Source organism: Eschrichtius robustus, chromosome 4 (genome assembly GCF_028021215.1).
Source record: "Eschrichtius robustus isolate mEscRob2 chromosome 4, mEscRob2.pri, whole genome shotgun sequence".
Taxonomy (NCBI): Eukaryota; Metazoa; Chordata; class Mammalia; order Artiodactyla; family Eschrichtiidae; genus Eschrichtius; species Eschrichtius robustus.
Genome location: NC_090827.1, coordinates 60,031,141 through 60,092,088, shown reverse-complemented (window position 1 = coordinate 60,092,088; position 60,948 = coordinate 60,031,141). Strand labels below are relative to the sequence as shown.

General features: G+C 40.1%; 2 protein-coding genes and 1 pseudogene across 2 annotated transcripts; all 3 read right to left on the bottom strand.

The window, feature by feature from the left end:
* Nucleotides 1–3,837: 3,837 nt before the first annotated feature.
* LOC137763690 (mitochondrial import inner membrane translocase subunit Tim17-B pseudogene) lies at nt 3,838–4,393 on the bottom strand (annotated as a pseudogene).
* A 4,668-nt stretch (nt 4,394–9,061) lies between these two features.
* Nucleotides 9,062–35,891, bottom strand: SDAD1 (SDA1 domain containing 1). Its single transcript, XM_068542805.1, has 22 exons — nt 35,683–35,891; nt 31,526–31,630; nt 30,961–31,059; nt 28,861–28,971; nt 26,889–26,960; nt 26,700–26,800; nt 25,674–25,731; nt 25,062–25,136; nt 23,793–23,894; nt 22,125–22,194; nt 21,019–21,122; nt 19,307–19,364; nt 18,137–18,195; nt 17,449–17,525; nt 16,104–16,201; nt 15,921–15,997; nt 15,220–15,349; nt 13,636–13,730; nt 13,354–13,544; nt 13,162–13,246; nt 11,803–11,964; nt 9,062–9,973 (listed from the first exon to the last, which is right to left on the bottom strand). The coding sequence occupies exons 1-22, from the start codon at nt 35,770–35,772 to the stop codon at nt 9,926–9,928; spliced, it is 2,067 nt and encodes a 688-aa protein (XP_068398906.1). The 5' UTR covers nt 35,773–35,891; the 3' UTR covers nt 9,062–9,925.
* Nucleotides 35,892–50,447: 14,556 nt separating this feature from the next.
* CXCL9 (C-X-C motif chemokine ligand 9) lies at nt 50,448–56,626 on the bottom strand. The gene is given in 4 exon segments (XM_068542804.1): nt 50,448–52,676; nt 53,831–53,915; nt 55,229–55,355; nt 56,461–56,626. Coding segments are annotated over 4 exon segments (483 nt in total). The 3' UTR covers nt 50,448–52,571.
* Between the last annotated feature and the right edge of the window lie 4,322 nt (nt 56,627–60,948).

The window sequence follows — 60,948 nt, the reverse complement described above, 5'->3', positions numbered from 1 at the left end:
ACAGTAGGACCTTGTTGTTTATCCATCCTATATATAATAGTTTTCATCTGCTAACCCCAAACTCCTAATCCATCCTTCCTGCACCCTCCTCCTCCTGGCAACCACGAATCTGTTCTCTAGTTCTGTTTCGTAGATAGGTTCATTTGTGTTATATTTTAGATTCCACTGAGTTTTCCCATTTTTGTGGCTTACATGTCACTGGGCTAAAGTTTCAAGCCTCTGTTCCCATTTCTTCCTGGTCTTTCTGTAAAATTTAAGACCCAGGTGTTAATTTGCTCATTTGCAAAGCCTGAGTAACAGCAGTTGCCTGCTTAAACCATAGGTGCATTGAGAGAATCACCAAGGGAGCAAACAGATTAGTTGGGTTCAAAGAGATGTGCTTGCATTAAAAAAAAAAAAAAAAAGTGACTTCCTGTCACTTCAAGAGTGATATTAAAAAGATAAAAATTAAAAACAAGTGCAGAATTTTTAAAACAACCATGATAAAATGTATTGAATGAACAAATCTACAGTGTGGTAAAATAGGTGTTATTCAAATTAAGCTTAACTAAATATAATTTCATATAAGCTATTCCTCTATTATTAAAAAGTTATACATATGTTATAGGACAGTTTAAAACAAAGATTAAAGGGAGATCTGGAATTACAAAACTATGAGCCCTCTCCCTTCTGCTGCTTCTATGCTGTGCAGATTTCAGAGATGCTATACACTGATTTCATGGTTTATTTATGGAACCGAAACTACAGTTTAAAAAATACTTCTGTGGAGCGTGCAAGAAGGTAGATGATATATCAGAAACATGGGATATAATGTTTTTATAGCTGGCATCTCATTTTGTTCAGTTTAAAAGTAGTGTGGGGACTTCCCTGGTGGTCCAGTGGTTGAGTCTCCGCACTCCCAATGCAGAGAGCCCAGGTTCAGTCCCTGATCAGGGAACTACATCCTGCATGCCACAACTAAGGCCCGGCGCAGCCAAATAAATAAATTAAATTAAAAAAAAAAAAGTGGTATGGTAGTTTTAAAATAGATCTACATATTCTTCAATACGCCTCCCTTCCAATGGTGGAGCCTAATTCCCCTCCTCTTGACTGTGGGTTACATTTAGTGACTTGCTTCTAACATGTAGAATATAGCCAAGGAAGTAATGGTGTTTGACTTCCAAGACTAGGTCACAAAAGACATTTTGGACTCCTTGCACTCTCTCTCGGATTGCTCACCCTGAAGGAAGCCAGCTGTCATGTTCTGAGGGCACTAAAGAAGTCTTATGAAAAGGTCCCTAACTTGAGGAACTGAGACCTTCTACCAAGAGCTGGAGAGGAACTGAGGCTCCCTACTAACAGTCGTATGAATAAGCCATTTGGGGAGTGGATTCTCTAGCCCCAGCTAAGCCACCTGAAATTCCTGACCCACAGAAACTGTGAAATGATGTTCATTGCTTTAAGCTGCTAAATTTTGTGGTGTTTTGTTATGCAGCAATAGATAACTAATACAGATCTAGGTAATGCAAGTGGAGTGATACCAAATACCTAGAACCGTGGGTGTGGCTTTGGAACTGGGAAGCTAGAAGGAAGATAGTTTGGTGATTTCTTACAAAACTAAACATACTTTTACCATATGATTTAGCAATCACTCTCTTTGGTATTTACCCAAAGGAGTTGAAAACTCAGGCCCACACAAAAACTTGCACATGGATATTTATAGCAGGATTTTTAAATGGCAAAAAAGTGAAAAAACCTAACTGCTCTTCGGTAGGGTAATGATAAATTGTGGATTTATGGATAAATAATGGAAAACTATTACAACAGTTAAATGATAGAATCTTCATTTATCCAGAATCTAATGTTGAGTTATAGTCAGCAAAAGGATATGTACAATGATACTATATATGTAAAATTTTAAGATACTCAATGATACTTTTATTACACACACACACATACATATACATGTGCAAATATAGTAAAAAAAAATAACTAAAGGAATAATAAGCATCAACTGCAAAATAGTAGTTATCCCTGAGAAAGGGAGAAAATGGCTGAGTGGGGCTTCAGTTATACTCTTAACATTCTATTTCTTTAAAACAAACCAAAAAAGGTAAAAATTAATATTGAATAAATCTAGGAGATGGATATGTTTCATAATTTTCTATATGTTCAAAAATATCACAGTTAAAATGGTAAAATGTTTCTAAAATTTTTAAAAAGAGGAAGATTCAAGTATCCTTAAAGTAAGTTGTGAAGTATCATAATTTATTCTTAGTTTTCATGTCATCCTTTTATACTTCCCCTCCTGTAACACTTTCCAGAATTAGGTTCCCACGTCATCTTAATTTTCCTTTACCCCTTAGCCAAATTCCCTCTTAAAGCACTCCTGGATCTGATCTTACTATCTAAATAATAGGAATACTAGGTATACCAAAATTGGATCTTGCTATAAGAATGGAACTAGAGGTGTTTTATATTTAAAAAAAAAAAAAAAAAGGGCCATTGGCACTCCTGATTCTCAGGCCTTCAGATTTGGACTGAATTACACCACTGGCTTCCCCAGTTCTCCAGCTTGCAGACAGCTGATTGCAGGATTTCTCGGCCTCTATAATCTCCTGAACCAATTCCTATGATAAATCTCCTCATATACATAGGATATATGAGATATATATATCTCCTATTGGTTCTGTTTCTCTGGAGAACCCTAATACATGCTTAATACATAGAGAAAAGAAAACCCAATCCGCTATATTCGCACCACACTATTTTCATATTGCATATTATACTTACAAAATTGTAAGTTGTAAGAAGCACCATTATTTTATGTATCTTAAAGAGAAACTTGCTGACATTTAAACTACAACACAATGCTTTCTTATTAGAATTTTAAAATGTGTATGTATTGAAAGAATTCTAAGTCTTTTGTCACATATTTAAAAATAAAATACCTGCTCTTGTACATGTTTGAGGAAGCGAAACAAATTGGTTAACATATTGCATAAGCTTCTTTGCATTCAAAATCAGACCCTTGTGCCTAGATGCCCGTGTTTTTCCACAGCACACTTGTGTCATTAAGAACCTTGGTGCTGCAGCATTTCTTGAGTTCTCCACTCAAAAGGGGACTTCTGAGGTGTTGGTATTATTGTTTCTTGATCTGGGTGCTGATAACCAGGGATGTATTCAACTTGTGAAAATTCACTGAGCTTAAGTACACTTAATGATACTTGCACTTTTCTTCATGTCTGTATTATACATCAATAAAGAACTGAAAATTTTAGAAAAATGTCCCACTGTTTTTTTTCTGGAATTTTCTTACCAGCTACTGACTCCCCTTCTGCAAGTTTTGATGCTGGTCCTTGCTTGATCTAAGCAAATGTCAACTTAAGATTTTCAGACCAAGTTCATGAATGTGCATGAATGTACAACTATGTCAAGACTGTCATTTGGCTGCAAAAATTTTAAGACACATCCCAATTTCATGAATTAAAGATGTGAAAAATGTTTGTCTTAAAATCACGTTACACTGATACTTTGCTTTTGAAAATAATGGCATAGTATTTTTCACATTGCTGTAGTGTACATACCTTATTATTATTATTTTTTATTATTTTTTTGTCATTTCTAAACTGGCTTTAAATACTCATCAGGGCACCATGCAAAGGGACTGGGGTGAGAGCTTGTTACATATGAATGGGGGCTGGGGTGCCTGAGAGAGAAGGGACCCATCCATCAGGGCAGCTGGGGTGCCCCACCCCAAACCTGGGATAAGGCAACAGAGTAGAGGCCCTCTCTGGAGGGTCCCAGGACCAACTGGGAGCCAGCCCTCCCTTTGAGGGAGGTCATCAGGGAGGGACCCGAGGAGGAGCTCCCACGGTGGCGGTGACAGGCAGTCACTTCCTCAGTGGTATTGCTGATAGCTGGGGTAGCCTGGGGCCGGGGTACCCTCCTTAGGGGGCAGCTGGCTGGGGTCCTCCAGGAATGGGGGTGCAGTGCAGAACTGCTGCGATTGAGGAGGATGCCACCATCCTCGATGAGGGCCAACAGAATGCCTCCCATCATTGCCGAGCCCACCGTGGCCGATGGGCCACTGCAGGCAGCCAGCACAGCCCTGGTCAATGCTCCACTGGTGATGGAGTTCCAGGGATCTTCCTTGCCCCGCAGCCGCACCAGACCGCAGTCGATGGTGGAGAAGAGGTTCCACCGCACCGCGAAGCTACCTCCAATCTGAGCGGCTCGGATCCTCACAGCGTTGACACTCACTGCCTCTCATTCGGTGCCGAATTCCGACAGGGGCATTGCGGAAGCCCTTAATGGCCTGGAAGACGCCACCGCCGATAACACCCGTAGTGAAGCCTCCACCGCAGGCATCCACAACTCACCATGGGCAAGTCTCCCAAGCGTACTCCTCCATGGCGCCCTATACCTTATTTTTAAAATGACTCTATCAAAGTGCTTAATGGCTGGATATTCCATCCGAAGTTGCTTAACTAGTCCTATATTTTGATATATCTTCTCGCACCCATTTTTGCCACTATAAATTATGTTGCACTGGATATTTCCCTACAGTTAGCTTGTGGTAGACATTGCTGGTTGCCTACCCCAAATCTATTGAATGCCTCCCTCTCTTCATTGTGAACAGAAGCCCAGTTCTGTCGGGGTTGTTACAGTCCATTTAAGCGGAGGGGGTCAACAATCCTGTCTCCTGCTTTCACGGCTTCCACTGTTGGTAGCGTAGCCATATAACCCAATTCTGGCGAATGAGACTTAAGGGAAGGCTGCTGCAGGGATCCTGGAAAAGCTTTTTGCTTTCCTAGTAAAAGGGATACATGTGACAATGCCCCTTCTTGTTGCCTTAAACTTAGAAGAAATGTCTATGAAGGTAAGGTATTATCATCTCCACTGTACGGACGAGGAGACCTGGGCACAGAAATGTTGAGTAACTTGCCTGTGGTCATACAGCTGTCAGTCGGCATCCAGATCTTAGTGTGTGGCTCCAACACACTAAGAATGACAAAGCAGAAGAGGAGCCCAAGATCTTGAAGGCATCACTGAGCAGCTGAACCCAGGCCAGCAACTGTCTACCTCCAGACTTACGTGAGACTCCAATTTGGTTAGACTATTTTATTTACTGCTGCGTCAGGGCTTAGTTGCAGCACCTGGGATCTTCGTTGAGGCATGCGGGATCTTTCATTGCAGTGAGTGGACTCTTTGTTGTGGCACGCCGGCTTCTCTCTAGTTGTGGCCTGCAGGTTTTTCTCTCTCTAGTTGTGGTGTGCGGGTTCCTGGGCATGTGGACTCTGTAGTTTGCGGCATGAGGGCTCTCTAGTCGAGGAGCACGAGCTCAGGAGTTGTGGTGCAAGGGCTTAGCTGCCCCGCGGCATGTGGGAACCTAGTTCCCTGACCAGGGATCGAACCCTCGTCCCCTGCATTGGAAGGCGGATTCTTTACCACTGGACCGCCAGGGAAGCCCCAGACTATTTTTAGATATACTCTGTTACTTGCAGCAGAAACAGACCCAAACACATCTTTTGGGCTGCCATTATTTTGAACCATTTTCTTTGATTAGACTCTCAAAGTGGGTTTGAGTCAAATATTATGACTATTTTTAAAGGCTCTTGGTACACAGCACTAATTATTTTCCCTAAGAATTGTACTAACTCAGCGCTCTCTTAGCACTGGGTATTGCTGACTAGAGTCAGAGGGTGTCAAACTAAGGATGACTAGCACCATCAATAAACCAGTGGAAGAAGGAGACTATAACTCCTCTGGAGTATTTTCAAATCAATCCTTGCCTTGCTTTTAAGGTGCGTTCCCCTTGTGATTTAAAAAAAAAAAAAAATTCATGAGTCTTAAGGTACATTATTCCCCAGCCTCAAATAAGTTATTTTGTTTCTTACACAATAACACAAATAAAAGCACAGGTACTGTAAAAGACTGAGAAAGCAAACTAGAAAGAAAAATAACCCTCACATGTGATCTCAATACCGAAGAAAATCACTTTACTATTTGGTGGCTTTCTTCTTGGGCTTTTATTATTCCCCATTTTCTTACAAGTGTAATTGGATTACACTGTAAGTATTTTTATATTTTGTTCTTTTATAATAAGCATTTCCTATTGTAAATATTTTAATGGTTGCATAATATTCCATCATGTGGATAAATCATAGCTTATTCAACCATTTCTGGATTGACAAAACAACAAAAGCAGAATCTGCAGAAGGAAGTAAAATTACCACCTCAGGTATGTGCTATATACAAATATATGGTATTTAAATAGTACAGAATTAGCTGTGCTCTCAGTTCTTCCTTGCATATCAAAGACTCTGTAATAGGGAAGGAAAAGGTCATTTTTTTTTTTTTTATAAATTTGTGTCATTGTTAGACTTTTTTTTTTTTTTTAAATTTATTTATATTTATTTTTGGCTGTGTTGGGTCTTCGTTTCTGTGCGAGGGCTTTCTCCAGCTGTGGCGAGTGGGGGCCACTCCTCATCGCGGCGCGCGGGCCTCTCACTGTCGCGGCCTCTCCCATTGCGGAGCACAGGCTCCAGACGCGCAGGCTCAGTAGTTGTGGCTCACGGGCTTAGTTGCTCCGCGGCATGTGGGATCCTCCCAGACCAGGGCTCGAACCCGTGTCCCCTGCATTGGCAGGCAGATTCTTAACCACTGCACCACCAGGGAAGCCCAAGGTCATTTTCTTATAAAAGAGAAAAGGCTCCACACGTCAGTGCTTTACCTTCCTATTCATATTCAAGATCTTTTTAAAATCTCATAAAATACATTCTAAAAATACGTAAGCAGTAGTCAATTTTTAGTTTCATTTTTATACAATGAAAGGATGCCACTTGATAGAACAGTTTAAAAATGTGTTTATCTAAAATAGTTTGAAGAACAGAATATTCTGATTAAACATTCTGGTTAATACTGAGTTGCCATGTAACACTATATAGATTATAAATTTTCAAAGAATTAGGATATGAGATAATGAAAACAAAATTTATATTAATCATAAGCTTTAAAAAATTACACCAACTTTTAAACCCTTTCTTTCATGATTCAGGAATTTATCTCCTGCTGCTGCCCTGTTCATTGTAAGTATCAGTGTGTTAGCAAACAGGCATTTCACTGATGCCCGTAGCCCTGTGCTGTGCCTTTTTTATAGTCATTTTGTAAGTCTGTTTCCTTCACTGGATTAAAAGTTTCTATATGGCAGGAACATTGTGTTTGCAACACACACAGCTTCTAGCAGAGTGCTTTGCACTCAGTGAGCATTCAATAGACATTTTGATATTTCAAACTAGTTCCCCCTAAATGGATAAGGGGTAGAACAAGTATTTGTAGCAATGGCAATTGTTGTTTCAAGTAAATTAAGCAAAAAAACAAGAACAAAAAAACCTTAATAGATATCTAATCTTTGATGAGAAATTTACTGAATGCTTTCTTTGTGGCAAATACCATGCTAAGTGCTTATAAACGTTAGTTGTCAAAATTCTCAAAACAATCAATGAGGTAGGTGGTATTTTATTTATTTATTTATTTTTATTTTTGGCTGCATTGGGTCTTCGTTGCTGTGCGCAGGCTTTCTCTAGTTGTGGTGAGCAGGGGCTAGTCTTCGTTGCGGTGCACGGGCTTCTCATTGTGGTGGCTTCTCTTATTGCGGAGCACGGGCTCTAGGTGTGCTGGCTCAGTAGTGGCGGCGCACGGGCCCAGTAGTTGTGGTTCGCGGGCTCCAGAGCTCAGGCTCAGTAGTTGTGGCGCACGGGCTTAGCTGCTCCGCGGCACGTGGGAACTTCCCGGACCAGGGTTCGAACCCGTGTCCCCTGCACTGGCAGGCGGATTCTTAACCACTGAGCCACCAGGGAAGCCCTAGGTGGTATTTTATTTACAGAGAGAAGACAGACAGGTGTTATATCAGGTATTCAAATATTTGTTGAGCACCTACCTACTGGGCACCGAACTAGCATCAAATAGCATAGCAGTCTCTCTGCCTTCTGTGGCGCTTATTTTCTAGTAGAACTTGCTAAGATCACATATATATCAGTATTCTAGATTTAACACATTACTTTATACATATTATGAGTTTGGACAATGTGAATTCATCCCTGAAATGGACCCATTCTCAGTGCTGACAAAAATTTGAGACTATAAAGCTGAAGTTCAAACTCTGGTGACTTCTTCAATGTAAAAGTCACCCTGAAGGTTACTCTGCCTTTGCTGGCAGCATCCTTGTGAGGATCTGACCTCCAAATTTAGAGTAAACAGAAAATATTCTCAAGAGAAGACTTATAAAATAATAAAAGGAACCTACGATGGGATTAAAGAAATAGAAGTTAAGGCTATAGCTTTTAAAGCCAGATACCTAGCTTCCGTATAAACCTCAGTTAAGAGTAGTAGAAGAACAGAAGTCAGAACACAGAATGGGCTGGGCTCTCGGCAGCTAAGTGGGGTGGGAAAGTCTAGGGGAAGGAAGGAAGTTCCAGGCACCATCGCAATTCACACAGCAAAGCTACAGACCCTCGGTGCTAGGCCATTTTGAATTTTATTTACTTCTCTCTGGAGCTAGACACATAAGGAGACACCCAGTTCAAAAATGCAAAGAGAGAAGAGAGGAGTTTCAGGTCTGAAACATTCAAACGTGCATCGGACACTTCCTTTGAAACACTGAAGTTGCTGGGGGTTGACTGAGGGCTCCTCTCACTAGGCCAGTGCAATTTAATCAGTAAACTGCAAGGTCTTCATAACTAATCCCCAGTGGTATGGGGCGTCTTAGGAAAAGTCACAAAGTTTCATTCAAATAAAACTGAAGTTGAACTGAGAAAGTGAACAGAAAATGCTGGAATAGGAGTAAGAAAGGTGGTTTTAGAAGCTGCTGAGTGGGCAGAAAATTGCCTTTTCCTCTAGCTTGAAGCAATTTTCCCAACTACCACACTACCTAAGAAATCTGAGACAACGGGCACCAAACTATTTCCAAACGCAACAACTTGCAAACAGCTGACCACGGCTCTCGTGCGGTGACCCCTGAAGTCTACTCAAGCACACCTAGTGAAGGGAGACACACACACCACTCAGCACACAGAGTACCTATTTGACATTAGAAACCTTTTATTGACTGAGACAAGGCAAACGGTGGGATGAAAATATTACAGGGTGAAGGAAGGCTGAGGAAACCAATCTAATTTCTTTTTCCTCTATGGAAGAATGAGCAGCCCAAATGATGAACTCAAGCCACTCCAAGATTACTATTTATACTTAAGGCAATGTAAAAAGCGAGGTTTTAACCAAAAAGCCTCTGTACCTGGCATTAAAAAAAAAATTACATCTTTTGGATGGATGGACTAAAAAAGCTATACTGTCTACCCAAAATCTGTACAGCAGGGACCTGTTTTCAGCAGGTAAGCCTATTTACAAGTAAGATCCTCTTACTCTTGTAACATTGTCCTGTTTTAAGAGAATATATAACTCCCATCCTCTGCAGAGTTAGTCCATAAGGTCTCTGTGACCCCATAGAAGCATGAACCTATCTCTACTAGAGAACTATTTATACAACACTGTAAATACACAGATACATACTTGCCCCTCGCCCCATCCTACAAATAGGCTATAAATTTAGAGTGAGGAGTTGTGGCTCATTCAACTTTATATCTTCAGTGACAATTAATAGGCTTTCTCTCTCTCTCTCTCTATATATATATATATACATATAATTATTAATTTTTTGCATGAACACTAAATGAAAATGATTTTACAACACCACTACTGTTTACATTTCAAACATTCCCACCCCTACCCATCTCTAAAATAAGAACACCAGAAGCTACCAAGTTTACTGTGGTTTTCACAATATAGTGCTTTTGGACTTTTTAATGTAAACATTCTTAATGTACTAGTTTTCAGAGTAATGACACGAATTTAGCATTCTCCCTGGAATGGAAAACTTGCTTGGAAGTTACTTCATTCTTTTTCTCTTTTTCAAGAGAGCATCTCGTAACGCCAGCTGGAAGATTTAAAAAAAAAAAAAAAAAGTTAATATGATCTACAGAAAAAGACCACAGGACCAATGTTCACAGTGAACCTATGAACATCCTTATAAAGTCTTACAGTTCCCAAAAGAAAATAACAGAATATTAAATAAAAGATTATTAAGAATAAACCCAAATTATAAAAAGAAGACAGCCAAGGTCAATGTATACATCTTAAGTGTGTGATGGATATTATTCCATTAATTCCCAAGCACCCACCACTCTCTGAGTCCTAGAAACTTTAAAGCATTTTTTGGGGTGGAAGTTGCCTGGCTCTAATCAAGCTTTTTGAATTTTGTGACTTTAAGTTATTGACTCTTTGCCTTTAGCTCAGATCTGGGTCTTGGTGTGTCTTTGTAGATATGCAGAATAAGTGGGACGCTTATGGTAGAAAAAAAAAATCAACCAGTTCATTTTAACCTAATTTGCATGGCTAAGAAGGTATTTCTCAGATTCAGCTATCTATGTCTTATTTTCTCATTTGTAAAGTCAGTTTAATCACAGTATCTGTTCATATTGTTCACATGAACTAGCACATATCCAGTGAACTGACTTCCTCTTACAAAATTCTTTAATCTTTGAGAGAAGTATTTTATACTGAAAGAGGTACTGACAGGAACAAAGCAAGGCTTCTCTATCATGCCAAAAAAAAGCATGCTAAAAAACAGAGGAAGTAGGGGGTGGGGGAACACCCCTAGATAAAATGTAGCAAGGTCACAAAAACCTCAATACGAAGCAAGGCCTGCCAACTGGATGATCATTATTTCCTCGACCCAAAAATCTTATAAAGGGCAGGGGAAGGATAAACTATCAATTGAATTTAATCAATTCAACCATGCATTTAAATTGAACTGGCAAAATTCAGACTATTTAACGGCACCTTTCCTTTCACCTAAACTTTCAACAAATTCTAATCAAAACTACTGCCACTTTATCACTTACATAACATTGTTGAAGAGTTTAGAACTAGAAAGATTAAATAAACAGAGTTAGTCATATTGACTTGGTTCCCACACCGATGGAGCCCTGCCCTGGAGGGCTGGCTGTCACATTGAGGCCTGGCAGGCTCATCCCGGCTTGCAATTTAGGAACGCTGGCTCAGAATGTGGCACTATTTTACCCGTGACCTGACTTCCTAGAGATTCTTCCTAGTACATTTAGATATACACTCTGGTACACTGGCAGTAGAGGAGGATATAAAAACATAAATTTGTTTTACTACAATGAATTATGAAATAAGCAAGCCAACAGGGCAGCACAGGACTACCCATCAAAGACCGAAAATGGATAAAACGTAATTAAAAAAGGTCTGTAAACATAATGGCTTTGCAAAAGGGTACACAGAGAAAGGATCATGCCAGCAACAGAACTGTTTAGTTTGTACTGCTTTCCTGAAACCGTTACTGAGATATTACCACACATAATTATTGCTTTTTGGAAAGAAGTACCATATAATAAACACTCAAAAATTATTATTCAGTTTATTTTGATGTATTTCACAGATGCAATGTCAAGAGAATTTTAGCATAGGAATGGACCTCAGAGCTCATCTAGTTTAAACTCCTTTATTTACAGAGGAGGAAAACGGCCTCCCTTTGGTCACACAGCTGAATCTCAACAAAGTCAGGTCTAGGATTTACAAGCCCTGACCGCTTTCCACCTCTCCATGCTCTCCAATAATGCACTCCATTAATCCTAAGACACACATAATACAAGGTTTTAGAAGGCACAACTCCACTCAAATGTAGAGAAGTCTTAGAACAACAATACCACTCTACCCAGTCAAGCTCCAAGTTGAACTCACCTGCTTTTCTCGGAAGGAACGCTTATTTTTTGACCGGACGTTATGACTATATCGCATCATCATGAAGTTCTTCTGTTTTTTCTTCTCCTTATTCGTGGAACTGGAAAATGGATTCATTTTGGTTTTCCTCCTCACGAATTCTTTTCGGTCTGTTTTTCCAGCCTATCAGCACACACACACAAAGATACCACTGCAGGAGTTATCTCACCAACACACACGTCTCCTCTGTGCCAGCTCCACTGGATGCCAAGGACACTAAGGTGGAGGGAACACGCAGTCACTGCTCCCCAGAGACTCAGTTCAGGCCAGGGGAAGAGATGACCATGATGTATTGTAATGGGGCAGGGGAGCTCAGTGGAAGAAAAGGTTTCTTAGAGGCCAGAGGAGCCTCTGAGAAAGGGAGACCCTATGAGCTGTTTCTCGCAGGATGAAGGCCTTCCTGGTGAGGAAAGGAGGGAAGGGTAGAGCATTTCAGGTAGGAATAGTATATGCAAAGGTGCGGTGGAGAAAAAAACATGGGTTTTCAAACTTATCTAAACAAGTGTCAGTACAAATGGAATAGAGGGTAATGCAGAGCCCATTTAGAATGGCGTCTGAAACAAGTCAAGGTAGAGAAAATGAAACTGGAAAGGTAGGCAGGCTGCAGTCACAAACAGCCATAGGACTTGCCTGAGGCAGCTCTAACTGTCTCTGGCTTTTCTTGAATGACTGTAAACATTCCCCTGCTTTTCTCGTAGCTCTGGTAAATGTACTGAGCCTCCCTGAGACCGTGAACATATAACGGTGCCTTTCTGTGCTCTACAGCTTGTCTTAGACGGTGGTTACATACGTGGCTATCAAGTTGTTAGAACTCATCTAACTGAACACCTCTTATCTGTGCCTTTTATTCTATGTTAATTATACTTTTATTTAAAACATTAAAATAAAATACTGCAGGGACTTCCCTGGTGGTGCAGTGGTTAAGAATCCGCCTGTCAATGCAGGGGACACGGGTTCAATCCCTGGTCCGGGAAGATCCCACATGCCGCGGAGCAACTAAGCTGCTGTGCCACAACTTCTGAGCCTGCGCTCTAGAGCCCGCGAGCCACAACTACTGAGCCCACGCACCGCAAATGCTAAAGCCCATGCACCCAGAGCCCGTGCTCTGCAACAAGAGAAGCCACCGCAATGGGAAGCCTGCGCATCACAACGCAGAGTAGCCCCCGCTCGCCGCAACTAGAGAAAGCCCGCGCGCAGAAACGAAGACCCAATGCAGCCAAAAAAACCTGCAGTTCTGTGCCTATACAAGTTCTGAGTCATATTTCTGTTTAAACAACTTTCTGTTGTTTAAACAACTAGGCAATGACATGCCCCACTCACCATTGCAGTTGCTAGTCTTGTCTCCTTGTCAGACTTTGGCTTTTTATGAAGGCGTTCAATGTCCCGAAGAGAAAGTAACTCACCCCTGGGGTGAAGGAAAAAATGTAATATGTAACAAGGATGGAATTCCTTTTCCTAATACTTTCATAATCACGTGAGCTGACTGAAGACCTGGTGTACACGCTGTCTTACCTGGGCTCCTCATCACTGTCTATTTCGATGTATTTCCTCTTTTGGGCTTTCCCAGGGGCAGCGTCAAGTTCTTTCCTCATTTGGGCCATTCGGATTTTCTGGAAGTCTTCCTGACTTAACACTCGGCTAGTGCTGACGGCCACGGCTTTGGCTTTCCGCTCCTCCAAGGGCATGCTATTCAGCTTCTCAGACTTGAAAGGACACAACACAGCCTTAAACGGCTATTAGCTCCAGTGAGGGCGTAGCCCCTCAACACTGAGAAAAGGACATTTTAGGACTTACGATTTCTTTCTGTTCTTCATCGGAAGAATGGTGCACGTCAACCCATTCGCCATCGGAAACTGCCTCGTCACTGAGACTGGTGTTTTCCCACTCATCTGTGTGAAAAAGAGCACACCATTAGCACCCGCTTTATGTTGAGTGTTCATGGTACACTGAGATAAATCAAGCAAAAGAAAACTTAGGTAATGAATCTCAAATAGATGCTCACCAAGAATTGAGCAATATTATTGTTAAATAAACCACATCAATTTAATTAAGTCAAGGAAGGAATGGAGAATAAGCACTGATCAATTATCCACCATGAGCCAAAACTTTACAATCTTTCTCTAACCCTCGTGACTCAACAAAAGAGGAACAGACTCCGGAGTTAAGTAACCTGCCCCAGGCCACGCTGCTAGAAATGCAGCCTACACTGAAATTAGGAAAATCATGTATGACTCTGGAGCCCACATTCTTTCCACCAAACTAGCCATGTCCATCAGAACTGTACTTGTACATTTACAGTGGCCACATACAAGTTATTTAACTTGTCTAAGCACGTTTACACGTTTGAGAAATTAGTTAGAAACAAGTCATTCAGAGAACCAAGGTAGAAAATTTTGGTTGTGTAAGAACCTTGTAGACCCCTCAGTAAAGAGGTATCAGAGTTCCTAACGGAGCCACCACAGTAAGCTTTCAAAATGAAGGATACCTGCAGTCTCTCAGCGGATGCCCACGTTCTGTAAGACAGTGTCCCAGCTCTTAGGCATGGCCTACACAGCCACTCACGTGAGGCCCCACCTCTATCTCTAGTCTCATCGCTTTCTGTGCATCACCTTGTATCCTACATTCTCATAGTTTCCTAAACCCTTCAGTACTTTGCTCACAGTTTGCCTGGAAAGTCTCCACTATATTACCACTGCTCACTAATCATTCAAAATACGGCTCATGGGTCACCATTTCCTTGAAGCCTTTGTTGAACCTCTGAGGTGGACCTGACGTCTCTCCAGCCCTTATACCCGACTCCAATCATAAATCCTGTTAATGATTTATTAGCTGTTTATGAAAGACCCTCAAGGATAAGAACCATATCATTCATCTTTGCTTTGACAGTGGCTGGCTCATAGCTAATGCTTACGAAAGTTTTGTTGAAATAATGAAGGAATGAACAGGAAGAAGACAGGACCCTAGCAACCAATGCAGTAAATGCTAACCCTGGAAATGAGAGTGGAGTTCCTCAAGCATTCTTCGACCAGTTCAACAAGCATTCTCCTTCAACAGGAGGATTGCTATAGACTAATCTTCATTATTTTATCTAGGCAACAAAAGAAACCCATTATCTTTCCCAAGTGTCAAACAGCATGCCCTTGATAAGGGGCAGCCAGTCTGAAGGACATGAAAAGGCATTTCCTAAACCAGAATGTAAATTCTCTCAGAGCAGGACCATGCCCATTTGACCTTCAGTGCCCATAACAGGGCGCGGCACACAGTCATTACTCAGGAAACTTCTGCTAAATGAATGTCCAAACAGTATAAAGATTTCAAGCTCAATACAGATATAGTAGGAGTGATTTTGTCCTGAATAATGGTGAAACAGAAATGAACCTTCATCATCTTCAGCATTTTTTTCTTCTTTTTCAACTTCCAGAACTTCTGCTCCTGGAATGTAATCTTTAGCATCTAGTTCTCCATATTCTTGCACTCTTGCTTCTATGGAGGCCTCTGTAGGCTTACCCTAAAGGAAAGGAACCAGTTTTTAATGAGGTGCTTAAACTGCAAAACATTATTCATGAAAAGGATTCTCTAGGATTATGAATTGAGAGGGAGAATCACAAAAAATGGAAGCAATCGAATGACAAGAACAGTCCACCAATGTCTTGGGTCAAAGTAAATCCCCCAGCCAGAACTTTCCCCACTGTCTTCTTGCTTTCTTCTGATCCACCTCAGGAAACTTCAATTAAGTCTTGAGAGCTCTCCTTCTGTTACATACATGCATCTTTCTTTGTCCCAACTTGAAAGAGGTAGTATCTGGTTAGGGAACAGCCTGTTCAATACTGGCATCAGTTACTGACTTCCAGCAGTCTAACAGGTCTATAAGAGTCATCCATCATCAAAGAGCATATACCAACTATAAAACAGTTAAGCCACAGTATTCAATCAATTTTATTCTGAGCTTAAAGAATAAAACTACATGTATCACCGATACTCCTAATGGAAGCATCAGAAATACTCCAACTCAAATTGTAGGAAATCACCCTCACTTTCTGGGACCAAATCCTTGATCAACATATGTATGCTTCACCTACCCGGAATTTCTTTTGTAACATCTGAGGATTCAGTGTTCGGAAGAGCTGAATCAAAGTTCTAGCAGACATCATCACATCTGGAAAATAATACCTTTAATTAGAAACTTCAGAGCAAAGAGTCTACTGAGGTAAAAATGAGTTACTCTGTACTCTTTGATCTACCGAGAATAACACACCACTTACTCTTATCTCTGTGTGTTTTATACTGAGCCAGGTCTTGGAGAAGTTCTTCAGTCATGGCTAGAGGACATCGAGCTGTTATCTCTTTTATAGCATTGATTCTAAAAAAAGGAAAAAAATAAATTAAAAAAAAAAAAAAAAAAAAAAACCCAGCAGTTTCATGTGGTTCAACCTACGAATATTTTCTAAAAAGACTAAATCAAAAGGAATGTAAGTTGGGTTTTATAGGTCTTAGGTCTCTAAAACTGCAGCATGGTAGAGTGTGAGGGTGGGGAGCCTCAGAGGGCTTTGATTCCAGACAGTTTACTGCCATTTCCTCTACTAGAAGAATAAGAAACAGTGTAATCTCTGTAAAATACAGGCATACCTCAGAGATATTGCAGGTTTGGTTCCAGACCACTGCAATAAAGTGAGTCACACATATTTTTTGGTTTCCTAGTACATACAAAAGTTATGTTTAACTATACTGTAGTCTATTAAGCGTACAATAGCATTATGTCTTAAAAAGTACATACCTTAATTAAAAAATACTTTATTGCTAAAAATGTAACCTTCATCTGAGCCTTCAGGGAGGCATAATCTTTTTGCTGGTGGAGAGTTTGAAATATTGTGAGAATTACCAAAATGTTACACAGAGGCATGAAGTGAGCCAATGCTGCTGCAAAAATGTCACCGACAGACTTGCTCCACACAAAGTTGTCACAAACCTTCAATGTGTAAAAAAACGCAGTATCTGTGAAGAGCAATATAGTAAAGGGCAATAAAAAGAAGTGTGCCTGTATATGACAGCAGCATTTATTCCCCAACTCTAGGGGAGATAGTACTAGGTCAAATAAGGAAAAGTTAAAGGTCTTTAGGGCTGTTATCCCAGCAGTATTTTCCAAGGGAGATGAAAAGCAGCGTTCAGCATACTGCTTAGTCATCGGGACCGATCAGTCGTCCTTAAATTATTGCTCACACTCATTAAGTGCTTTTGAATTAATCAAAAGGGCCACTGAACCGCCTTGGGATTAAAAAATGATTCCATAACGAATCATTTGTTTTAGGGAAGATAGGAATTCAGGGTAGAAGACAGAAGAAAAACATTTAGATTGCCACACAAGCATTCATTTGAAAGAGGGAAAGCTAGTTAAAAACCAAAATGTTGATTAGAAGGGCAAATATCTTTTCTCTGGCTCAAAATTCTGACCAATAAATTAAAAATACCAAGCCTGCTGAGAAGACTGAAGTGTACTTTAAACTGTTTTTGCAGAGAGCGCATTATAGCTGAAATTTTACATCTTGGTAATGGAAAGCAAACCCAGTGCGTTACAACCATACCCACTGCCTACAGCCACGTTCTACATACCCTACTGTCATGACCTCTCCAGAGTTCTTGTCGGTAACAAAATTGTTGGCCACAGTCATGAGCAATGACTGCGTGATCTGAACGGGAGGGAGAGAAAGGATATGAGTGCTGGTAAAACGTCTACACCTACTCAAACGCTTGACGATGAAGGGACCATAAACTATTACAGTGGAAAAACAGCCCTCCACCTTCGGTTTGGGAGTTGGAAGGATCAAGACTGAGGAAGACTGAGAGAAAAATATTCCACTTTGGGTTTCAGCCTTCTTCCTAGCTATCCTCAGATTAAATTTGGCTCGCCTTTAATATTAGTTTTCCATGGATTAAAAATTGCTTTGACCCAGGATCATCCAACACTATTTTAATCAAAGAAAGAAATGATCAGTTTTGAATAATAATCACTATAAATTCACTGATATTCTTGCCCTCCCCAGCATAAAATTTGGCAATTAAACAAAACCAGAATTCTCAACAACTTGTCCAAAATAAACTTTACTTTCTACATTAAAATGTTTTTACTTCTATGAGTAAACTTCTATGGATATCTCCTTAAGAGCTAGTGTCTCTTCTACTCAGTTTAAAAAAGGCAGGGAGGACAGTAATCCCTGTGGGAAAAGCCACCATGACATACTTAGTGGCAGGGCTACGTATGCACTAGATCCTGACAGAAGTAAAGTTTAAGAGTTCTCACCTCTGGGGGCACTAAGTGATGAGATGCCTGTGCAGCAAACAGAAGGATCTTCGTTACTTCTAAAAATGTCAGAGATCGGAAAGGCCACGGTCAGTTTATTGCCCTGCCCTCAGGACCACAGCAAACACGGCCAGCACACGCTGGCCGTAATGCTACTGCTGCTTAACTCTGCCCCAACACCCAACCCCCGACATCTGCATAGCTCACTGCCTCGCTTCCTTCTGGTCCTACTTAACTGCTGCCTTATCAAAATGATTTCCTGACCACATAATCTAGACAGAACCCACCCCAGCACTCCCTACTGTCCTCACCTGCTTCCTTTTTCCTCAAAATACTTACCGTCACCTGGACATATTACACACAGCACTCTGTAGATCTCCCTCTAGAATGTAAGCTCTATGACGGTGAGGATGTTACTTTGTGTTCACTGGTGTCTAATGCAGTGCTCAGACTAGAAATCACTCAATAAATGAATAAATACAAACACATATACACACACACTCTCCCTTTAAAGGGGCAGTATGGATAAAGAACAAGGCCTCTGGCAAAAAACAAAGAAGTGAGGTGAAGCCTAATCAGCCATTATTTGCTGAGTGATCTTGGTCTTTTTTTTTTCTTTCTACACCTCTCAGGATTGAAGTGAGGATTAAATGAGATGACTGTATGTAAAGCACTTAGCACAGTGCTTGGCTCATGTTGAATGTTCAATAAATGTTCATTTCTTTCCTACCCTGGTTCAAGTTCAAAGGCAAAAACAACCATCTCTTCCTTCCTGCTTTCATGTTGCTTTTAATTAAGAATATAAATGAGGGCAATGAAAGCGGTAAGTTAAACCCTGGTATCTATAATGAAGTTACAATAAATAGTCAAAATTCTTTTTTAGAATTTTTCCCATGAGTATTTATAGTATTACAAAAAGACTTGCTTTGAGAAACCAACATTTTGTTTCGGTGTTTTTTCCCCCTTCAAATAATTATTTCTTAAAGTTGATGAGCAGAACAATTACCTCATGGCAGAATCTGGAAAGAAAACATACAGGTTTCTCTCCTTGTCTCTGAAGCAGAACACACTTCACTCCTAACTCTTGTCTTTAGTATTAATTCCAGAACAAAAGACTCTGGATGGTTAACCCCAAGGCCACCAAAGGAACACGGCAAGTGGAAGCCTTACCTCTTTGGTGGGGCTGCAGAAACCTCTGCACAAAGGGGTAGAAGTTGAAGAGAAAAAGCTGTGGAAAGAAGAATGCACTGACTTTAATATATATCTAGCTGAGCTGTGGAGTTTCATTTCTCCATGATGCAATTATATCATCAAGTTCAACTAACTGGGAATCATTTTTTTACGTCTTTTTTTCTCAACAAGCATTCATGCTCCAGGATGATTCAATGTGCTGTATTAACCAAAGAAAGGAAGGCCTTGTTGCTATCCTGTTATGTCAAGGAAGAAGAAAGTGTACACAGAATAAACCAGGGGGTGAAAAGGCAGTCAAAAAGCAACTTTCTTCTACTTTTAAATTGGTGTGGATGCAGAACCAATTTCTTAGTCTTCAAAGATAATAGTAACTCAAATCTGAATAGCGCCTCGTGTAATCTGATCACCAAGAAACCCACAGTCTAGTTTTGTTACGGGATACCAGTCCAACCACACTGGAGGAATTACTCTGAGCTCCATATTTTAGACAGAAAACACTAACACTCTGGAGTCTATCTAGATAAAGGAGGCAAGGATCCAGTTATTAAAGCAATTGTAGTCTTTAACTTCAAGAAGAGAAACTTTGGAGATGGCCTAGTCTTTTTCAAAGTTCATCATGTGAGAATAAATTTTTTTCTATTTTAGCCGCAGAGCAAAACCAGGACCAGAGAAGTAAAAGGGAAGACTTGGGTTCAGTACAGAGATGGGTGTTCAATTGTAACCAGTTGTGAAACTCCAGTATCATTTCCGTCAAACCATGCTCGAATTAAGAATCACTTTTGCTTTTCCACTGAGCACAAATTCAGATGTGACTTGAAATTACTGCACAAATGTAACAAGAATTGACCTGGTAATCCTGCTTTAGAACTGCAGCCCATGTAGAAAAAGCAATTTATTCACTAAAATGTTAAGGTTTTCTTAGAGAAATGGAATAAGTGCATTTATTCATTTTTAACTTGATATATGTCTATAATGTTTGATTTTCAATAAAGGAGGCTGTTTTACTTCTTGTGTTTTTTTTTTTTTTGAAGAAAGCAACACATTCAGTGACGATCAGAACAGCACTAGTTATAAGAGCAAAACTATAGGGAACAACCTCAATGGTCATTTCTTCATGGGCTGAATTTCTGGGAATCCCCCCTTTTCTACAATGGCAGTTAGTCTGAGTATGTGTGAGGTTTCCATATGTATACACAATATATATACATTATACCACCAAGGAGCTCTTGCAATCTAATTTAATATAAAGTGAATGGCCAGAGAATTCAGCTTTGCAAACATGATCCTCCTGCTAGAGTGGGCTGGAAGTCAGGAAAGCTATGAAGGGGTAAACTGTGAAATGTAATAACAGTTGATAAAAATATGTGGGCTATGGTGGCTCAGGAAAATGTATAAGTGAAACATAGATAAAATAAAAGTAGAGAAAAAAAAAAAAAAAGTAGAAAAACAGAACAAAAATAGTCTGTCCATAAACTGAATACATGTACAATTCAACATCCATACTTACTGATAAGAAAACAAAGCGACAAAAACAGCTATTTTCAGAGTGAAAGACTTTATCCCTTTGTAAACTGTATGGGTTTAAATGGTTTGGGACGATAAAATTAAGCCACTGCTCTACCTTAGTGTCCTTTTACCAAGAAAAATTCTACTTCTAACACTCATCAAGAGAAACATAATGTAATTCAAACCTCGTGAATTCCCACCAATCTGGAGATGAGGTTCATGAGCATCATCTTCACCTCAAACCTCTCCTTAGAGCTCTCGAGCTGCTTCAGTAGTTTCTCTGCAAAATCTGAAAGGAGAATATCAGAGAAGTATACTGTGGGCCCATGGTCTATACAACATCATCTACCAGGTGTAGAGGAAAGCAGTAGTTTGATCACTGACTCTGGTATGGCTGTGCCTGAAATCACTCTGCAGAACCAGGATGGTAAAAACAGCGGCATGACAGAAGGTGAAAAGACTCACACACAGGCAAATATACCTTCAGTGGTGCCCAAAGTTAAGTCTTAAGGATTTCCAAGATTTTTAGCATCCACATCTTGAGTTACCGTTGACAGATGCTCCACTTATAGTTCTCTGGGACCCTGCTTTTCAAAGTGTGGTCTGCAGACCAGCAGCAGCTGTCCACCTAATAGCTTGTTAGAAGTACTGAACTGCAGGCCCCACCCCCAGACCTACTGAATCAGACAGAATCTGTACTTTAATAGGATCCCAAGGTGATCAGTATGTGCCTTAAAGTCCAAGAAACACTGACCTAGAGGAAGGGTCAGCAAACTAAAACTAAAATACAGAGAGCATTTAAAAGCCCCACTGCCCAGCCATACCCCATATCAACTAATCGGTCTCTGGGAATAACAGGACCCAAGTACCAGTATAGTTTTATAAATTCCCCAAGTGATTCCAATGTGCACTCTAGTTTGAGAACTAGTGTTCTAGAACAGGGTTTCCCAAACTTTTGGTTTCCACATACCAGTTAAAAAAAAAGGGACTAATAAAAGATTGTCAATTTTTCATTTGGTCAAGTACAATGTCTTATAGTACAAGTACCGTGTTATTAAAGACATGAATTGCAAAGAGAGCTGTTCCTCCATATTTTTCTTATTTTGCTGTGGATTGGGCATCACTGCTTTGGAACAGAATTCTCTAGGCTACAACCAATAGGTAACAACTAAGCATTTACTGATTGTCTACTAAGTGCCAAGGATTTTATAGTCCCTGGTAACCGTGAAGGTAGGAAGCTAAATAGGCAGATAAAGCCAACAAGGAACTTGGGAGGTCATAATTATAGTACCTTGGGGATCATGAATCAAGTGAATAGCTGAAAAGTTAAACACCTCTGGTTTTCTCCTCTTCTTTTGTTTCTGAAAGAAAGGGAGAGGAAAACATTTACATTCTGAATTACAGTGAAGAGGCCCTTGGGATTAAATGTGCTAATGTGCTATAAAGGCTGTTATCAAGTACATCACACTATTTATATTTATTTTATTTATTTTCCTTATTTTTTTTTGGCTGCGTCGGGTCTTAGTTGCAGCACACTGGATCTTTTGTTGAGGCATGCAGGATCTTTTTGTGACGGCATGCAGTCTTCTCGGGTTTCTCTCTAGTTGTGGCACATGCGTTTTCTCTCTCTAGTTGCGGCGCGTGGGCTCCAGAGCACGTGGGCTCTGTAGTTTGCAGCATGCGGGCTCTCTCATTGAGGCACTCGAGCTCAATAGTTGTGGCATGCAGACTTAGTGGCCTCGTGGCATGTGGGATCTTAGTTCCCCAACCAGCAACTGAACCCGCGTCTCCTGCATTGGAAGGCGGATTCTTTACCACTGGACCACCAGGGAAGTCCCCATCACACTAATTAAAAAGAAACAAAAAAAAATCTTTGTTCCAAAAACCTTTCTTTCAACTAGAAGAACTAAAGGTGGTTTTTGTCTTTTAAGATTAAACCTTGGGGACTTCCCTGGTGGCGCAGTGGTTAAGAATCCGCCTGCCAATGCAGGGGACACGGGTTCGATCCCTGGTCTGGGAAGATCCCACGTGCCTCAGAGTAACTAAGCCCATGCAACACAACTACTGAGCCCGCACACCACAATTACTAAAGCCTGTGTGCCCAGAGCCCGTGCTCCGCAACAAGAGAAGCCACCGCAATGAGAAGCCCGCACACTGCAACAAAGGGTAGCACCCGCTCGCCGCAACTAGAGAAAGCCCGTGCGCAGCAACGAAGACCCAACGCAGCCAAAAATAAATAAATTAAAAAAAAAAAAAAGATTAAACCTTGGGAATGTTCTAGCTATTAGCACCTGTGAGACTTAAAGGGATTTGGAAATATGAACATTAAAAAACATACAAGGACCAAATTAATGACTTTCAAATAATTATTACAAAACAAAATGTACTTCATTTGCATACTCTTCTGAGAAGACATCGTGATCAAAACAAATGAATTTAATCAAATTAATTTATTCAAGCCACAGATCTTGCTAGAGCTGAGAACATTTATTCATCTAAAAAATTAGTGCTTAAAAAGTCATCACACATTTCTAAGTCTTTCAAAAATGCTATTTTCGGGCTTCCCTGGTGGCACAGTGGTTGAGAATCTGCCTGCCAATGCAGGGGACACGGGTTCGAGCCCTGGTGTGGGAAGATCCCACATGCCGCGGAGCAACTGGGCCCGTGAGCCACAATTACTGAGCCTGCGCGTCTGGAGCCTGTGCTCCGCAACAGGAGACACCGTGACAGTGAGAGGCCCGCGCACCGCGATGAAGAGTGGCCCCCGCTTGCCGCAACTAGAGAAAGCCCTCCCACAGAAACAAAGACCCAACACAGCCATAAATAAATAAATAAATAAATTAATTAAAAAAACAAAAAACCGTTATTTTCTTTATTCCAAATGCTTAAAAGCTTTTCTAAAGACCACATATTCTGCATTCTAATGATTCCTATCTCATTTCCCAGGTACAAGTCTCACCTTGAGGACTTTCATAGCCTTTTCCAACTTTTTCTTGTTTTTGGAGCTTTTCTTCCCTGTGGCATACTGCACTAGCAGGTCTCTTGCTGTTGGTCCCTCATCCTGAAGAATAAACTACTTTGTAAAACTATAAACAAGGAAAATCTGCATAGAAGCAAGGAATAACCCTTTCAATCACTTCTTTGTACTTATACTCTTTGCATGCAGCTATTAAAAATAAACACAACTTTAAAAATTCAATAAAAAACAAATTTGCCCATCTGCAGGAACAGGCACATACAAAGATTTTCACTGCAACACTGACTTTTGTTTTTACTTTGCTTTTAGTTTTTACTGAAGTATTAATATACAGACAGAATGCAACTTTGTTTTTATTTGAAAAAAGAAACTGGAAACAAATATTTATCAATAGGGAAATGCTTAAACTATAGTACATCCATATTCTGAAATATTATGTGGAGGTTAAAAGAATGAGGTAGATCTATATGTACTAGTAGAAGAATATCTAAATGCATTGGTACATCTATATATGTCATCACAAAGGAAGCAGGTTGCAAAATAATACTTATATTATTTATATATATTTTAAAAACAGACCACACACATAAGACAATATGTATACACATCCACACAGAAATGCATGGGAAACGAAATGGTTATCTATGAAGAAGGAACTGGGAAGTGGAAATAAGAAAGGATCAAGAAAACTTTTATCTATAGTATCTGAAATTTTATACAGTAAGAATGTATTGTTCATACATTATTTACTAAAGTAATAACAAAAGGTGTTATCCCATATTCCAGTATTCTTGTTACCAAAATGCTAAAATGGGAAGGGAATTTTTTTTTAATATTAATAAAAAATATTTTTTAATAAAGAAAATTTCATGACATCATAAATCCTGATTCTTCCTTTTAAAGATGCTGTACTACCCTTCTCCCTTTCTCCACTCTAAACTTCCATGATGTCAACACTCTACCTCAAAAATATATTGGCAGTAATTTTTATTCTAAGTTTATATAGTGAGATATGGGTATAGCTTTAGCACTAAGAACAAGGTTGAATGAATCTAAGTTTTACTAGTTACTTAACCAGTCTTTCTGAATGTAAGTGACAAGTTCTAAATAGAATAAAATCTCAGCATGGCAGAACTCAATAAAGGATAAAGGTAGCATCTAAGTTTCTTTCCAACTTTTACAATCTGTACTGAAAACAATAATAAAATCTGCTCAACTGAAAAGTTCAGAAGTATCTATGGTTAAACTAACCTCAGATTCTGAGTCACTGTCCTGTTTCTCCTCTTCATCTTTTCCAAGGAAGAATGTCAAAGCAGCAACTAATATCTAAAAACCAATTCAAACAACATCAATTACTCATCCCAGCTTACAACAAAGAATGAATACCTTTGTCTATATTTTACACATGCATATGAACTAGGATCTGAAGGAAAAAAAAACAACAAAGAATGGTGGGATTTGGGCTCATGTGTCTTAGCCCAGCTCTACATAGTTGATATCCTTCAAGTAGAAAGTCAGGAACTTCTACATCCCCCCACAAGAAAAGTGATATAGCCTCTCTAACAGAAAGGCAAACATGTCCTTAAATTTCTTTCAGCTGTGCCTGAGCCCAATAAAAGAGCAGTCAAGAATTACAGAGGAAAACATAAAATAAACGCTAAGGCTATCGTTTAATACCAAGCATTTTAAAAACTCATAATTTTGTGTGACTCCTCTAAAGCGCAGATAAACCAGGGAAGCAGCCTAAGCACAGCAGCACATCCGCACACCACCTCTTCCTCGTGTACCCATCTCCTTCACCTTCTAGCTGAAGAAGCGGGCTACTCACAGACAGTGCCTTCACACAGCCATACACGTGCTCACCTTGGTGACCTTAGAGAAACATGCTGTGGTGATCACGTTGACAGTTTTGGCATCATTCCTGGGGGAAGACAGTTGAGGGTTTTAAAGTGAATTTTCATTCGACTGTATTTGACAGCATAGACAATGGCACAAAATAAATAGTAAATATTTCTGACATGTTAAAATTCACAGTTTGTAATATTTCAAAAAGTCACGGGTTGCTAAATAGTCAACTACAGGCAAACATTTAATTCAATTTTAGCCCAGTTGTGTGTCAGAAAATTATGCAGCCATTCAGATGTATTTTTTGAAGAATTTTTAATGACATAAAACCTACTCAAGATAACTGGGGGGGAATAAAAAACCAATAAAAAACTACAATACAGCAAAATTCCAACCATACTTTAAAATTCACATTAAAGAAAAGACAGGAGGAAATATCATAAAATATTAACTGATTATCTCTAGGGAGTGGGACTATCAATAATTAAAAAAAAAACTTTCTAGCTTCTCCAAATCTTCTGCTGCAACGAATATTACTTTTATATTTTTAAAAAATTAGTGAATAAGAAAAGCAAAAGACATGAGTTGGGACACTGTACCAACAAGCCAAAGTTTATGAAACATGATAATTTAAGTACATATGGTAAATTGATTTGAAAATCTTCAGAGAGGCAGAGTAGAAAGAGCCCAGATTTCAGTCAGACAGATCGGGTTTGAATTTCAATTCTGCCTTTTACTAGCTACTAAACTTAAACTTATGAACCTATAGGTTTCATTACCTATAAGGTGGGAATAATCCCAAATAAGCTGCATTACACTGTTCTGAAGGTTGAATGAGGTAAGGCATAGTGCAAGTGTTCAAGAAATGGTAGTCAATATTGTTATTAGTCATTTGGATTGCCTCCATATTTTTACTTCCAACTTAATCTGTGGCAGAGATATATTAAAGAGCTCAAAATCAAGAAAAATATTTGTGTATGTGTTCTGTGGTAATTACAAATGAATAAAAGACTATTTCAAAAGAGACAGGTACATAGATATTACCAGATGTTTCTCCTGTAGAGTTCAATCATCACATCCAAAGATATCTTGGCTGCAGTTGCATTGCTATCTCTTAACATGGTATACATGAAATTCTGCAATACCTGAAGAAAAAGAGGAGAAAGAAGACTTAATAAACTGCACGATACTGTAGTACAATGCTGCAAACATGGAAAACAAAAGGGTACTTACTACATTCACTTTATTGTTCTTGTGTTTTGCATTTATATTCTTGATATCAGTCACAATATGAGTATATAAAGTCTGAGGAAAAGAAACAAAAACATATACACATTAACCAACATTTCTAACCTTGCTTAATTTGGAGAGAAATATAAATGCACTGGAGGATTTAATTTTCCCCACTTTTCATTCTATCACAAAAGAGACCAAAAACAAATAAAACAAACAAAAAAAAGCAGGTAAAGCAAAATGAAAGTTACCCTCAAAAGGTTAAATATGAAGTTCTATGACCCAACATTTCCACTCCTAGTTATATACCCAAAAGAAATGAAAATATATTTCCAACCAATGTTCACACAAATATTCATAGCTGCATTATTCACAACAGCCAGAAAGTGAAAACAACCCAAATGTCCATTAACTGATGAGTGGATAAACAAAATGTGGTATAACCAGACAATGAAATATTATTTGGCAACAAAAAGTAATGAATACTGACAAATGCTACAACATGAATGAACTTTGAAAACATTATGCTAAGTGAAAGGAGCCAGTCACAAAAAATTACATATTATATGATTCCATTTACACGAACTATCCCGAGTAGGCAAATCTATAGAGACCGAAAGTACATTGGTGGTTGCCTAGGGCTGGGACAGATGGGAAGATGGAAAGTAACTGCTAATGGGAATGGGGTTTCTTTTGGGGGTGCTGTAAGTGTTCTAAAACTGACTGTGGTGATGGTTGCAAAACTCTGTGACTACACTAAAACCCCCTGAATTGTACATTTAAATGGATGCACTGTATGTGAATTACATCTCAATACATTTTTTTGTTCTGTTTTGTTTTTAAAAAGGAAAGTCGGGGCTTCCCTGGTGGCGCAGTGGTTAACAATCCGCCTGCCAATGCAGGGGACACGGGTTCGAGCCCTGGTCTGGGAAGATCACACATGCCACGGAGCAACTAAGCCTGTGAGCCACAACTACTGAGCCTGTGTGCCACAACTACTGAAGCCCGCGTGCCCTAGAGCCCGTGCTCCGCAACAAGAGAAGCCACTGCAATGAGAAGCCCAAGCACCACAACAAAGAGTAGCCCCCGTTTGCCGCAACTAGAGAAAGCCCACAGGCAGCAACGAAGACCCAACGTAGCCAAAAATAAATAAATTAAAAAAAAATAAATTAAAAAAATAAAAAGGAAAGTCCAAGCCCCTAACTGCATGCAAGACAATATTGGGATTTTTACAAATATCATTGGTACCCAAAATATGCTCCCCTGGATCACTTTTATTCACAAGTTAGTCCAAGAAGTACAATTGCTAAAATCAAATGGTTGCAGTCTCTTAATATTTTGAAAAAAAAAAAAAAAAAATTTTTTTTAAGTTAATGTATGTAAACTTTAGTTTCTCTTTCTTAAAATTCTTTCATAAATCTTCAACTTCTGGTCTTACTTATACAAGCAAACACGAAGTCACAGGGAAATATTAATAACAAAAAAAGTCAGTTTTGGGGGGAAGAGGGTGGGAGTGGCTACAGCCACGAGTGTCCAGTCCATGCTCTGATTCAGCTGGTCAGTACAGCACAGCGGAAAAGGGCTTGGGCTCTGGAGCCAGGTTCCCTGGGTTTATGTTCCTGCCTCACCACTCAGAAGCTGTGTGACCCTGGGAACATCACTCTATCTCTCTGTGCCTCAGCCTTTTCATCTATAAAATAACAACAACAATAACCCTTATCTCATGGCACTTTGTGAGTAAATGAATACGTAAAATGCTCTGAAAATGGTAACCTAGCAAAAAGTAAACAATAAATGTTAGCTAGCACCACTACACTGCATGCACACAATGGTCAATTTTTTTCCTATCAAAATTATTCTTAGCTGTATCCAATAGTATGAAGCATCAAGAGACTCCAAATGCTATAAGTTTCATGTCACTGCAAGGAAGAATGAGATATGGAGTGCAGCGGGGAGTGATTTTGCTCTTTACCTTTCGCAGAAGTTTATCGTGGCAACGCAGAAGTTCAAAGAAGAGTTCTAGCAAACTTGATGGATTGATGAGATTCTTATTTCTCAGCAAGATCAAAGCTTTGCAAAATGTCTCAGGAAGGAAAAAAAAACATACTATAAGATAATGATAAAGTTAGGATGAGAAAATGGAGCAAGTATATCCCAAAAGCACTTAATGTCTTCTACTAACTAGGCATTATTCTAGGCATGGGAACAGAACAGTCAGTCTCTGCCCTCATGGAGCTTACACTGGGGGTGGAGCGGAAGAGGGGACAGGCAAGCAAGTAAGCATATCAACAGGTATACCTCATATAGGAAGGAAACAAAACAGGGTAATATAATTGATACACAGTGACTGCAGGAGGGCTCCTTTACACAGGAGGTCAAGGAAGTGTCAACGTAGAAAAACGCTAGTGATCAGTAAATCCACAGAGATAAGAAAGGTGGGTTACAATAACATAACACACTAAATTGGGATAATCAATCTGAATCTGTGACCTTACAAGGCATTCTTTTGAAATACAGTTAGTAGTAAGAACGGCCCAGTGGTAGTTGTAGCACCCTTGCTTACCACCAACTTTCACGAGTACCCTCTAAAGAGGAATGCTAATTATACAGACTCAATCCCTTGCTTCCTAGCAACGTCCTAATTATTTTTTAAAACCCATTAATCATCATAAAACACTATAAAGAAATATACACACACATTTATTTATTTAATAATGCCTGCAGACCAATTTGGTTGGGTACTGTTAGCACACCAAACTTAAAGAAGACCTAATTACTTGGAAAGACACTAAGTCTCCACACTCAAAGTCTCAAATCTGTACGGCCCACAAGGACTTGACCTAAGTCTTGACCTAAGTAAAAGTCTTCTGCAATGGTTCAAGTTTGAAGCCTCTGAGGCTGTGCCGCCAGGTCCCACGTCCCAGCTGAGAGTTAATCAGAGACGCCAACCTTGGCTTGTCTGAGATGGTATTCTTTTTTTTTTTTTTTTGGCCTGATATCAAATTAAGATAATCCTAGAGAAGTATAAAAATTGAAGAATTACAGAAAGCCTGGGAAAATGCAAGAATAAGAAACAAAGTTGAATCTACAGACTTAGCATTTTTATACGTTTTGGTAAAGGATATTAGTATGTTTTGAGATCATAATATTTGTGTAAGTTCTACCAGCTGTAAAGGTGTTTGAAAAGCTGATATATAAAACTTGAAAATGCCTCTGGTTGGGTTCCCTAGAAGCAGAACCCAATTTAGTACAGAGGTTTGTCCAGGGTGTGCTCTCTTCTGGAAGGGAAGTAAAAGAAGCAGGATAGGGCAGAGAAAAGCTGGGCAAGGATGTGTCCTTGGCTGGAGACTAGCTTTAGTCTGATTACAGAGAAGCCCTGAAGCACAAACTGCAGGACAAAGTTGGACCTTTGGGAAGGGCTGGGCTTTTGAGCCTCTGGGTTAGTCAGATACCACCTGTGGGCTGGGAGGGCCACTTCCCAGGTGCTAGGCCTCCCATTTAGCTGAAGACAGAGAAAGGGCAGCTGGGGGCCATTAGCAGCCAACATTCCCCGCGGGTGGGGGAAATGGGACCACTGGCCTGGTAAAGGGGATCCCAGACAGGACCCAATGTCGATCACTAAGGGAACAATGTTTACATGCTCAAACTGGCCAATTAATAGATAAATGTCTAAACTAAGCTCTATAAAAACTATAGGTTATAATTAGGGTTCTTCATGCATTTGAGATTTGAATGACTAGAAGGAATCACCTAATCAAAAAAGGGAAAAGAGTATCTTGGCAGCGTCAGCATACTGGCAGAACTGAGAGATCAGAGACAGGAGTGCAGCAGAAAAGGACACGAGGTCAAAAACACAGGAAGGAAGCAAATCATGTAGGGACTTACAGGCTAAGTTAATAAGTTTGAGTTTTATTCTGTGTAAATGAGAAGCCACAGAAGGATTTTAAGGAACGGGTGACACACTGATTTACATTTTAGAAAGATGTTTAGATGACAGGCTGTTCTCCTTTAAACACATATTATACGCACACGTGAACACAGCACAATTTATCAATCCAACTTCTGGTCCTACCATTCGGAGATCTGGATCCAAGGCAGTGTGGTTGTAGGAGAGAAGATCTTTCAGCTCTTGAGGAAAGTTACTTAAATGTTCTGGATAACAGTGACCAATCTGTAACAAAGCAAAGGCTCTTCTGAAGTTTTTCTTTCTCTCCTATAATTCATATGCACATATTAAGGATGTTCTGCAAAAGGAGAATAAAAGGCTATATTTCATAGAAGTAGATGGCTCCAAACCATCTCTTTTTCTTCTACATGCTAACCTCTCTGACCCCTTTCATATTTCCTCTAGTCTTAGTAAAGTATGTGACATGATTCAGAATCTGCTTTTATGATGAATTTGAAGAAAACAAATAGTTTGAAAGCTTTTTTGCTCCGGTTGGCTCTGTGAAAAGCTCTAGTGAAATCCTCTAACTGAACATAAGGAGGAAATAAAATCTGCAAAAAGGGAAAATTAATTTTCTTTTTTAAATTAAGTTTCTGCTCCCGAATTGAATGAGGTTGGGTATAAGTGAAAAATATTCTGCAAGCTGTGTGCAACAACTGGTCTTTGTTTTACTCAAAAATTATCTTCTTACCTGTGCCATAAACATCACCAGCTCTGCCAGTTCTTTGCTGGGTTTATTTGGTTGTAATTTGAAAATCTCCACATTGGATTTGTAGTGATTATACTGCTGTAGAAACTGTAGAAAAATAAAATTTAAATTGGTCACCTTCTATTATAAGACTTTCTCAGTAGAGAATTAAAAATTACTTAGAAATCTTTGATAATGGCATTGAGAAAAAGATGTGGCAAAGGTATGTAGAAACACTATGTTTTCCTTATCAGCATTCTTCAAAATGAGTTTTGAAAAATCTGTGCACATCTTGGGTAATCTAAAGACCCTTTCCCTTATCATTAGAAATTTAGGTAGTAAGGTATAAAGAACAGTGAAACAAGAGTCAAAAACTCAGATCTGGCTCTCTACTGCCATTTACTATCTAAATGACCCCCTACTATATTGTCCATGTATATAGAGCACTAATATCTGCAGAAATATGTGAGTCAGAAAATGTAAATTATAATTCAAGTACACAAAGCTCTCCAGTCAAAATTCCCCTCTTCTTTTAAATAATAATTATGATTTTATCCTGGAGTTCTAGATAAGATGTGTTAACAGGCAAAAGCAATAGACACACAGAAATAATAATAGCTTCCATTTATTCAGCACTTGCTATGTGCCAAACTCATCATGTACATTATTTCATTTAATTATGTTTAATCCTAAACAACAACCCATGTTGGAACTCACAAGGCCTCAGTTCCACACCCTACAGCTACTCTCATGCCTAGGCCATGGCTTTAAACTATGTGTGTGTTAGATAGAGTGATAGTGAGAAAGGAGGAGAGGGGGAAGGGAAGGGGAGGGAGAGAGAGACACTCAGAAAGAGAATGAGTATTTCTTTCTTTCTTTCTTTTTTTTTAAATTTGGCTGCTCCAGGTCTTAGTTGCAGCACGTGGGAGCTTCGTTGTGGCCTGCGGGATCTAGTTCCCTGACCAGGGATTGAACCCAGGCCCCCAGCATTGGGAGCGTGGAGTCTTAACCACTGGACCACCACGTAAGTCCCAAGAGTGAGTATTTCTTTATATTACCAGCCCTAACTGGTTCAGTGAGCTCCAAATTCATATATCCAATTGCCTGTTTAGATGTCTAACAGACATCTCTTAAACTTAGCCTAGTCAAAAAACATAACCCCTGATTTCCCCAACAAAACTGCTAAGCCTCCAGTTTTCTCCAAGAGTAGGAATCAAGAGGGAGACCTGAAGTCCCTACATGCTTCAGTTAAGACCCTACCTCTCTTAACTCCACGTCACCACTGACAAGTGAAGAGAGGGCTCCATAACTCAGTGTGCTCCTGGCAAGATTCTTATCCCACTTCTTCCCCTAGATGACTAGAATGTAATCTAATGAGAAAAGTATTTTTATCTGTACTGCTCACTACCGTAGTCCCAGTACCTAGTACATAACAGGTACTAAGTAGTATTTGTCAAATACCCAGATGCAGAAATAAAAAACCTGAACCATCCTTCCTTCCTTCTTTTTTCCTTATCCCCCATATCCACTCCACCAGGAGGTCCTACTAGCTCTATTTCCATGTACAGCTAGTCCCAATCTGTTCACTTCTCTCCACCTGTGTTGGTAATTCCAGTGGCATCACCATCCCTTGCCTAGGCTATTCTGACAGCGATCATATTAGTTACCCTGCTTCCAATCTTGCTGCTCTACAATCCATTCTATCTACAGCCTCCAGAATAAATTTTTAATAATATAAATCAGATCATGTCACACCTCTGCTTAAAACTCTTCAATGGCTCCCTAACACACTAAGAGTAAAATGTTAATTCCTTACCGTGTTTTAAAAGGCCCCACATCATCCCACCTCTGTCTGCCTGCATTCCCCACATCATCTTACACTACCCTTTTCTGTGCTCACTATAGTTTAGCCACACTGGCTGCCTCTCTACTTTTCCATCAATAGCTTCTTCACTTCCTATTCCCCCTATCTAGAATGCTCTTGATCTGTCTCAATATCATAGCAGACAAGCCTTCCCTGTTCATGAGAGCCAAATCAACAGCCTCCAATTCTAACATATTCATATCCAGTTTTACTTTCTTCAGAATTCTTACTACTATATGTTTTCCATCACTAGAATATAAGTCCAAGAGAAGAAGCCTCTTGTATCTTATTTATCATTGCATCCTGAGTGCTGAGAATTATACTAACACACAGTAGGTACAATATGTGTGAATTTGCATAAATATTTGTTAAGTGAATCAAACAGTAATCCTCTGAAGTAGGTATTATCTCCTTCTCACATATTAAAATACACATAGGCTCAAGTGGTTAACCCTCTCTGGTTACACAATTGGTCAACAGTTGGGCCAGGATACGGAGTTAGTTTTGAAACCAATGCTTTTAAATACAGCGCTGTACAGACTCTCAGCTATTACTTTATCTAATGGTTTATAGTGCTTCACACATCTCAAAGCCTCACCTATATTACTTAACTTCTTGTATTTGTTCCTTAAGTCTTTGTTTCCACTCCCTTGAATCTTTGGAAGGGCTCTCTCTACTGGTGACCTAAACCACTGAGACCGCTATTTGTTAAAATGTACTCACATAAATATTTCTATGTGAAAATCTGGGGGAGGAGGAAAATGAGAAGGGCAATCAAAAGATGAATAATTGGGCTTCCCTGGTGGCACAGTGGTTGCGAGTCTGCCTGCCAATGCAGGGGCCACGGGTTCGAGCCCTGGTCTGGGAAGATCCCACATGCCGCGGAGCAATTAGGCCCGTGAGCCACAATTGCTGAGCCTGCGCGTCTGGAGCCTGTGCTCTGCAACAAGAGGCTGCGATAGTGAGAGGCCCGCGCACCGCGATAGAGAGTGGCCCCCACTTGCCGCAACTAGAGAAAGCCTTCGCACAGAAACGAAGACCCAACACAGCCACAAATAAATAAATAAATTAATTAATTAAAAAATACATGAGAATTTAAGGGTTTAAAAAAAAAAAAAAGAATAATTGTGTTAGCCATCTGCACATACAAGTAACTGAAGCAAATACCTGTTTAATGCCGGTCAGAAAAATGGGTGTCTGAAGAAAGCACTTGCCAAATTAATGTAGCAAAATCATCACTTTCATTTTGTCACTTCTCGGCTCAAACACCCTTAATGTTCACAATTTGTATGAGGTCAGTATACAAAGCCCCTCACGGTCCGGACCTAATCTAATTTTTTTTTTTTTTTTTAAACATTTCTTTTTTTTCTTTTTTTAAACATTTATTTATTTATTTATTTTTGGCTCTGTTGGGTCTTCCTTGCGGTGCGCGGGCTTCTCATTGTCGTGGCTTCTCTTGTTGCGGAGCACGGGCTCTAGGCGCGCAGGCTTCAGTAGTTGTGGCCCATGGGCTCAGTAGTTGTGGCTCACGGGCTCTAGAGCTCAGGCTCAGTAGTTGTGGCGCAGGGGCTTAGTTGCTCCATGGCATGTGGTTATCTTCCCGGGCCGGGGCTCGAACCCATGTCCCTTGCATTGGCAGGCGGATTCTTAACCACTGCGCCACCAGAGAAGACCAAATCTAATTTTCAACTTCATCTTTTCCCGAGGTAAATTCTGACATCCAGGTCATGCCAGCTTCCGATGAGACTGAATCCTGTTTTTTTAACTAGATAATACTAAGCTCCTGTGTCTGTCCCTTATACTTGAGAATACCCCCTCCTTCCCAACACAGTCCATGGCACAGAGCGCGGGCTCCCGGAAACAGACGTCGGTGGAAAACAATCTAAACAAAAGTTTCATCCACTGTTACAGACTAATTCCATTTAGGGGTTTCAGGAAAGAAAAGGATTAAGAAACTTGTCTGGAAGTCAGAGGTTGGGGGCGGACCATTTGTCTCTCGACCTCAGCTCGGGAGATAACCCCTAAAGCAAAAATGAGGTCTGTTAAATGGTGTTTCTGTGGCAGCAGGGTCTATGGAGCAGGCAGAAAACCCAGACGGGCAGCAGATTTCAAAAGGTGGGGAACGAACCCTGTGGCATGTCTCTCCCTTAACCCCTTTTCTCCTCTCGCGGAACCCCTGAACTTAAGAGCAGAACACGAGGCGAGCCAGGACCCCAGCTCCACTCCATGCCTCCCTCCAGCCACTGTCTCAACCAGCCGCGTCCCGGCTTCTAGCCTCACCGCGCCGCATTCCTACCTCCTCCACGTAAGCCGGCGGGTCCCGCTTGATCAGATTCTGTAACTGCGGCAGGTTGCTGGGCAGCTTGTTATTGTTTCTGTTAGACATGTTAGCTGCTGACTGGTTCCGCGACGAGCAGTTTTAAGAAAACCCACACCGCTGGCAATTGCCAATAGTTCCAGCTACGACCGGAAACAGCACGTGGGTAACTCGGCCGCCAGCGCCATCTTGGCTCTTAAAGCGAGCTTGACTACGGGAGCCTCAGAGTGTCAAAATTACTCTCACGGCCGAAATGCTCTATAGTGGTTTTTACGAGGTTTTTGCTTTTTTCCTCGATCAACCGCTGCTACTATCTCGCGTTCCTGAAATAATCTGAAATGCAAAGACTTTTTTCACACACCTTAGTTTATTTCACCATCCTGACACTCTTATGAAACAGACAGATGAGAATTAATATTTTTTTATAAAAAAACTCACAGCCTAAAGTTAGACCCTAAAAATATCCCTGGGGAGTTGATAGCACTATCCTATTTTGGAGAGGGGGAAAAAGGTCAATGAGGGGCGTAAATTAGTTTCCTTGTATATTTTAAATAGCTGTTCTTGTGTTGTTTTTAATTGTTTCAACCCAATGTAACCAAGGGAAAAGGGTGTGAACTGGATAAAATGTAGTCATGTTGGTTGTTTTAAAATGCAAATGAATTTGTATTTAAAAGCCAACTATTGTTATAACCTTTGTAAGTACTGTTCAGCCAGAGTTTTAAATTCAGATCCTGGTAATTTGAAGAGAATGCGTTTCCACAGTTTCATGGTGTGCAAAAATAAAAATGTGGAGAATGAATTAACGAAATAGAGTGTTGTTAATATAAAGAGACACTTGATCACTCACTCTGTTTCAAGCCCTTCACTTGTATTTAATCCTGAGAAGAGCCCTCTAAAATAGGTACTATAATTATCTGCACTTTGCAGGTTCAGACAAGTTGACTGCTTAAGTTCATAGCAGGTGAGAAGCTGGGATTTCAATCCAGGCAGTCTTGATTGTAAATAGATGAGAAAGAAAAATGTAGCCTAACAGTTGTCAGCTGGTAAGCTGGTCTGGCATCAGTAGATGAACTGTGGTATTCCCCTGCTTAACATGAGCAATTTCACACAACACCAACTTCAGTCCAGGTCATCTGTGGCCAGGTCGGAATGAGCCAAAAACAAAGCAACTCTGTAACCACATCTAGGCACAAGCAAATTCAAGCACACTGTGCAAACCACTATTAGTTTTTCAGCCACATTTGGAGAATGACTATTTTATTTATTAATCATTGAATCAGGTACTCGTGAAATTATTAAGAAGTAAATGTAAGCAATAAATCTTTTTTTTTTAAACCCTTTCACAGATTTAAATTAAAAACATTGTTTTTGGTTGGTTGGATTAGTAAGAAAAAAAGCATCCTCAAAACAAAACATACTGATATTATTTAATATAATTCCTGTCAAAATCGTAAGCTTATGTACTATGAATATTTAAGTCACTAAAATGTGACTTATGAGTAAAACACTCAGGCCATGTCACAAGCTTTTACAGTATTCACAATCTGTCAGGCACTAGGGTAAGTGTGTTTTTGTTTGCGTGTTTTTGGGGTTTTTTTGGCCATGCCACACGGCTTGCGGGATCTTAGTTCCCCGATGAAGGATCAAACCCAGCTGGCAGTGAAAGCGCAGAGTCCTAACCATTGGACAAACTAAGTGTTTTGAATACAAAAATAAATAAGGCATGGGCATTTGCCCTTAGGAAACTCACAGACTAATAAGAGAGAGAAATAGAAAATACTCTTTTTTTTTTAATAAATTTTTTTACTTACTTATTTTTGGCTGCATTGGGTCTTCGTTGCTGCGCGCGGGCTTTCTCTAGTTGTGGCGAGCGGGGCCTACTCTTCGTTGTGGTGCACGGGCTTCTCACTGCAGTGGCTTCTCTTGTTGCAGAACACAGGCTCTAGGTGCGTGGGCGTCAGTAGCTGTGGCTCGCGGGCTCTAGAGCGCAGGCTCAGTAATTGTGGCGCACGGGCTTAGTCGCCCCGCGGCATGTGGGATCTTCCCGGACCAGGGATTGAACTCGTGTGCCCTGCATTGGCAGGTGGATTCTTAACCACTGCGCCACCAGGGAAGCCCAGAAAATACTCTTAAAATGAATAAATGTGTTCTTACGATAGAGTGGAAGCAATAGGACAACATAGCCAGAGGAATCAGAATGTTTCACAGTTATGGTACCTTTTGATTGAAATTCTGGAAGATGAGGAGTTTTTTTGGAGAAGGGAAAGAAAGGCTTTCTACATAAAGAAAACAACCAGTGTAAAGGTGCAAAGGCTTGAAAAAGTCTGGTGGAATTAAAGGACGACCAGAAGTCTGGGTGTGACTAATGGTTGGGAGGGGTGTGTGCAACAAGGAAGGAGCTGAGGAAAATGAGTCGAGTGAGGTTATGCAGTCCTGATGATGAAAGGCTTTACATGCTAATCTAAGGAGGGCATATGGGTCTGCTCATTTTACCCTCCAAACACCCTGAAGCAGGATGTGTTTTTTTTTGATAGATGAGAAAACTAAGGCTGAGAGTGGCTAACTAAATATGTATTTTTTAAATGTTAAATAATGGCTATACTATATGCAATGCAATGTACATATGTTTAATGTATATTAGTCAGATCAACACCAAGAAAACTCCATATTCACTTCTGTATTTAGTCTTGAATTGGCAAAGGAACTTTCCATCTTTTTCTGATCCCCAAATGATTTTTAACCTAAAGTGAATTATGCTAGAAAAGAAAATATCCTTTATACCTTTGCAAAAGGGAACCTATTATTATAATTATAAAATGGATCATAATATCTGGATTCAAATGGCTTAAAATTTTCTTATTTGAAGGAGCCTAGACTAGAGGACTATTTTAAATTGTTTGCATAAGAAGCACACTCTTCTGACTTATTATCTCTACTTGGGGTGCCTTTTTGGTAAATAGTTCAGACAGCAGCTTGAGCACCAGTCTTGAGCCATTAAATCTTATTACAGGTACATTAGTAGGAAGGAGGAAGAGGGGGAAGGGCAAAATGGTACACCTCCCAGCTGAACTAGCCCTACAAAACTTCCAAACAATATAGTACTTCTTTTTTTTTTTGTGGCCGAGTCACTCACACACCTTGTAGGATCTCAGTTCCCCAACCAGGGACTGAACCCGGGCCACGGCAGTGAAAGACTGGAATCCTAACCACTAGGCCACCAGGGAACTCCCCCTAAACAATAATGTATAATACTTCTGCATCTGTCTCCTTGGTCAGAACTTAGTGAGATGGATAGTACTACAAGCAAGTCTTTGCTGGGTACAATGAAGCTCTGACTAAAGAAAGGAGAGGTCGTGTTTGTTTTGAGGAATAAGGAAAGGCTTTATGAGGATGGATGATGTATTTGAGATGTCTTGAAGGATGTGTACAGTTTTGATGAGAGGATACACAGGGAATAAATAAACAATAACTCAGTTGGGACAGGTAGTAATCGCCATAAGAGTTTATTAGTATCATTTATTTAAGAGAACTTGGTGGCATTCCTTAGGAAATCCTTCCTTCTTTATAAAATGAGAGTGTTGAACAAAGCCAATTCTCATGCCAACCTCATAACTTTATTATACTGCCATGTGGATGTATGATTCACATGATGATCAACTGCATCTTTCTTCAAATTCATGCTTAAGTATACGCTATTCATTTAACCTTATCCAAAGCAATAATATCTGGGAATGATGGGTTTGATGTGCTGGTTATGTGGGAGGGAGATGCAAGAGGGAAGAGATATGGGAACATATGTATATGTATAACTGATTCACTTTGTTGTAAAGCAGAAACTAACACACCATTGTAAAGCAATTATACTCCAATAAAGATGTTAAAATAAATAAATAAATACACATCAAAATATGATGGAAAATTCCTGAGCCTAGCTAAGACCAAGACCTCTGCTTCCACATGAGGTCCCACCCTTTATTTTTTATGCTAATGTATTTATTTATTTTATAGCTTTATTAAGATATTAATTTATAAGAAACTGGCCACAAAGTGTACAATTTGATGAGTTTTGATACATGTATGCACCCATGAAATCATCATCACAATCAGGGTAATGAATATATCCATTATCCCCAAGTTTCCTTGTGCTGCACCATCCCCAGACAAACACACATCTGCTTTCTGTCACCATAGATAAGTTTGCACTTGCAGAAATTTTATACAAATGGAATCATACAGTATCTATTCTTTTGTGTCAGACTTCTTTCACTTATAATTATTTAAAAATTCATCCATGTTGTGAGAATCAATAGTGTGCCCCTTTTATTTTTGAGTGGTATTCCATCATATGGATATATTGCAATTTGTTTATCTGTTTACCTGTTGTTGAATATTTGGGTTGTGTCCAGTTTGGGGCTATCAATATTCGTGTTCAAGTCTTTCTATGGATATATGTTTCCTTTTCTCTTGGTAAATGCCTAGGGGTGGAATGGCTGGATCATGATAGGTTTATATTTAACTTTTTAAGAAATGCCAGTTAGTCTTTTGCTTCCATCATCCCACTGAAACTGTTTTTATCAAGATCACCAATCACCTTGATGTTGCTAAGTCCAATGGTCAGTTTTCATTCTTTTTTTTTTTTTTTTAATTACTTTTGTGAGGGTGATAAATCTGGCTGAGAATTTAGGTATAGGATGAGACATTAAGCCAAGCTTCATTATTATTATTTTATTATTATTTATTTATTTTTATTTATTTATTTATTTATTTATTTAGGCTGTGTTGGGTCTTCGTTTCTGTGCGAGGGCTTTCTCTAGCTGCGGCGAGCAGGGGCCACTCTTCATTGCGGTGCGCGGACCTCTCACTGCCGTGGCCTCTCTTGTTGCGGAGCACAGGCTCCAGACGCGCAGGCTCAGTAGTTGTGGCTCACGGACCCAGTTGCTCCGTGGTATGTGGGATCTTCCCAGACCAGGGCTCGAACCCGTGTCCCCTGCATTGAGCAGGCAGATTCTCAACCACTGCGCCACCTGGGAAGCCCCCAGTTTTCATTCTTTAACTTACCTGCAGCATTGGATACAGTTGGTCTCTCCCTCCTTCTAGAAACATATTTGGTAATTGGCCTTTAAATGGTCTCTCTGCTCCTTCCCTTGCCCCTGTTGTGTATTTTCTTGTAGTGGTGGCCAGAGGGATCCTTAAATAGATCCAGTTATTCCTCCAGCTTCCCTTCTAGCTCAGATTTAAAGCTAAAGTCCTTCAGGAACACAGAAGACCATTTATAACCGGACCCCACGTTACCTCTCTGGGCTCCCCTCCCATTGCGCCCCCCTTTGTCTACTCTGCCCAGGAAAACGGCTTCTTAGCTTCCCTCAACATGTCAAGCCTCAGGGCCTTCACACTTTCTGTCTCCTCTGTCCTAAGCACCACACATCTTGCTCGCTCACTTTCCTGCTCTCTGCTCAAGTGACATCTTATTAGGGAGGCTTTGCCTGACCTCCCATCCTGCCTCCCACCCCACACTCCCTTCTCCTGCTTTATTTCTTCCATTACCCTTGTAAGCCTCTGGCATAATATGTATTCACTAGCTTAATTGTTTGTTGTCTGTCTTTCTGCAGTAGAATATGAATTTAATGTCCCTTTTTTCTTTTTAATTAATTAATTATTACACACACACACACACACACACACACACACACTGTATTTTATTTTTACAAGAGATAAATAAACTGACACCAAGCATTGTAAATGGATGACCACAACAAAAGCAACAATGATTGCAATTACCAAACACGAAACACACTCATACTATGTCATAATATTGACATTCAGTCCAGTAATCCTCCACCGTGACAGCTCCTTTACTTTGCAGTGAAAATTGATTTGTATATTCTTTGCCTCTGAGTCCTTGCGGGATTTTTTTTTTTTTATTCAAACAAAGTCACAAAAGTTATAATCATCCTCATCAGTTCACTCAGTCCCATGTAATTAATTTTTTTTTCAGCTTGATCTTTTGTTAGCACTTTTATGAGTTCATCAGTTTTTCATTAGAGTTCTGAAAATGCTTATTCATTCAGTTCAGCAGTATAGTCAGTTACCAGAAACCTGTACTTGTCAGAGTCTTTTCCATGAATTCCTTGAAGATGAAACCCTTTTATAGGAACATTTTTGCAAAAGCATCAGAGTACACCCAGAACTGTCTGTAAATGACAAAAGAATAAGTCCCTTTTCTTGTTCACTGCTCTATACTCAACACTTGGAGCAATGCATGGCACATAGTAGGTAATCAGTTAATATTTGTTGAAGGAATGGATAAACAATTTCTAGTCTTCCAATTCTTCAATTGTGTGATTTATTAAAGTAAGAACTTAAAATATCTTAGCTATCCACAGACAAAATTTGTCTCAAAATCAGTGAGTGACTAACATGTGAATTCTAGTTATTGTCTCTCTCATTAGAAACCGATGATGGTGACTGTTGTTCAGAAAAGACAGGCATGTGTCTGTTCTTTTCTAATTAAAATGGTTTTTTCTAATTGTTAGATTAGCCACTGGAGGGAGCTCATGCTTTTCTTTTTAACAAGAAAATTATACCATTTGACAAAATGACTACATGCAAACTCAGCAGGAAACTGGTATTGGAAGAAATTTTAGTTTTCATATTTTCATGAGTTCTTTTACTTTTTTTTAATTGTTCTTTCTTTTCCCTCCTCTTTTTCCAGCTTTATTGTGAGTTTTATCCACAATTCCATCTATCCTTTCCTCCTTGGGGACAGTGAAGACTGTTGGGTCGGCCTTTGGACAATCTATCAACCCCAGATTCAGTAGGGACTAATTCCATCATCTTTCTTGGATTTTTTCTCTTAAACCACCGGAGCCAAGTTCTTAAAGTCAAAATGTTTCTCAAGAACCAGCTAATGGCTTTTATCTTCTATGTGGTTACACTTAAAACCTGAAAGCATGATTTCAGTTGGCTTTGAGCGAATGATTTTGTGAATAGAGAGGAGATAACCAGCTCCTTTGTAGGTAGACCACTGCACATTGTAGCACCATTTAATCTCATAATGGGTAACGGAAACAAAGACTTGTTTTTATCCTTTCGCCAGATTTCTTGGGTGTGCCAGCTGAACCTGATGCTGTTCACTGCCTTATTCTGTAAAAATCTACTATTACTGCTGGATTCATTTAGACTGTGTAAGACTATTAATGTGATTGACTTTGGGTGTTCCTGATTTTCACTGATTAGGAAATTTTCCCTCTTGCAGCCCCAAATCTCCTGATACCACTACATAATTTTTCTATTTCATGGGAAATAAGGTAGGCTGTGGATGGTATTTTTAAAGTTTTTAAGCAAGATATAAGATTTTGGGGTCCTTTTCCAGAAGATAAGTTACAATAAGGGGAGAGAACACGTAATGTGTGTAAATTCCCTGTTTCTTTCTTTGCTTATAAATCATGCTTGCTTGCTTTTTAAAAAATTTCTATAAATTTTTAGGAAGAAAGCTGTTCCTCTGTAACCCAAATGACATGAAAGTTGTGGAGGGATATCCTCGAGGATCTACAACCTCAAGGATCTTATTTATTTCAGGAAATAAATAAAAGTGGTAAGACCACCTCTGTCTCCTCCCCTGAAACGTTCTCCTGGTTATATCCTCAGAGACTCAGTTACAAAAGGAATAACATCCCCTCTTTTGGCTATCCCCAACCTGAGGGATCCACAGGGGTAACTGGACAATTGGAAAATCCCACCTGCAGGCAGAAAGATAGAGCAATGTGAGAACTACCTGGACATTACTTGGCATTGCTCTTGATAGGGAATAAAGAAAGAATGAAATCTTTTTGGAGTCTTCTAATTTCCATCTCATGTTATCAAAATAATCTAAGACTGGAAAAGTGGGCTTCTCACATTTTGGCAGTCCTAAACTAGTTCCCCATGGCAGTTTATCTTAAAATACAAATATATTTAAAGGAGTACAGGGAACATCATTGTAAAAGGTGGCCAAGTTAAGGTATCCAATTAGCAAAAACTGTGGTGTACTGTGCAGAAAGCTGAAAAGGGATAATGTTTGGGGAGCCCTTAGAGAAACCTTAGAGATCATAGTCTCTCATGCTTCAGTTTGCAGATGAAGAAAAGGCCATGAGACTTAAGGCTACACAGCCCATTGGAAACTCCCTGGCGGTCCAGTGGTTAGGACTCCCCGATCCCACTGCATGGGGCATGGGTTCGATCCCTGGTCGGGGAACTAAGATCCTGCATGCTACGAGGAGCTGCCAAAAAAAAGGAAAAAAAAAATTTTAAAAAGGCTACATGGCTCCTGAGTGGCAGGATCAGAAATATCTTCCAGTCTCTTGGTTTTGAGGCTCTTGGTTGTCCTTCTATCTGGAAGGTTTCTCCCAGTGTTAAAAGTCTGTGTTTGGGGTTATAGGAGATAATCATAAAGATAATAGCAGCTAATACTTATTGATTAAAATAAAAAGTATATTATATGTAACCTGTGTCATGTGGGCTCTCTGGGAAGCAGGCACTGAGACAGAATCAGATGTGCAAGAGGTTTATTGGTGGGACCCTTTATAAAAATAAAAGTGGGAGGAAGCAGAATTGGGCAGAGACTGCCTCAGACTTGGATACAGATCTGTCAAAGTTTTAGCCAATCCAGTGGGGAGCTCCTGATGAAAGACTGCCCATATGGGCGGAAATGACCAGGCCCTAGTATTTCTTCTACACTCAGTCATTGGCTGGAGGCTGCCCAGTAAGAGCGTGGTCTCAAAATCTGGGGTGAGTCCAAGGTGCTGCTGTTGGATGTGGTCAGCTAACCACCCTTATTGCAGCTGAACAGCAAGTTCTTTGTTGAACGGTGATCCAAGCGGCACACCTCCGTGGCTGCCACATAACCCAAGCAGCCCAAAGTTCTCTGTTTGTCTGGAGTTACCTTCAATATCCAAGTAAAGTGACTTAATTCCCCCAATTATGAGAAATCTAAAATCTCTCCCAATATTTTCAGAGTCCCAGCCAGGCTGGCATTTAAAACTGAATGTGTAAGGCAGGGAGGGATAAACTGGGAGATTGGGATTGACATGTACACACTACTATATATAAAATAGATAACCAATAAAAACCTGCTATATAGCACAGGGAACTCTACTCAATACTCTGTAATGGCCTATACAGCATGGGAAAAGAATCTTAAAAAAAAAAAAGAGTGGATATATGTGTGTATATATATATATAACTGATTCACTTTGCTGTACACCTGAAACTAACACAACATTATAAATCAACTCTACTCCAATAAAAGTTTTAAAAAACAAACTGTGTTACACAGCAGTGTTTTAAAGCTGGTCATCCCTTAGATGTTCATCTTTTCGGTTAATTCTAAATAGTTTTACCAAAACGGAATAGCAATTTTTGTCCCCACTAACAGTGCATGAGAGTTCCTGTTGCTGTGTACTGTCATAGACAAGCCATATTGTCCGTTTTATCAAATTTAGTAGCCATTTTGGTGGGTATGTAGTCATATATTGTTCCAACTTCCATTTTTATTTAATTAACTATAAATAAAGTAAGTATAGTAAGTAAATCAACTATACTCCAATATAAATTATTAAAAAAAAAAAAAAAGAAAAGAAAAGCAAGCAAGCAAGCAAGCTGGTCATCCCACCACAGGAAATTTCTCACTGGTCTTCTATACCTTTACTCCAGCCTGCTGTCATTTTTACAGTGGCATTTTACTCCCATCTCCTTCTTCTGCCTCTCTTTTTGCTGTTCCAGAATTCCCAACACCCTCCCTAGCTGCCAGAGGTAATTTCTATTCCCTTACTATTCAGGGAAATTTAGCTTGCATTTGCTTTAACTTCCATTCCATAAAAACCCCCAGCAAGTCTGGCCCTAATCAAAGTCTCCAAACAAGAGACATCTGCCTTGAGGTATGTTCTGCTGCTTTTAACATTGTAGAAGTGATTGCTGGCATTACTCTTTTTAAGTAACAACACTTTTTCCCTCTCTGTTAATAATTTACTTTGTCATTTCTCCTCTCACACTTATAGATTTTGATGTTAGTTCCTCCTTCTATTGGAAGTTCAGGTTGTCTACTCAGATGGTTAAGGAAAGCTGATGGTAGGTGGCTAGGCCCACTTGGTCCTACACTACACAGAATGCAGAGGCCAAGGCCTAATTCCATGAAGATAGAGGTACCAGCAACTTTTTTCTTTTTTTTAAGCAAAAAAATTCCTTATGAAAATAGTCAACTTGAAACAGTAAAGTGAAATGGTATATTTAAAGGATGAGATTTTAAAATTTGTATAGCAAACTTTTCTTTTTTTAATAAATTTATTTATTTATTTATTTATTTTTGGCTGTGTCGGGTCTTCATTGCTGCGCGCGGGCTTTCTCTAGTTGCAGCGAGCAGGGGCTACTCTTGATTGTGGTGCGCGGGCTTCTCTTGTTGCAGAGCGTGGGCTCTAGGTGCGCAGGCTGCAGTAGTTGTGGCACGTGGGCTCAGTAGTTGTGGCTCGTGGGCTCTAGAGCGAAGGCTCAGTAGTGGTGGCTCACGGGCTTAGTTGCTCCGTGGCATGTGGGATCTTCCCAGACCAGGGCTTGAACCCGTGTCCCCTGCATTGGCAGGAGGATTGTAAACCACTGTGCCACCAGGGAAGTCCATTGTATAGCAAACTTTCAAAGAAAGCAAATAGTTATGTATTATAGAACTTGACACCTTTCCCTGTAATCTTTTACCAATCTGCCCCAGTTCATACTCTCATTCACGGACTTAGGTTTGATTACTCATTTGTGATTTACTTACTTCCTTAAAATGTAGGATCAAAAACTCTCCTGGGAACTTTAAATTAACTTGCCTTAAAATGCCTCAGGTGACTGCCTAGAAGCTAATTAACTCCTTATATGTAAGAAAGGTTGCTTGTTTTCCCTTCTCACCTAATTTCATCCTCTCTATACCAGCCAAAAAACAGAGTGACCACATTCTAAAGCACCTATGATTGCAGTTTCTCTCTTTATCTTCCTTTCTAATAAGAAAGCAACTTTGCATCTTTGCATTGAGAAACCTCAAATAGCTTTCTCCTAATTAACTGACTGAGAGATCACTGGCATTTCAATTTAAACGTATAGCTTACAGATGTAATATTTTCACTGATTACCCATTGCTCTAATATATAAATTTTGTTCTGATACAAACTGCTTTCTGGTATAGCAAAATAATTTAAATTTTAAATCAGAGAACAATTCCTATGAGTTAAGGTCACTTTACAACAGGGCAGTCACAGGGAGAGGAATTCAGTGTGACTGGGAGCATTCTGGGATGGAAAAGCAAGACTTGAATCATGTATAGGTGGGAATCAGTTAGATGTGGGTGGGAGGTGAGTGGAGCAGGTGAATAAAAACGTGAGCAAAACTGAAGGCAGAAGTGAGCATGGTAAGTTTAGATGTCATGACAAGAGTAGTTCAGATTGATTTGGGAAAGACATGAAAGAAAATTTAGGGTAAAGCATATGTCAGTCAACTGAAAAATACATATTAAGTGCTTTCTAAGTGCCAGGCACTGCTCTAGACACTATAGATGCAGTGGTGAAGAGAATAAACTTTTCTGCAGTCAAGAAAATTATTGTTTGGGCTTCCCTGGTGGGGCAGTGGTTGAGAATCTGCCTGCCAATGCAGGGGACACGGGTTCGAGCCCTGGTCTGGGAAGTTCCCACCTGCCGCGGAGCAACTAAGCCCGTGAGCCACAACTGCTGAGCCTGCGCGTCTGGAGCCTGTGCTCCGCAACAAGAGAGGCCGCGATAGTGAGAGGCCCGCGCACCGCGATGAAGAGTGGCCCCCGCTTGCCACAACTAGAGAAAGCCCTCGCACAGAAACGAAGACCCAACACAGCCATAAATAAATAAATAAAACTTAAAAAAAAATAAAAGAAAATTATTGTTTGTGGTGGGGTGGGGGACAGGAAATAGCTATATAAATATTTTTAAAAGATAATTTCAGATTGTGATGAAGTTAGATTGATTTATCTGATAAAAGAAACAGACCATAGCTACCAGATTTTTAAAAATCGTGTGCCTTCTAGGTAAAATTGGAACAGGCATCCCCTGTATGGATGTTTTATTCTTTTGTTAGTTTGTTTGCATTATTATTATTACCTTCCACATGAATTTCTTAGTAGGAATCTTTTTCTTTTTTTTTTATTATTTATTTATTTATTTGGCTGCGTCAGGTCTTAGTTGCGGCATGCATGTGGGATCTAGTTCCCTGGCCAGGGATTGAACCCGGGCCCCCAGCATTGGGAGCATGGAGTCTTAACCACTGGACCACCAGGGAAGTCCCCTTAGGAATCTTTTAAAGCCACTTGCCCATTTTGTCAAGATTGGCTTAGTTAGCAGTCTGTCTTATTATCCTCATGATCCTGGTTCTAGTTTAGAGTTAGCCATAGAGGGCTGTGCCCACATAAGCGGCAACCCACTGTTGCAAAGTGCAGAAAGTGACTGAATGAGGGCGCGTGTCAATCCCTCCCAGGTAAGGAAGTCTCACTCTTTCCACAGGAAATCAGTATGTGACACAGGCTCACCTGACAAATGCATTGAGTGAAGCTGCCAGTATCAATTGCTGACTTCAGATTTACAGTAAATCTTCACTTCTTTCTTATTTTTCAGACAAAATATATTATACATACTCTAATTTTATCTACCCCATAGGGTATACACACCCCACTTTGGAAAGCACTACAACAGACGGGGTCTGGGGAGAGGATGGTTATTTCACTAAGGGTGATAAGGGAAGGAGACTGTGAAGTGACATTGAAGCTGAAATTCAAATGAAGAGGCAGGAACAGCTGTGCAAAGAAGAGTGCTTCGGGCACAGGTGTATCAGTTAGGGAAGCAGAGTCGCTCTGAATATTAAGGGATTAGAGGATTTACTATAGGAATCAGATGTTACACAGATGAGGGAGGATCTTGGGAAATGAAAGTCTGGGAGGATAGTCAAGGGACTGGAGAAAGATTCACCGACCAAACCTTCAGAAGCACTGGTACAGTTATACACATAAGAGTTTGTGAGAAAAATCCAAGGAGCTAAGACTGTCCAGCTGCCAAATTGGGACTGCTAGGGACCTATGGGAAGCTATTGCTTCTATGTAACTACTGCCTCTCTAGGTCCACTTCCAAGCATCTGGTGGAGGACCTGGGACCATTGTTGGTCACAAGGCCACCAGTCATGAAGACAAAGTGAACTGAGAGGAGAGCAAGTGCAAGCTGGGATCCACGGGATCCCCCGTGTCGGTCACTATATCTAATCAAGAGTAATGGCCACTCCTTCACTTCTGCCTTCCAAAATCTTACACACATACCTCTTTGGTTAACTCTAACCTAGAACCTCACAGGGAAGAGGATTCTGGGAAACAGAGCTCCCAGCTTAACCAAGTTGATATAGCGCAACCCAGCCTAGCAGGGAACAGCATATGCAGAGGCCCTGAGAAGGAAATGAACTCAGTGTACTTCAGAGTTAGAAAGAAGGTGAGGCTGAGGCTCAATAAGTGATGGGAAGAGTGAAGGGAGCATGGTCAGGGAAGCAGGCAGAGCCTGACTCGTGTAGGGCTTGGTAGGCCTTGGTATGTATGACTCAATCCTAAATTACAGGGTTTTAAGTAAGGTGGTAGTCTTCTGTGAATCATGCTTTGAAAGGATCATTCTGGCTGTCATGAATGGTAAGGAAGCAAGAGAAAAGTTGAGAAAAAGAAGCAGCAGAGAAAAGAGGAAGCTCTTGAGGTAGCCTAGGAAAGAGACAATGATGGCCTGGACTATGGGTATGAAAATATAGATACAGAGAACTGGTCCGGCAGGCTTTTGATCTCATTTCTCCAACCTATTTTTTCGGTCCTGGAAACATCTCTCTGTGTGTATGAGATGTGAAACACCCTCTGTTGCGAAGAAAGTGCAGCAGAGGTAAAGGGTCGGGGGAGGCTGGATCTGACCCTCAGGACTTGCTATGCACCAAGATCTATGCTGGGCCTGTTCCTCACAACAAATCCTGGAGGAGGACCTTGGTGTACAGGGAGGTTAAAAAGTGTGCTTGAACCAGGGTCACACAGCTAATAAGTGGTGGGATTGATCTTAACTCAGATATCTCAGAAGCCAGAATCTTAGCTATCTCCACAGCGTCCTGCTGTGTCTCAGGTCAAGGTCCTTGTGGGCTTTGTCATGTTCACCATCAGCAGCTGCTACCTGCCCAGATATCACATATATCTGGCCTCTCAAGTGTATCTCAAACGTACAAGGCTGGTAGTCTCTGTTCACTCCCAACCTTCTGAGAGACTCCATACTGCATAATACCTCCGGCCCAAGTTTTCTGGACTCTGGAATAACTTATCCTATGTTTGGGTCTCCATAACTACTTGAGGCTTTTATAACATTTAAACATATATAGTTTTAGGTTATGGAAAAGAGTCAGGACATTTTTGGTCTCCTGGGTATACTTCTTATTGGAATAGCATTGCCCTTGAGGATTAGGAAATAAATTGCATTCTGCATAAACTCTTGTAAGTCAATGTTGTTATAACGTATTGTCAAATTTTCCGCTGAAGTTTTTTTATGTCTCCAAAGAGCACTTTAAAGAGCTTCCATGTCTTTATCTCAATTACACTTTATTTGAGATGAAACTAAATGAATACGGACACATGAGAATTACTGTTACACATGCAGTAGTTGAGGTACATGTCTGAGACATTAAAAAATCAAGACTTGTTTTCTGATCAGTGGTGCATTTATTGGTAGCATTGTCTTTTAACAAAGAAAATATTTCAAAGTACAGGGTATATATGTCAATACTGCTTTGCACTTAATTATTTGCTTAGAGAGTATACATGTATATATAAGTGATGAATGATTAGCATGTATATATATGTCATAGCTACTTAGTCAAAACATGTGGTCTTTGGGTATCAGTTATACACTGTCCACTTTACCAGTGAGATGCAAGGTAACTGGGTCAGACTCTCAGACTATGAAACATTTAGATTTTTCAGGGAGAGTTACATGAAAGGAGCTAAAGAGTTTCATGACTAGTTAAGACGTTGTTTGGGATCACCACTGGGAAGCACTGAAAATCATCTGCAGTGTACGGAGTGACAAAAATTGGGAAAGTAGGCATAGATTTAAATTCTGGCCAAAGACATTCTCTCTTACACAGTTCTCAGAACCTCCCCTTTAAGAGGGTTTTCAAGCCCTGCAGAGGCTAACGGGGCACCAGCCATGCTTCCACTAACAGGATTTACTGCTCCCTCTAGCTCTTGGTAACTTAATACCCGCTTTCTTCATGAGAGCTGGTGTGGTAATCGATAACGACAATACTTTACAAGCTTTGAAACAAGTTAGACAATGAAATTCATATCTACCTAAAATGAGTTTTTGAAAGGATCTTGGTGGCTTTCTCATAAGATCATAGAAAAGTGAGGCTTGTCAGGAATGGTATTGAAGGAATTTTTGTATTGGGTGGGGAAAAGCTGGGCACTGGGTGATCTCTAAAGCCCCTTCCCATTGTAAGAGTCTATGATTCTAAGTATCCTGATGCTTAATGACAACAGTTTAGAATATGCATAAGTGATTTAAACATTTCCTTCTTATCTTTTGGAGAGGCCAAGGTACATCCTGTCAGAAGAAAACAAGGATGTTGCATCACCCCCAGTCCCCAAAGTGATAATGGCCTGAGGGTAATGAGTAGAAGATGTTACCAGGGGTTAGACTATATGGAGTAGCCAATAAATAGCCGGCTCCTGCTTTGAGGAGATGGTCTGGTTGCCCTCCTACCTGTAACAACTGCAATCAGAAACTATTTGAAACCTAGTTCCACAGTATATTAGGCACAGTGGCAGATTCGGGGGAATAAACTGTGTCCCCTGCCCTCAAGGAGCTGACAGTCTTGTTGGAGAGTTAAAATTAACAGACAAAAAATAATTAGAAAACAACTAAGTGCTCTCCTGTATGGTACTGAACACAGGTGAAATAGGAGTTTTAAAATAATCCAAGTATCCAGAAGATTTTATTTAAGAGGCAGGATTAAAATGAACTTCAAAGACCAAATCAAGTGAGGATGAGTGAAGAGAAGGAGGTATTTCTGTGGGGTGTTGGGGAAAGAGTGAGAAAGCAGTAGACGCAGGTGAGTGAGAGCGTGACCTGTGTAGCAGAGGGGGCAGGCACTGAATTGTGGTAGGACGGTGAGGAACTGGCTTGACTGAAGCAAAGGCAACAGTAAGGAATAAAGCGGTTACCCTGGGCGGGCAAGATGGAGTCACATGGCCTCAAAACCAGACAGAAGGTTCTGAAAGCCAAGTGCTAGTGTTCTCCAGTGGTGATCCCCAGAAACAACCAGCATGAATATCTCAGATGCATTGTATGAGAGGCCCACAGGCAGATTCAAATACAGATGCCGATGGCTATGGCAGCTTGGTGAGGTCCAGCTCGATTCCAAACTGCTCGGCTTACCAGCATGCTGCCAGGCTAGGGCCTGCTGATGTGTGCCTCAGGATATTCTCTGGAGTCCTGGGAAGCCTACAGCTGTTCTCCCAGGCAGCTGTTGTGTGTGGGATGTAGTTGTGAGGACATTTGTCCAGATGTGGGCGTTACTGATATTGTGGGCTTAAGCATGATGAAATTCAGTTGGTCGGAGGTGGAAGAACAAAGACAAACTCTAGCCTCTAACAATTCTTCACATTTGGATTTTAAAAGCAACTTTCTACCTTTAATTACAATGTCAAAATAATGCTTTAAATTTTCTAGTTCAAATCAACAAGCTTACGTATTAAGATGCCATCCCTTTCTGGAATTATTTCAGTATAGTTGAAAAGAACCTTTTTAACACAAAACATTTGTTGGTAAAATGGTAGCTCATGTAGTCTTCTTTTGAGGAGGATGTAGAGGTTTCTTAACTTTTGGGACTTTCTTGTTTTTTTTATATTTTTTCCCTTTCTTTTGCTTTTTCTTTTGGTTGACCTGTGAGGAGACAGAAAAAAAAAGGGGGAATGTTTCTCTAGCTTACCATTTTTCCTTCCTTATATTATATTTGGACTCTCCAGACTGTGGTCTTTCTTTATCCTCAGAACCAGTTTAAAGTTGCTTCAGTCTCAGAGGGGCTCTTTTTGTTTCTGTTTCACTCACTTTGATGAGGAGGCAGTAGCCTTCTGACTGCTTCTCTTTTGTCCATTTTCTGGGCTCATTACTACCCCCACTCCAATCTTGCTATGACCCACCTGTCCCAACTATAGTTTTCTGAGGTTGGTACTATTATCATCCAATGTTTACAGACGAGGAGACTGAGGCTCGGAGTGGGTGACTTGCCCAAAGTTGCACAGCTGGTATGTGGCAGAACTGCTAGTCTGTCAGAGTCCAGAACCAAGCGCCCAACTACATATTCTATGGCCCTCTTCTAACTTAACTCCTTAGCACACCATGCAGGATTCTTCCCCCTTTCCAGGTCTACTTTTCTATCTCAATCCCTTCACTCCCTCCACACAAACTCCAGCCACATTACCCGAGGTTCCCGGAGCACAGTGAGCTCTCTCGTGATTCTAGTCTTTTTTTTTTTCATGCTGTCCTTACCCTCCTGGTGAACTACTTATCCTTCAAGACCCAAACCAAATGTCACCTGATATAAAAAGTCTTCCTTAACCGTTTCTTCCTGTCTCCTCACCTCTGGCAAAGTTAATTACTCCTTCTTCTATTATCTTCAAGATTCTTGAACATACATTTATTTTATATTTTTCACATTGTACTATAATTAATTGTTAGCAAATTTGCTACAGCAGGAAGGGAATTTATCTTATTACCTTTTTTTTTTTTTTTTTTTTTTTGGTTGTGCCATGTGGTAGTTCTTCCTCACTGTCTACCATTCAATACACATTTATTGTGTTGGATAAGAAAGACAAGCTCCCTACCCTCATGGAACACACATTCTAGTGGGAGACATAGACAAGTGATACTGTAAGCAGGACTACAATTACACCTCAAGGTGATGACATCATTCTACGAAAAAAATAGGAGCACAATAACATGAATGAAGAATGTATCCTTAAAGGAACTACATAATTCTTTGTCTTCTAAAGTTAATTTCTAAAAGAAAGAAAATTTTGTTCCTTTTTTTCACTAACCTGTTTCTCCCACTCTTTAATCAATTCTATCACATCTGTTGAATCTGGGTTTAGACAGGTTTGATCCCCATTCTTCATTGTAGCTCTAGAAAAGAAATAGCAACAAGCAATTTATTATTTTTTTTACTTTTAATAATTTAAATGCTTCATCTTATCCACAGAATTCAATTCCCCAATTAAAAATGTATTTGTGTCATCACTATAAGCATCTGAGACTTCCAGTCTTTTTCCTGCCTTTTCATTTTTTAAGTGACTGAGGGGACTTAGATACATTTCTAGGATAGCACATAACTCTAAGTTAAAAAAATCCAACAGGTATATGCAATAGGAGAAACTTAAATCTAAAGATAATATTGGTTCTGTTATGCTGGAAGAAGCTATTTATGTTTAAGTGAAAATAGAAAATAGAAAAGTTGCCAATATATCTACTTTCTTTTCCCCCAAAACAATTAAAATGAGCATGAATTTTGCTAAATTTTCCAGTGAAACAACTTAAAACACAATTAAAATGTTTTCCTAAGACAAGATTAACAGACTGGTTGAATTTTTAAAATTACATCAGACTCTCCAGGAGCAATTTAAAGACTTTTTTCTTTAATTTCTGTCTAATCTAAGAATAAGAGTAGTCATTCTATACATCATCCTTGATTTAGGTTTCAAAAAACTTACAATAGGCATATCCTTTAATCTAGCAATTCTAATCTCTAGAAAGGTATTACTAATAGGAAAGAATTAAAGACACAATATTGCTACAATAGCAGTTTGTTTTCAATAGCAAAAAAATTGGAAATAACCTACATTTAGGCATGGGTCATATAGATTATGGTACGTCCACATGATAGAATAAAATTTGGCCATTAAAATTGACATTATTAGGAAAAAATGATGTTATTACAGAAGGTTTACTGACATGAGGAAATGTTCATTATATAGTGTTAATGTAAAAGCAGATTACAAAACAGTATGTAGTATATGATTTTATTTCTGTGTACATATATTGTGTGTGTGTGTATATATATATATATATATATATATATATATATATATATATATATGGTGTCTATATATGTACACACAAAGCCAATGAGGGAGATTTGGAAGACTATATGCAGACAGATTAACACTACCTATCTCTAAATGGTAGGATTATAGATGATTTTTAATTTCTTCTTTTGGGTCATTTACATTAAACATGTTCTACAATAAACATGTCATCTTTGGTTCCTAATCTCTACCAGAAATTGCTTGTTTTTTTAGAAGAAAAGGAAGAAGTAGACCGGATTTATGGAGGGGCAACTATCTGCATTTTAAGGGTCTGAATGGGCAAGTATTCTGAGGGTAATACTCACACTAAACTTATTGCTGGAGCATATGTGTTGGATGAGTTTTTTTACTTACATGATTTCAGTTTTCCCACAAGAAGGGCTTGGGGCAAATTGTTTAAGGTCCTTTAAGGATTTTGAAAGGATCGTCCCTTGGCTGGTGTTGATGCAGGAACAGCGTCCATTCCTCATTGTTGGAGTTCCTAAGGGAAAAAGAGAGGCAGAAAACATCGATTTAGAGCAATGTCTCAATTTAGGCGATCCACCCAAATGAGACATTTGACTTAGTCATGATTACTACTGTCATTTACTGAGTGTCTGTTAATCATTACCACGAGATTTTGAGTAGGTGTTATCTCCGTTTTATAGATAAAGCATCCAAGGTTCAGAGAAGTTAAGTAAAAAACAAAGCCTTTCAGCTTTTAGGGGACAAGTGCAGGGTCTCAGCTCAGGTTTCTTTGGGTCCAAAGGCATTACTCTTAACTACCATATTTTACAACCTTAGGAAAAGGGATTTTTATAATATTCAATAAATGTCTATCACAGGTCAGATACACAGATATCTAATTCATGTGTGCTCTGCAGACCATAGTATCTCAAGCAACTCCCAAAGCCATTTTTTTATCTGACCTTAGTGAAATAGAGTTGGTACTCGTTTCAACAAAAAGTTTCACTTACAATAACTAATTACCACCACCATCCTGATCTTTCCCACTGCCTTGGTTTTCAGTAGTGCTTTAAACTTTTGAAAATTCTTTAAAATACACTATCTTCATTCCTTAATTTTTTCATTTATTCAACATACATTTACTCAGTACTTCCTATATGCCATACATTGTGTAGTAGGTAGAAAAAGCATGAATATAAAATCTCCATTTTACAGCTGAGGAAACTGAAGTCTAGAAAAGTTCATTAATTTGCCTCAAATAAAGGTAGTTAGTAAACAGATTAGGGACAACCTCTCTGATTATTGGATACTTAATTGGTTAACCACAGACATACTTACCAAGAAACACTGTCAGGGTGACAAAAATAATTTAGGAGACAAAGTCTTCCATCTCATTATCACCCAGTTCAACAAACATTTATTGAACACTTACTCTGTGCCAGGAATTCACACACGTGGACTGAGAAGACTTGTATTTGACTTGGCAGGTTCAGGATATGAACTTTGGATAATTGACCACAACTGACTCACATCACTTTCTGATGCACACAAAGCAGTTACCTTTACTGGCAAATCAAGAGACTTTTATAGCAGTTCACATCTCTGACTTTACTAACCCAATATAACTCAGAATTCCTTACCTTGAACTCCAATCAGAGTCAGGAAGATGATACCCAAAAGGAGAGGAACACCACTTTTCCTCATAGTGGTAGAATGGAGTCGCTCCTGTATTTGTTCTACTGAGTCACTCCTGTATTAGATTTTAAGCCTGAGAAATTCTTTAGAGAACATGCTCTTGGAAATCATATATATTTAGGAAATCTGTTTCCCTCCTAAAATCTGATTGGCTGGTTGTCTTAGCTGATCCAGCTAATCTGACCACAAACTTAATTGTGCTGGGGGAATCCCTACTCTCTGATCCAAGGGAATTTCTGCATGCTTTATATCTTTCCATTTCACATAAATGGATAGTTTATCATAAGAGATGTGAAACCATCATCACTGGCAGCCTTTAGCACACTCACAGCTGCTCACCTGGATGAAGAATAAGTTATATAATGAATATAATAACATCATACAAGAAGGGCTGGAGATGTGGTTTCCAGATGGGAAATATTAAAGTCCAGATAAGTAAAACACTCTTCAAATTTTCTTACTATTTGTAGAATATCTTTATGTATAATATATGGCCACATTTATTTTTTCTTATACTGCTTACCCAACAATCTTAAACAATCAAAATACATTAAAAGGCATCTTAATTAATTCAGGGACTAGGTCATTTTCTACTGTGGTAGGCTCTTTTTGATTTTTATGTCATTGCTGCTACAGATTATTATTTTTTTAAATAGGTAGAATAATGGATCAGTTGAAAATAGACAATTGGTACTACATCAAACTTAAAAACTTCTGTGTATCAAAGAAAACCATCAACAGAGTGAAAAAGCAACCTATGGAATGGGAGCAAATAATTGCGAAACATATATCTGATAAGGAGTTAATATTATATGGAACTTCTACAACAATAAAATCCAAATAACCTGATTAAAAAATGGGCAGACTTGAATACACATTCCTCTAAAGAAGATATACAAATGGGCAATAAGCACATGAAAAAAGTTCAACATCATTAATTGTTATGGAAATGCAAATCAAAACCACAATGAGTTATCACCTCATACACACCAGGATTCCACTTTCAAAAAAACAGAAAATTACAAGTGTTGGCGAGGATGTGGAAAAGTTGGAATCCTTGTGTACTGTTGGTGGGAATGTAAAATGATGCAGCCATTATGGAAAACAATATAGAGGTTCCTTAAAAAATTAGAGGGTTCTCAAAAATTAAGAACAGAATTACCATATGATCCAACAATGCCACTTCTGGGAATATGTTCAAAAGAATTCAAAGGAGGATCTCAAAGAGATATTTGCACACCCATGTTCATCGCAGCATTATTCACAATAGCTAAGAAATGACGCAACCCAAATGTCCATTGACAGATGAATGGATAAAGAAAACGTCGTATGTACATGCAACGTAATATTATGCAGCCTTAAAAAAGAAGGAAATCTTGTCACATGCTGCAACATGGATGAACCTTGAGAATATTATGTTCAGCGAAATAAACCAGTCACAAAAGAACAAATAGTTATAGGAAGTATCTAAAGTCAAATCTTAGAAACAGAAAGTAGAAGGGCAGGTGTCAAGGGCTGGGGGAAAGGGTGAGATGAAATTAATCTTTAGTGGGCTTAGGGTTTCAGTGTTGCAAGATGAAAAAGTTCTAGAGATCTGTTGTACAACAATGTGAATATACTTAACACTACTGAACTGTATATTTAGAAACGGTTCAGATGGTAAATTTGATGCTACATGTTTTTTACCACAATAAAATAAAATAGGAGTAAGGGATCAGTTGCATGTAATGAAAATCCAAATTAATAGTGGCTAACTAGATGAAAGTGTGTTTCCCCGAACAGAGGCAGGTGGACTAGGGCTTGTACGGTGGTTCTGAGGTCTCCATGAGGTCTCCCGGGCTCCTTCTATCTTGTTGCTTTATCACCATCTCTACATTGCTGCCCTCATGCACGTGGCCAACGGGGGGCTTGCCACCATGTCCACTTTCAAAGTACAGGTTGGTGGGAAGGCAGAAAACGGCATGCCTCTCATTTCTTCACTTATCACTTGTCCATACCCTGGACAATAATTTATTCACATGGCCACAACTAGCTGCAGGGAAAGTTAGGAAGTGTGATCTTTATTCTGGTTGCTCCACTAAAATTTGAGGGTTCCATTACTGTAGAACAGTGTTTCTCAACCTGTTTTTTCATAATTGCTTCTCCTGAGATAAATTAGATCAAATTTAAATTAACATAAATCTAAATTTAATTTAATTTCTTCCTAAAGAGAAAAATTAAATATTAAGAAATAAAATTTTGTTGGGTTGGGTTGAACTTTGGTGGACCATAATATTTTAATATCTAAGATTGTAATATCTAAGATTTTTTAGCCCCCCAAGGAATCAATTTTCTGTCCCCTTGAGGGCAATCCTTCCTCCCCCGCATTGAGAGTGCACGCTGTAGAGTAGGAGGGGAAAAGATACTAGCATTTTCTCTTACACAATGCACATTTTTGGACTGGTTTCTAGATGGATTATTATGCTTAAATACAATATTAAGAATTCTTTTTGAAGAAAACTTGTGGTGATCTTTGACACAGCTTATTCATTTGGTTACGTTTAATTTTTGGTAATGACTGTGACCATGGGTAGGGTGGAGCTGGGTTCAGGTCCCAGCCTTGCTACTTAACATCTGTGTGCCAAATACTTAACTTCTATGAGCCTCAGTTCCGTCAGCTGAGAAAACTATTACTAACCTCACAGGTTGGTGAAATTAATGGTAACAAGGAATTTCAACTGCAAAACACCATAGAGCTGCTAGTGACCATTTTTTCTAGCAAAGAAAGTTAAATGGAACCTTCTTAGGATAAAGAACAAGGCCTAGAATGGTCTGCCCTTGCCCACCTTTCAAGCCTCTTCTTGCATAACTCTCTGCTCCATCAACTCTGCTTTTCCTCCTTCAGTTCCTCAGAGGGGCAATGCTCCCTTCCATCACACTCTTTTTGCTCATGCTGTTCCCTGCCTGGAATGCTGTGCCTAATCTGCCTCCCTATCCTACTGCTTAGTAATTTACCCACCTTAGATGTCCAGGTTAGCATTTCCCCTGGGGAGACTTCCCTGATCCCCAGACTTGGTCAGGTCCCCCACCATGTGATTTCACGGCACTACGCGCCTCTCCTCATTCAAAGGACACGCAAGGCGATGTTACGTTATCTGCTATCTTTTGGTGAACATCTCCTTCCACCACTAGGACAAGGAAGGCTTGTGAGGGTCCATGCCAGCACGCAGTGCCGAGCGCAGGGCCTGGCACTCAGTAGGCGCACTGTTAACACGTGCGCATCATTGAGGGAACCAGCGAGGGAACCGAGGCCCCTCCCCCGCTGGCTCCGCACTGCGCTTGCGAGGCGCTTCTGGGCTCAGCAGGTGTGACCACACGGCGCATGCCCAGCCAGTCAGCCTACAGAAGCTTCAGTGGGGAAGCTGCCATCGCTGCTGGAGCATCTTGCTCCGCTGGTGGCCCTGCTGGTGTTTCCGCTACCTGCGCTGCTCCCACCGTGAAGCACGTCGAGAAAGAAAGGTAGTGGCTGTGCGCCTCGGGATCTCTCCCCTCTGCCTCCTGCGTGTCCCCTCGACCCTCACCTCCCAACGCGAGGGGGTGGCGCTTCCCCGAAGGACGCCGGGAGCGGGGTCCGGTTTGCAGCTTCCACGCGGGGCTTGGGCTGAGGCCGGCGGGACTGTTGGCCTCGGAGGGGCCCGGTCATTGGGGCGGAGGCCGCCAGGCCAGGTCTAGGAGGGTCGTTCGGCCTTGGGTCGCGGTGACTGGGACAGAAGTCTACCGAACGAGAGGAGGAGGTGCCGGGGTCAGGTAGGGGTCACTCGAGGTCCAGTCTTATTTTTTTTTAGCTGGAGGTGGCGAACTTTCTCCGGTTACCAGCAGGACGGAGGCCCCGGCCGAGTGGTCGGGCTGCTGCTTCTCGTGCGGGGCGTGGAGCAGGTTTGGCCCTTGGGCCTGAAGGCTGAGGCCGCCGCCCTCAGATGAGGCGCGTTCCTCGCTTGTTTCCCAGGCCTCCTATTGGGAATTGTCCAGACAAGGCTGAGAGAAAACACGTTTACGACTGAAAACCCCACCGAAGGGGCGTTTATGACTAGATGGGGCATTTAGGGGAAACAGAAACCTGGGGAGAGGACACTGCGGGCAGTTCTCACAGCCCTGGGAAGGAAGCCAAGGATTAGAAGACCCGTCGAAACTAACAGATAATTGCCAGTTTCCCGTTGGCTGGAGTTTTAACCTCATTTGCCTCCTGTCCCCGAGGCACTAAATGCTGATGTCACCCTCCCAGGCAGAGCAGGGTTCTGTTTTCACATGCGCTCGCCCGCCTCCCTCTTCCTTCTGTTTGGTTATGGGGCCAGTGCTGTCTGTTTAATTACATACGCAGCGTGACCCTGCTGCGGTGAAAATCTGAGTCTTCCCTTTTACTTTGAAAGGGGAAGTAAGTTTCTCTCAGAGTGAAA

Excerpts from the sequence above, each read along its gene's own strand:
- SDAD1 (XM_068542805.1), bottom strand. The coding sequence starts at position 35,772 with ATGTCTAACAGAAACAATAACAAGCTGCCCAGCAACCTGCCGCAGTTA. Across the intron at positions 25,137-25,673 it reads GTTTCTCTAAGGTCACCAAG|ATATTAGTTGCTGCTTTGAC; the intron begins GTGAGCACGTGT and ends ATTGGTTTTTAG. Across the intron at positions 13,731-15,219 it reads AAATGCTGAAGATGATGAAG|ATGAGTGGGAAAACACCAGT; the intron begins GTTCATTTCTGT and ends TTTTTCACACAG.